This window comes from Phacochoerus africanus, chromosome X, assembly GCF_016906955.1.
Source record: "Phacochoerus africanus isolate WHEZ1 chromosome X, ROS_Pafr_v1, whole genome shotgun sequence".
Taxonomy (NCBI): domain Eukaryota; kingdom Metazoa; phylum Chordata; class Mammalia; order Artiodactyla; family Suidae; genus Phacochoerus; species Phacochoerus africanus.
Window position 1 is genome coordinate 66,376,262 of NC_062560.1, and position 72,089 is coordinate 66,448,350.

The window sequence follows — 72,089 nt, forward strand, 5'->3', positions numbered from 1 at the left end:
TAGGTTCATTTGTCCCATGTTTTATGTTATATATATAAATATATATTATTATATGATATATTACATATATTATTTTTAATATTTTTCTACATTATGGTTTATTACATAATATTGAAATAGCTCCCTATGGTATCCAGTAGGACCTCATTGTTTCCTATTTATTTTTTATTGAAGCATAGTTGATTTACAATGTTGTGCTAATTATGGCTGTACAGAAAAGTCACCCAGTCATACACATATATACTTTTTTTTCTATTATCTTCAATCTTGTTTTATCCCAAGAGATTGGATATAGTTACCTTTGGTATACAGAATGATTTCATTGCTTATCCATTATAAATGTAATAGTTTGCATCCACTAACCACAAACTCCCAGTCTATCTCTCTTCTTTCCCCTCCCCCTTGGCAACCACAAGTCTGTCCTCTATGTCTGTGAGTATATGTTCTGTAGATAGCTCCATTTGTTCAATATTTTAGGTTCCACATATAATTGTTATCATATGGTATTTGTCTATCTCTTTCTGACTTACTTGACTTAGTACTAGAATCTCTAGCTGCATCCATGTTGCTGCAAATGGCATTATTTTGTAATTCTTAAGGCTAAATTGTATTCCATTGTGTATATGTATTTTTCTTCATCTTTATTTTTTATTAGAGTATAGGTGAATTACAGTGTTTTGTCAATTTCTGCTGTACAGCATAGTGATCCAGATCCACTCATATATATATATATATATATATATATATATATATATATATATATATATTCTTTTTCTCATACCATCTTTCATCATATTCTACCCCAAGAGATTGGACATTGTTCCCTTTGCTGTACAGTAAGACCTCTTTGCCCATCCATTCTAAATGTAATAGTTTGCATCTACTAACCCCAAACTCCCTATGTATCCAAATTCTTCCCCCTGGCAATCACAAGTCTGTTCTCTATGTCCGTGAATCTGTTTCTGTTTTGTAGATAGGTTAATTTGTGCCATATTTTATATTCCACATATAAGGGCTATCTATGGTATTTGTATTTCTCTTTCTGACTTACTTCACTTAGTTATGAGAATCTCTAGTTGCATCCATGTTACTGCAAATGGCATTGTTTTGTCCTTTTTTTATGGTGAGTAGTGTTTCATGTATATATTCAGCAAATATTCTTAATTAATTCATCTACTGATGGACATTTATGTTGTTTTCATATCTTTGCTATTGTGAATGCTGCTGCAATGAACATAGAGGTGCATGTATCTTTCTGAGTTATAGAATTGTCCAGGTATATGCCCAGGAGTGGGATTACTGGACCATATGGTTGTTCTATATTTAGTTTTCTGAGGAACCTCCATACTGTTTTACATAGTGGTGTATCAATATACATTCCCACCAGAGTATAGGAGTGTTCCCTTTTCTCTACACCCTCTCCAACATTTTTTATTTGTTGACTTGTTAATGATGGCCATTCTGACTGGTGTGAAGTGGTACCTCATTGTAGCTTTGATTTGTATTTCTCTAATAATCTGTGAAGTTGAGCATTTTTCTCATGTGCCTGTTGGCCACCTGAATGTCTTCTTTGGAGAAATGTCTACTTACATTTTTTGTCCATTTTTTGAGCTGTTTTGTGTTGCTAATGTTGAGTTGCATGAGTTGTATATATATTTTAAAAACTAAGCTGTTGTTGGTTGCATCATTAGCAAAGATGTCCTCCCATTCTGTGGTTTGTCATTTCATTTTTTTTAAGCTTTCCTTTGTTGTGCAAAATATTTTGAGCTTAGTTAGGTCCCATTGGTTTATATTTGTTTATATTTTCATTATTCAAGGAGATGGATCAAACTAGATGTCTTTGCAATTTATGTCAAAGAGTGTTCTGCCTATGTTTTCCTCTAGGAATTTTATACTATATGGCCTTATATTTAGATATTTCATCCATTTTGAATTTATTTTTGTGTGTGATATTACAGAGTGTTCTAATTTCACTCTTTTACATCTAGCTTTGCAGCTTTCCCAGCACCACTTATTGAAGAGACTGTCTTTTCTTTACTGTATGTTCTTGCCTTCTTTGTCATAGATTAGTTGACCGTAGGTGGTTGGGTTTATTTCAAGGCTTTCTATGCTGCTCTTCTGATCTATATTTCTGTTTTTGTCCCAGTATCATACTGTCTTGATTACTGTAGCTTTGTAGTATAGTCTGAAGTCATCAGGCCTGATTCCTCCAGTTCCATTTTTCTTTTTCAATATTGCTTTGGCTAGTTGGGGTTTTTTGGAAGGTGAGTGACCCTGGAAATGCACCTGCCCCCATGCCTACTGAGAGGACTTCCATAAACTTCCCAGAAAAGGGAGGGACTGAGGGGAAAGTGTTTGTTCCCCATTGATACAGCAACTTCAGGGCTTCCCTGACAAAGGGAGGGAATCCAGGAGCAGCTGCTGAGGTTGCCAGCTATAGGAAACTGTACTGAGAACTGTCTGGTAATGGGAGACATTTTGGAAGCTGCTGCCACTCCCTCATTACAAGAGCAGTCATGTGAACAATGAACCACTGCCACCTCCCTCAAGGACCCCATCCCTAGCAGCCACTTGTCTCCAGGAGAGAGAGCATGACACTGCTGCTCTCCACATATACTCTGGGTATGCATGAGCCACCACCACACCTTAGAACTCTAGAGATGGGGAATAGTTGCTGCCTCTATACACCTGCTCTCAAGGGGACCACAAACAGAAATTTAGACAATATGAGACAACAAAGAAATAGCTTCAGACAAAGGAACAAGGTAAAAAAAAACACACAAAAAACAATTAAATGAAGAGGATATAGGCAATCTACCTGAAAAAGTATTCAGAGTGATGATAGTAAGGTATCAGAAAAATAATGGAGGCACAGATTAAGAAATTACCAGAAATATTTAAGAAATAGATAGAAGATTTAAAGAATAAATTATTATGAATAGCACAATATGTGAAATGAAAAATACACTAGGAGGAATCAATAGCAGGATAACAGAGGCAGAAGAAAGAATAAGTGAAATGGAAGAAAGAGTGGTATAAATCACTGTCACAGAAAAAAATAAAGAAAAATGAATTAAAAGAATTGAGGAAAGTCTAACAGACCTATTGGGCAACAATAAATGTACCAACATATGCATCATAGGGGTCCCAGAAGGAAAAGAGAGAAAGGGCCATAGAAAATATTTGAAGAGATTATAGCCAAAATCTTCCCATATAAGGGAAAGGAAACACTCAAGTTGAGGAAAGACAGAGAATCCCATGCAGGATAAATCCAAAGAGAAACACAGTAGACACATACCAAAACTAACAAAAATCAAATACAAAGAAAATAACTAAAATTCACAAGGGAAAAACTTACAAGGGAGCTGCCATACGCATAAAAGCTGATTATTTCAGCTGAAACTCTTCAAGAAAGAAGGGCGTGGCAAGATATATTCAAGGCAATGAAGGGGAAAAATCTAGAATCAAGAATACTCTACCCAGAAAGGCTCTCATTCAGGTATTTTGGAGAGATCAAAAGCTTTTCAGACGAGCAAAACTTAGGAGAATTCAGCATATCCAAGCCAGCTTTACAACAACTACTAAAGGGACTTTATGCTGGAAAGAAAGGGCCACAATTAGAAACATGAAAATTACAAAGGATAAAACTCACTGGTGAAGGCAAACATAATACAAAAGTAGGAACTCACCCACTGACAAATATGACATCAAAATCAGCATCATGAGAAAAGGAGAGGACAAATGCAGAATGCTGAAAATCTAATGGGGACCACAAACCAAAAAACTGCATAGACACACACATTAAAAAAGCAAACCAAATGCAACGCTAAAGATAGTCAGCAACCTAAGAATAGAGAAGAATAAAGGAAGGTAAGAAAAAACACCTAAAATAACAAATCCTAAATAAAGAAGAAAATAAGTAGAGACATATCCATATTTACATTGAATATAAGTGCATTAAATGCTCCAACCAAAAGACATGACTGGCTGAAGGGATACAAAAACAAGACTTGCATATGTGTTGTTTACATGAGATCTACTTCATACCTAACAAAACATACAGACTGAAAGTGAGGGAATGGAAGAAGATCTCACATGCAAATGCAAATCATAGAAAAGCAGAAGTATTACCAATATCAGACAAAACAGACTTTAAAATAAAGAAGGTAACAAGAGACAATGAAGGACACTACATAGTGATCAAAGGATCAATCCAAGAAGAGGATATAACAATTTTAAATATATATGCACCCAACATAGGAGCACCACAATATATAAAACAATGGCTAACACGCATAAAAGGAGAAAACAACAGTAAGACAATAATAGCAGTGAAATTTAACACCCCACTTACATCAATGGACAGGTCATCCAAAGAGAAAATGAACAAGGAATCACAGGCCTTAACTGACACCCTAGATCAGATAGACTTAACTGATATTTATAGAATATTCCATCCCAAAGCAGCAGAATATACATTCTTTGCAAGTGCACATGGAATATTTTCCAGGAGAGATCACATTTTGGGCCACAGATCAAGCCTTGGTAAATTTAAAAAAATGAAATTATATCAAGAATTTTCTCCAACCACAAAGCTATGAGATTAGAAATCAACCATGAGAAAATAAAACAGTGAAAATCACAAATTGCTGGAAGTTAAACAATATGCTACTAAACAACCAATGGATCACGGAAGAATTCAAAGAGGAAGTCAAAAGATACTTTGAGACAAATGACAACAATGACACAACCATCCAAAATCTATGGGTCACAGCAAAAGCTGTTCTGAGAGGGAAGTTTATAGCAATATAATCTTATCTCAGGAAACAAGAAAAATCTCAAATAAACCATCTTACTTTACACCTAAAGCAACTAGAGATTGAAGAACAAAGCCCAAAATTAGTAGGAGGAAAGAAATCATAAAGATCAGAGAAAAAATAAATGAGATAGAGACAAAACAATAGAGAAGATCAATGAATCCAGAAGTTGGTTCTCCAAAAAGATCAACAAAATTAATAAGCCTTTAGCCAGACTCACCAAGAAAAAAGGGAGAGGGCTACAATCAATAAAATTAGAAATGAAAAAGGAGAAATTAACCTTCTTTAAATGTTAGGTAGAATGCTCCTATGGATACATTTGGTGCAGGACTTTTATTTGGGGGAGTTTTTTGATTACTGATTCAATTTCAGTACTAGTAATCATTCTGTTTACAGTTTTTTCTTTCCAATTCAGACTAGGGAGGTTATACGTTTCTAGGAATTTATCCATTTCTTCCAGGTTGTTCACTTTATTGGCATACAATTGTGTGTAGACTTTTCTTTTTTTATTAAATAGTTAAGAGATTTTATTTTATTAGCTGTAATTACAGTGCTTGTCAAAATTAAAACTTAAAACAAGTACACAAAACAGTTGATTACTAGTCGTGTATTGAAAGCAGTAAGAGGTTCCATGACACTAAATAAACCAGTTCTGAGGTTTCCCCCAAGATAAAGTTTAATAGCTCCAGTTGCTACAAAAGAAAAAAGTAGAGGTTATAATTTTCAATGACAAATCTGACCCTTTCAGGCTGATGGAGTGAAAGGATATGTAGACAAGGGCTCCAAGGGGCTGGGGCTCTGGGATGACCACCCCTGCTCCTGCTGGTGAGACCTCAGAAAGCTAGGAGCAGGCAAGCAAGGGGACTGCAGCCAGAGTGTTCCAACCAAAGTACCCATGATGACCCAAGAAAAAGCTGGGGTTCTTCTAAGAGGTCTGAGTGTGGTGGCTGAAGCCTTTTGTCCATCTCATTGGCTGCTGTGTAAGCACAAATACAAGCACAAATGCAATGTGGTCTTTGATGACCTGAGACAGTGTGAATCACAGGGATCCCACTGTGACCATCCAGAATGAGTCATGGCAGGTTTTGCCCTGTTTCATGTTCCCAATGGGAAACAGACCACTGGTGGACTGGACTCAGGCCATTACTGCAGAACCTACACTAGGCATATTTCTCCCTTCTGTGTGTTCTCCTTATCTTGTATTTGTAACTATTTTTTAAAAATGCACTGAGTTTGGGTTAAAAACCAACAACCAAAATGATCTCAACACAGAGCTAAAGCTCATAGGAGAAAGATTGGACCTGTCTGGAACAGTAACTTCTAGATGCCTAAAATCCCTTTTCAATACTAGCAGTGGGTTGATTTTCTTTTTACAATAAAAAAAAAGCTAAGTAATATTGCATGGTAGTACCAGAAACTGCCTCATTTGAAACAAAAACTATTTACATTAAACAGCTCAGTTGCAGGCTGTGTCTACACATTTTCAGCATGGTGAAACATATTGTGACCCACCATGGAGACAGATTCTGGCACACACACCACAGGGGCATGTTTGCCACATGAGAGTAAAGTGAAGGTAGAAGGAGGGAGTGAGGGGAGAGAGGTACAGCTCACTTCTTGTTCCACAGCTGAATGGATAGCCAGTCCAGTCCCTTATAGAACTCATCCTTGCTAGTGGCACAGGTAGCCTGAATGTACCAGTTCCTGTGGTGCAGAGGGTATAGGCCCAGCTTGTCAGGGATCTTGGCTGCATTCATGGCATTGGGGAGGTCATGTTTGTTAGCAAACACAAGGAGAACAGTGTCCCTGAGTTAATCTTCTGTCAGCATCCTCATGAGCTCCTCTTTGTCTTCGTTCACACACTCCCATTACCATGAACCATAAGATGAGCCCTTGCGTGTTCTGGAAGTAGCGGCACCACAGAGGCTGGATCTTGTCCTGGCTGCTCATGTCCCACCTGGTGAAGCTTATGTTCTTGTACTCCACAGTCTCCACGTAGAAGCCTATAGTGGGAATTATGGTCACAATTTCACCCAGCCCCAGTTTGTACAGGATGGTGGTCTTTCCTGAAGCATCTAGGCCCGCCATGAGAACGCGCATTTCTTTCTCGTCAAAAAAGCCCTCGAAGAGGTTTCCAAAGATATTCCCCATGCTGTATACTGGTGGGAGCAGCTCTGTCCAGAGAAACCCTCCACCCTGCACTGTTGCTGCTGAGGCAGGCGTTGGTTTCACTCCCTCAAAATAGTGGCTCTGATGGCGAACACCTCAGTAGAATTTTATTACCTGAATTTCTGAGATATCTGTTGTAACTCTTCCTCTTTCACTTCTAATTTTTATTTAGGCCCTCTTTCTTTTTTTGCTTGATAAGTCTGGATAAAAGTTTACCAATTTTATCTTTTCAAGAAACCATCTTTAATTCCATTTGTTTTTTATATTGTTTTTTGTCTCATTTTATTTATTTGCATTCTGAATTTCATTACTGCTTTCCTTATATTACATTTGGGCTTTGTTTTTTCCTTATCCCTTTTGTGTAAAGTTAGGTTATTTATTTGAGTTTTTCTTTTTTCTTTTTTTTCCTATGTAGGCTTATATTGCTATGTACTTTCCCCTTAGAATGGCTTTTGCTTCATCTCATAGATTTTGGGTAGATGTGTTGTTATTTTCTTTAAAAGTTTTTATTATTATTAATTTAATAGTTATTTCCCATTTTCATTCATCTCAAGGTATTTTAGGGTTTCCTATTTGATTTCTTCATTGACTCATTGGTTTTCTATTTTTTTTTTTTTTTATGGCCACATGTTGTCATATGGAAGTTCCCTGGCCAGGGGTTGAATTGGAGCCACAGCTGGGCCCTCCACCACAGCCATGGCAACACTGTATTTGAGCTGCATCTGTGAACTGTGCTGCAGCTTACAGCAACTCTGGAGGCTTAATCCACTGATTAAGGCCAGGGAGTGAACCAACATCATTACAGAGACAACATTTTGTCCTTATCTCACTGAAACACAACCGGGGCTCCAACCCACTGGATTTTTAGTAGCATGTTGCTTAGTTTCTACATTTCCCCCAGTTTTTCTCCCTATAAATAATTTCTAGTTTCATACTGTTGTAGTTGAAAAACATGCTTGATAAAATTTCAGCAGTGAAATTTATTAAGATTTATTTTGTGGCCTATAATGTGATTTATTCTGGAGAATTAACCTGTGCATTTGAAAAGAATGTATATTCTGCAGTTTTTAGATGAAATATTCTGTAGATATCTGTTAAGCCATCTGGTCTAATGTATCATTTAAGGTCATTGTTTCCTTTTTGATTGTTTATTTGAATGCTCTCCCCAAAATGTAAAAGGGATATAAAAGTCCCCTATTTTGTTGTTTTACTGTCAAATTCTCCCATTATTTTCTTCAAATATTTGCTTTATATATGTGTCAGGTTCCATGTGAGATCAATATGTTTATAATGGTAATATATTCTTCATGGAGTAACCACCTTATCATCATGTACTGTCCCTTCTTTGTTTTTTGTTATAGACAGAGTTTTAGAGTCTATTTTGTCTGATATAAGTATTGCTAAACTAGCTTTCTTTTCATTTCCATTTAACATAATTTTCTATCCTTTTATTTTCAGTCTGTGTGTAGTTCTTTTTAAAATTTTTTTTAAAAGTTCTATAATTTCTATTATAGTTGATTTACAGTGCTCTGCCAATTTCTGCTGTACAGTAAAGTGACCCAATTATACATCCATATACATTATTTTTCTCATGTTATCCTTCATCATGTTCCATCACAAGTGACTAGATATAGTTCCCAGTGCTATACAACAGGATCTCATTGCTTATCCACTCCAAAAGCAATAGTTTGCATCTACTAACCACAAATTCCAGTCCATCCCAATCCCTCCCCCTCCCGCTTGGCAACCACAAGTCTGTTCTCCATGTATATGAGTTTGTTTCTTTTCTGCAAATAGTTTCAATTGTGCTATATATTAGATTACAGATATAAGTGATATTATATGGTAGTTGTCTTTCTCTTTCTAACTTGCTTCACTTAGTATGAGAGTCTCTAGTTCCATCCATGTTGCTGCAAATAGCATTATCTTGTTATTTTTTTATGGCTGAGTAGTGTTCCATTGTAAATATGTACCACATCTTCTTAATCCTTTTATCTGTCAATGGGCATTTTGGATGTTTCCATGTCTTGGCTCTTGTGAATAGTGCTGCAATGAACATACAGGTGCATGTGTCTTTTTCAAGGAAAGTTTTCTCTGGGTATATGCCCAGGAGTGGGATTGCTGGGTCATATGGTAGTTCTCTATTGCATTTTCTGAGGTACATCCATACTGTTTTCCATAGTGGTTGTAACAATATACATTCCCCCCAGCACTGTCAGAGGATCCCCTTTTCTCCACACCTTATCCAGCATTTGTTGTTTGTGGACTTATTAATGATGGCCAATCTGACTGGTGTGAGGTGGTACCTCATAGTAGTTTTGATTTGCATTTCTCTAATAATCAGTTATGTTGAGCATTGTTTCAAGTGCTTGTTGGCCGTCTGTATATCTTCTTTGGAGAAATGTCTATTCAGGTCTTTTGCCCATTTTTCAACTGGGTTGTTGGCTTTTTTTTCTGTTGAGTTGTATAAGTCGTTTGTATATTTTAGAGATTAAACCCTTGTCAGTTGCACCATTTGAAACTATTTTCTCCCATTCTGTAAGTTGTCTTTTTTCTATGCTTTGCTTTGCTGTGCAAAAGCTTGTCAATCTGATTAGGCCCCATTGGTTTATTTTTGCTTTTATTTCTGTTGCCTTAGGAGACTGACCTGAGAAAACATTTGTAAGGTTGATGTCAGAGAAATGTTTTGCCTGTGTTCTTTTCTAGGCTTTTGATAGTGTCTTGTCTTACATTAAAGTTTTTAAACCATTTTGAGTTTATTTTTGTGCATGATGTAAGGGTGTGTTCCAGTTTCTTGGATTTACATGCAGCTGTCCAGTTTTCCCGGCACCACTTGCTAAAAAGACTCTCTTTTTCCCATTTCATGCTCTTGCCTCCTTTGTCAAAGATTAATTGGCCATGGGTGTCGGGGTTTATTTCTGGGTTCTCTGTTCTGTTCCATTGGTCTGTTTTGGTACCAGTACCACACTGTCTCGATGACTGGCTTTATAGTATTGCCTGAAGTCTGGGAGAGTTATGCATCCTGCTTGGTGTTCATTCCTCAGGATTGCTTTGGCAATTCTGGGTCTTCTGTGGTTCCATATAAATTTTTGGCTTGTTGTTTTAGTTCTGTGAAAGATGTCATGGGTAATCTGATAGGAATTGCATTGAATCTGTAGATAGCTTTGGGGAGTATGGCCATTTTTACAATATTAATTTTTCCAACCCAGGAACGTGGAATATCTTTCCATTTCTTTACATCTTCTTTAATTTCCTTGACTAATGTTTTATAGTTCTCAGCATATAAGAAGTCTTTCACCTCTTTGGTCAGGTTTATTCCCAGGTATTTGATTTTTTGGGGTGCGTTTTCAGAAGGTATTGTATTTATTATTCCTTTTCTAATATTTCATTGTTAGTACACAGAAATGCAACTGATTTCTGAATGTTAATCTTATATCCTGCTACTTTGCTGAATTTGTTGATCAGTTGGAGTAGTTTTTGTGTTGAGTCATTAGGTTTTTCTCTATATAGTATCATGTCATTTGCATACAGCGCCAATTTTACCTCTTCTCTTCCAATTTGGATACCTTTTATTTCTTTTGTTTTTCTGATTGCTGTGGCTAGGACTTCCAGTACTATGTTGAGTAAAAGTGGTGAGAGTGGGCATCCTTGTCTTGTTCCAGAATTTAGTGAGAAGGCTTTCAGCTTTACTCCATTGAGTATTATATTGTCTGTGGGTTTGTCATAAATGGATTTTTAATGTTAAAAATTGTTCCCTCTATACTCACTTTGATAAGAGTTTTGATCATGAATGGATGTTGGACTTTGTCAAATGCTTTTTTGGCATCTATTGAGATGATCATGTGGTTTTTCACTTTTCTTTTGTTAATGTGCTGTATGATGTTGATTGATTTGCATATGTTGAGCCATCCTTGTGCATCTGGGATGAATCCCACTTGGTCGTGGTGTACGATCTCTTTTATATGTTGTGGGATTCGGCTGGGTAAATTTTGTTGAAAATTTTTGCGTCTATGTTCATCAAAGATATTGGTCGATAGTTTTCTTTTTTGGTGGTATCTTTGTATGGTTTTGGAATTAGGGTGATGGTGGCATCGTAGAATGTCTTTGGGGGTGTTCCTTCTTTTTCAACATTTTGGAACACCAAGGAGGATAGGTATAAGTTTCTCTTTGTATGTTTGGTAGAAGTTGGCTGTGAAGCCATCTGGGTCCTGGAATTTTACTCACAGGAGGTGTTTTTATTACATATTCAATTACATTTCTAGTGATTGGTCTGTTCAGTTGATCTATTTCGTCTTTTTTTTTTCATTGAATTGTATATATTTTTTTATTTTTTATGATTTTTATTTTTTGTCCATTATAGCCAGTTTACAGTGTTCTGTCAGTTTTCTGTTGTACAGCATGGTGACTCAGTTACACATTCATGTACACATTCTTTTTTCTCACATCTTCATGCTCCATCATAAGTGCCTAGACATAGTTCTCAGTGCTACACAGCAGGATCTCACTGGTAATCCATTCCAAAGGCAATAGTATGCATCTATTAACCCCTAGCACCCCAACCATCCCACTCCCTCCCCCTCCCCCTCGGCAACCACAAGTCTATTCTCCAAGTCCATGAGTTTCTTTTCTGTAGTAAGGTTCATTTGTGCCCCATATTAGATTCCAGATATAAGTGATATCATATGGTATTTGTCTTTCTCTTTCTGACTTACTTCACTCAGTATGAGAGTCTCTAGTTCCATCCATGTTCCTGCAAATGGCATTTTGTTCTTTTTTATGGCTGAGTAGTATTCCATTGTGTACATATACCACACCTTCCTAATCCAATCATCTGTCATGGGCATTTGGGTTGTTTCCATGTCTTGGCTATTGTGAATAGTGCCACAATGAACACGCGGGTGTATGTGTCTTTTTCAAGGAAAGTTTTGTCCGGATACATGCCCAAGAGTGGGATTGCTGGGTCATAAGGTAGTTGTATGTATAGTTCCCTAAGATACCTCCAACGTGTTCTCCATAGTGGTTGTATCAGCTTACATTCCCACCAAAAGTGCAGGAGGGTTCCCTTTTCTCCACATCCTCTCCAGCATTTCTTTTTTGTGGACTTATTAACTATTGCCATTCTGAGTGGTGTGAGGTGGTATCTCATGGTAGTTTTGATTTGCATGCTTAATGACTTAAATATAAGATAAGACACCATCAAACTCCTGGAAGAGAACACAGGCAAATCATTCTCTGGCATCAGCCTTACAAATGTTTTCTCAGGTCAGTCTCCCAAAGCAACTGAAATAAAAGCAGAAATACACCAGTGGGACATAATCAAACTGACAAGCTTTTGCACAGCAAAGGAAACAAACAAACAGAAGAAAAAACACAAAAGGATAACTTACAGAGTGGGAGAAAATAGTTTCAAATGGTGCAACTGACAAGGGCTTAATCTCTAAAATATACAAACAACTTATAACAGCAAAAAAACCTAACAACCCAATTCAAAAATGGGCAAAAGACCTGAATAGACATTTCTCCAAGGAAGATATACAGATGGCCAACAAGCACATGAAAAAATGCTCAACATCACTGATTATTAGTGAGATGATCTATTTCTTCTTGATTCAGTTTTGGAGGCCGTAAGTCTTTAAAAAGTTGTCCATTTCTTCTAGCTTGTCAAATATGTTGGCATATAATTGTTCATTGTACTCTTTTTTTTTGTATTTCTGCTGTATGCATTGTTGTTTCTCCTTTTTCATTTCTTATTTTGTTTATTTGGGTGTTTTCTCGCCTCTTATTGGTGCATCTGGCCAGAGGTTTGTCAATTTTGCTTACCTTTTCAAAGAACCAGCTCTTGGTTTTATTGATTTTTTTCTATTGTTCTTTGAATCTGTTGTCTTCTTGGTTTTCTGTCTAGAGAATCTGTCCATTGATGTGACTGCAGTATTACAATATCCTACTATTATTGTATTCCCATCAGTTTATCCTTTTATGTCTGTTAGTATTTGTTGTATATATCTGGGTGCTCCTATGTTAGGGGTATATATATATTGGCAATTGTAATATCCTCTTCTTGAATGGATTCTTTTACCATTAAATAGTGGCCTTCTTTGTCTTTCTTTATGGTTTCACTTTAAAGTCTATTTTGTCTGATATGAGTATTGTAATTCCTTTTTTGTCTCTTCCATTGGCATCAAATATCTTTTCCCATCCCTTCCCTTTCAGTTTATATAAGTCCTTTCCCTATTATGAGCCTCTTTTAATCAGCATATTGTAGGGTCTGGTTTTTATTAATCCCATCTGCCACTCTATGTCTTTTGATTGGAGCATTCAGTCTATTGACTTTTAACGTAATTATTTTAAATGTGTATTTATTACCATTTTAAACCTTGTCTTCCTTTTGATTATGTGTTTCTCCTTTGTTCCTTTCTTTTTTTGTTGGATGATTTCATTTCATTTTATTCTTGTGCCCTCCTTTTTTTTTTTAGTAGTTGTGAATGTATTTTTTGGTTTTGATTTGTGGTTGCCCTGTTTTTCAAGTCTGTTCCCCTCTTCTTATATCTGCTTGCTTTAGCCTCATCGTCATATATGCTCACATCCTGAAAAAAAAATTCTACTTTTTCTTACTTTCCTTACACATATTTATTATATTGATGTCCCCCCCCCTTTTTTTTTAACATTTTCATGTTTATTCTTTACTGTTACTTTTCTTTATCCTTGCTTTAACACTAGGATTTTTTTCTTTTTCTTTTTCCTTTTAGATCTGTATACAGGCTTATTTAAGTGCTTACTTTCCAATTGTGATTTCCTCTGTCTTACTACTTCTTACTTCTTTTTATTTAGAAGAGCTGCATCAGTATTTCTTTTACAAAATGGTTAGTATTGCTGTATCCTTTTAGTTTTTGTTTATTGGAAAAATTCTTTATCTTTTCCTTCTATTTTAAATGATATCTTTGTTGGGTAGAGTATTGTAGGCTGCAGATTTTTCCCTTTGAAGTGGAAGTGGCAGGGCATGTCATTCCCAGGGGAGTGAGAGGAACAATGGATGGTGCTTAGTTGCAGTGCCCTCCTTTGTACCGACCTCTGAGGCAACTAGGGCCATATGTGGTGCCTGTTCATGGACCCCTAGTGGTATTGTACCATGCCCATCTCTGGATGTTTTCCCCCACCACCTGTACACCATGGAAAAGCTGGCCCATCACACTTGGCCCATGTAGGAGGCCCTTCCACCTCTAGCCTATGTAAGAGGAGCCCATCCCCCATTGCCTGTGTAAGAAGCACCTAGCTACCTGTAGCTCCACCCTCTGAGAATCCCTGAGTGCTCAGAGAAAGATATTACTACAGCAGTCCAACCCTCCCCCTCTTGCCCTCCCCAACAATGGTGCCTTGCTTCTCCTGTGGGTCCAATCCTCCTCCCAGGTTTCCTTGGCTGTGGCACTGTGCTCCCCAACCCCCGGTGCTCTCTAGCCCTTAGGTTGTCTCCACACAACCAACCCTAGTATTCTCCCTGGAACTAACCACTGGAGCCTAAGTCTCAGTGACCAGCCCCCTTATGAATGTCTCAGGCTGTGGCATGCCGGGAGATGGTACTGATGATTTGTGCAGCTCTCTCCGTTTTGCCCTCCTCAATCCAGCTGCTATGCTTTTCTCCACGGATTTGCAGTTCCTCTATCTTGGTAGATCTCCACATAAGTTTGGTGGTTTCCCAGGGTTTGGGTCCCTTTCCTCTTTCACAGCTCCCTCTCAGGAGTGCTAGTCCCATCTGTTTCCTTTTCTTTTTCTCTTTCTCGTTTTTTCCTTTTGTTCTACCCAGTTTCTTGCCCCTTTTGGTGGTTTAAGGTCTTCTGCCAGTGTTCATAGATATTCTGTGTGACTCACTCTACGTATAGATGGGGTTTTTTTGATGTGTTTGTGAGCGAAGTTGAATGCAACTTTTTACTCCCCCGCCATCCTGATTCTGCCCTCTCCTTCATACATGTTCTTATTTCTTCTTATCGCTTTCACTCTTTCTTTCTTTTTCTTCCTTCCTTCCTTCCTTTCTTTCTTTCTTTCTTTCTTTCTTTCTTTCTTTCTTTCTTTCTTTCTTTCTCTTTCTTTTTGCCTTTCTCATGGCATGCGTAAGTTCCTAGGCCATGGACAATATCCATGCCACAGCTGCAGCTTGCACCATAGCTGCAGCAATGCTAGATCCTTAACCTGCTGCACCACCAGGGAAATTCCATAGCTTTTACTTTTTCACTTAAAGAAGATCTATTCACATTTCTTATAGCATCATAGCATCAGTTTTCTGGCAATATATTCTTTTTCTTCTTCTTCTTTTTTTAAAACTGTGTCTCTCCTCTAATTCTGAATGTTAACCCTGCTGAGTAGAATGTCCTTTGCTGTAGTTGTTTTCCCTTTCACTTTAAATATCATTCCAATCCCCTTTGTCCAGCGAAGTTTCTGTTGAAAATCAACTCAGGAGTTCCCGTCGTGGCTCAGTGGTTAACGAATCTGACTAGGAACCATGAGGTTGCGGGTTCGGTCCCTGCCCTTGCTCAGTGGGTTAACGATCTGGCGTTGCCGTGAGCTGTGGTGTAGGTTGCAGACGCGGCTCGGATCCCGCGTTGCTGTGGCTCTGGCGTAGGCCGGTGGCTACAGCTCCGATTCGACCCCTAGCCTGGGAACCTCCATATGCCGTGGGAGCGGCCCAAGAAATAGCAACAACAACAACAACAAAAGACAAAAAAAAAAGAAAAAAAAAAGAAAATAAGTGTTGGTGATAATGTGGGGAAACTTTAACAGCTTTGCACTGTTTGTAGGCATGTAAAATGATGTAGGTATCAAGGAAAAAAATATGGTACAGCTACAAAAATTTTTAAATAAAGTACCATACAATCCAGTAATTCTACTTCTGGGTATACACCGAAAAGAATTGAAACCAGGGTCTTGAAGAGATGTGACATAGCAGCATTATTCACAATAGCCAAGAGATGAAAGCAACCCAAGTGTCCATCAATTGATGAATAGATACGCATATACTGGAATATTACTCAGTCTTAAAAAGGAATTAAATTCAAGCATGTGATACAACATGACTTCACTTTCAAGACATTACACTAAGTAAAATAAGTTACAAAAAGATAAATGCTGTATGTTTCCACTTATATATGCCACCTAGAGTAGTCAAATTCACACATATAGAAAGTATAAGGATGATTGCCAGGGGCTGTAGGGAAAATGGAATGAAGAACTGTTCTTATACGGTACAGAGTTCCAATTTTGCAAGAGGAAAGTAAAAAGTTGGGAGTAAAAAGTTGCATTCAACTTCGCTCACAAACACATCAAAAAAACCCCATCTATACGTAGAGTGAGTCACACAGAATATCTATGAACACTGGCAGAAGACCTTAAACCACCAAAAGGGGCAAGAAACTGGGTAGAACAAAAGGAAAAAACGAGAAAGAGAAAAAGAAAAGGAAACAGATGGGACTAGCACTCCTGAGAGGGAGCTGTGAAAGAGGAAAGGGACCCAAACCCTGGGAAACCACCAAACTTATGTGGAGATCTACCAAGATAGAGGAACTGCAAATCCGTGGAGAAAAGCATAGCAGCTGGATTGAGGAGGGCAAAACGGAGAGAGCTGCACAAATCATCAGTACCATCTCCCGGCATGCCACAGCCTGAGACATTCATAAGGGGGCTGGTCACTGAGACTTAGGCTCCAGTGGTTAGTTCCAGGGAGAATACTAGGGTTGGTTGTGTGGAGACAACCTAAGGGCTAGAGAGCACCGGGGGTTGGGGAGCACAGTGCCACAGCCAAGGAAACCTGGGAGGAGGATTGGACCCACAGGAGAAGCAAGGCACCATTGTTGGGGAGGGCAAGAGGGGGAGGGTTGGACTGCTGTAGTAATATCTTTCTCTGAGCACTCAGGGATTCTCAGAGGGTGGAGCTACAGGTAGCTAGGTGCTTCTTACACAGGCAATGGGGGATGGGCTCCTCTTACATAGGCTAGAGGTGGAAGGGCCTCCTACATGGGCCAAGTGTGATGGGCCAGCTTTTCCATGGTGTACAGGTGGTGGGGGAAAACATCCAGAGATGGGCATGGTACAATACCACTAGGGGTCCATGAACAGGCACCACATATGGCCCTAGTTGCCTCAGAGGTCGGTACAAAGGAGGGCACTGCAACTAAGCACCATCCATTGTTCCTCTCACTCCCCTGGGAATGACATGCCCTGCCACTTCCACTTCAAAGGGAAAAATCTGCAGCCTACAATACTCTACCCAACAAAGATATCATTTAAAATAGAAGGAAAAGATAAAGAATTTTTCCAATAAACAAAAACTAAAAGGATACAGCAATACTAACCATTTTGTAAAAGAAATACTGATGCAGCTCTTCTAAATAAAAAGAAGTAAGAAGTAGTAAGACAGAGGAAATCACAATTGGAAAGTAAGCACTTAAATAAGCCTGTATACAGATCTAAAAGGAAAAAGAAAAAGAAAAAAATCCTAGTGTTAAAGCAAGGATAAAGAAAAGTAACAGTAAAGAATAAACATGAAAATGTTAAAAAAAAGGGGGGGGGACATCAATATAATAAATATGTGTAAGGAAAGTAAGAAAAAGTAGAATTTTTTTTTCAGGATGTGAGCATATATGACGATGAGGCTAAAGCAAGCAGATATAAGAAGAGGGGAACAGACTTGAAAAACAGGGCAACCACAAATCAAAACCAAAAAATACATTCACAACTACTAAAAAAAAAAAGGAGGGCACAAGAATAAAATGAAATGAAATCATCCAACAAAAAAAGAAAGGAACAAAGGAGAAACACATAATCAAAAGGAAGACAAGGTTTAAAATGGTAATAAATACACATTTAAAATAATTACGTTAAAAGTCAATAGACTGAATGCTCCAATCAAAAGACATAGAGTGGCAGATGGGATTAATAAAAACCAGACCCTACAATATGCTGATTAAAAGAGGCTCATAATAGGGAAAGGACTTATATAAACTGAAAGGGAAGGGATGGGAAAAGATATTTGATGCCAATGGAAGAGACAAAAAAGGAATTACAATACTCATATCAGACAAAATAGACTTTAAAGTGAAACCATAAAGAAAGACAAAGAAGGCCACTATTTAATGGTAAAAGAATCCATTCAAGAAGAGGATATTACAATTGCCAATATATATATACCCCTAACATAGGAGCACCCAGATATATACAACAAATACTAACAGACATAAAAGGATAAACTGATGGGAATACAATAATAGTAGGATATTGTAATACTGCAGTCACATCAATGGACAGATTCTCTAGACAGAAAACCAAGAAGACAACAGATTCAAAGAACAATAGAAAAAAATCAATAAAACCAAGAGCTGGTTCTTTGAAAAGGTAAGCAAAATTGACAAACCTCTGGCCAGATGCACCAATAAGAGGCGAGAAAACACCCAAATAAACAAAATAAGAAATGAAAAAGGAGAAACAACAATGCATACAGCAGAAATACAAAAAAAAAGAGTACAATGAACAATTATATGCCAACATATTTGACAAGCTAGAAGAAATGGACAACTTTTTAAAGACTTACGGCCTCCAAAACTGAATCAAGAAGAAATAGATCATCTCACTAATAATCAGTGATGTTGAGCATTTTTTCATGTGCTTGTTGGCCATCTGTATATCTTCCTTGGAGAAATGTCTATTCAGGTCTTTTGCCCATTTTTGAATTGGGTTGTTAGGTTTTTTTGCTGTTATAAGTTGTTTGTATATTTTAGAGATTAAGCCCTTGTCAGTTGCACCATTTGAAACTATTTTCTCCCACTCTGTAAGTTATCCTTTTGTGTTTTTTCTTCTGTTTGTTTGTTTCCTTTGCTGTGCAAAAGCTTGTCAGTTTGATTATGTCCCACTGGTGTATTTCTGCTTTTATTTCAGTTGCTTTGGGAGACTGACCTGAGAAAACATTTGTAAGGCTGATGCCAGAGAATGATTTGCCTGTGTTCTCTTCCAGGAGTTTGATGGTGTCTTATCTTATATTTAAGTCATTAAGCATGCAAATCAAAACTACCATGAGATACCACCTCACACCACTCAGAATGGCAATAGTTAATAAGTCCACAAAAAAGAAATGCTGGAGAGGATGTGGAGAAAAGGGAACCCTCCTGCACTTTTGGTGGGAATGTAAGCTGATACAACCACTATGGAGAACACGTTGGAGGTATCTTAGGGAACTATACATACAACTACCTTATGACCCAGCAATCCCACTCTTGGGCATGTATCCGGACAAAACTTTCCTTGAAAAAGACACATACACCCGCGTGTTCATTGTGGCACTATTCACAATAGCCAAGACATGGAAACAACCCAAATGCCCATGACAGATGATTGGATTAGGAAGGTGTGGTATATGTACACAATGGAATACTACTCAGCCATAAAAAAGAACAAAATGCCATTTGCAGGAACATGGATGGAACTAGAGACTCTCATACTGAGTGAAGTAAGTCAGAAAGAGAAAGACAAATACCATATGATATCACTTATATCTGGAATCTAATATGGGGCACAAATGAACCTTACTACAGAAAAGAAACTCATGGACTTGGAGAATAGACTTGTGGTTGCCGAGGGGGAGGGGGAGGGAGTGGGATGGTTGGGGTGCTAGGGGTTAATAGATGCATACTATTGCCTTTGGAATGGATTACCAGTGAGATCCTGCTGTGTAGCACTGAGAACTATGTCTAGGCACTTATGATGGAGCATGAAGATGTGAGAAAAAAGAATGTGTACATGAATGTGTAACTGAGTCACCATGCTGTACAACAGAAAACTGACAGAACACTGTAAACTGGCTATAATGGACAAAAAATAAAAATCATAAAAAATAAAAAAATATATACAATTCAATGAAAAAAAAAGACGAAATAGATCAACTGAACAGACCAATCACTAGAAATGTAATTGAATATGTAATAAAAACACCTCCTGTGAGTAAAATTCCAGGACCCAGATGGCTTCACAGCCAACTTCTACCAAACATACAAAGAGAAACTTATACCTATCCTCCTTGGTGTTCCAAAATGTTGAAAAAGAAGGAACACCCCCAAAGACATTCTACGATGCCACCATCACCCTAATTCCAAAACCATACAAAGATACCACCAAAAAAGAAAACTATCGACCAATATCTTTGATGAACATAGACGCAAAAATTTTCAACAAAATTTACCCAGCCGAATCCCACAACATATAAAAGAGATCGTACACCACGACCAAGTGGGATTCATCCCAGATGCACAAGGATGGCTCAACATATGCAAATCAATCAACATCATACAGCACATTAACAAAAGAAAAGTGAAAAACCACATGATCATCTCAATAGATGCCAAAAAAGCATTTGACAAAGTCCAACATCCATTCATGATCAAAACTCTTATCAAAGTGAGTATAGAGGGAACAATTTTTAACATTAAAAATCCATTTATGACAAACCCACAGACAATATAATACTCAATGGAGTAAAGCTGAAAGCCTTCTCACTAAATTCTGGAACAAGACAAGGATGCCCACTCTCACCACTTTTACTCAACATAGTACTGGAAGTCCTAGCCACAGCAATCAGAAAAACAAAAGAAATAAAAGGTATCCAAATTGGAAGAGAAGAGGTAAAATTGGCGCTGTATGCAAATGACATGATACTATATAGAGAAAAACCTAATGACTCAACACAAAAACTACTCCAACTGATCAACAAATTCAGCAAAGTAGCAGGATATAAGATTAACATTCAGAAATCAGTTGCATTTCTGTGTACTAACAATGAAATATTAGAAAAGGAATAATAAATACAATACCTTCTGAAAACGCACCCCAAAAAATCAAATACCTGGGAATAAACCTGACCAAAGAGGTGAAAGACTTCTTATATGCTGAGAACTATAAAACATTAGTCAAGGAAATTAAAGAAGATGTAAAGAAATGGAAAGATATTCCACGTTCCTGGGTTGGAAAAATTAATATTGTAAAAATGGCCATACTCCCCAAAGCTATCTACAGATTCAATGCAATTCCTATCAGATTACCCATGACATCTTTCACAGAACTAAAACAAACAAGCCAAAAATTTATATGGAACCACAGAAGACCCAGAATTGCCAAAGCAATCCTGAGGAATGAACACCAAGCAGGATGCATAACTCTCCCAGACTTCAGGCAATACTATAAAGCCAGTCATCGAGACAGTGTGGTACTGGTACCAAAACAGACCAATGGAACAGAACAGAGAACCCAGAAATAAACCCCGACACCCATGGCCAATTAATCTTTGACAAAGGAGGCAAGAGCATGAAATGGGAAAAAGAGAGTCTTTTTAGCAAGTGGTGCCGGGAAAACTGGACAGCTGCATGTAAATCCAAGAAACTGGAACACACCCTTACATCATGCACAAAAATAAACTCAAAATGGTTTAAAAACTTTAATGTAAGACAAGACACTATCAAAAGCCTAGAAAAGAACACAGGCAAAACATTCTCTGACATCAACCTTACAAATGTTTTCTCAGGTCAGTCTCCTAAGGCAACAGAAATAAAAGCAAAAATAAACCAATGGGGCCTAATCAGATTGACAAGCTTTTGCACAGCAAAGCAAAGCATAGAAAAAAGACAACTTACAGAATGGGAGAAAATAGTTTCAAATGGTGCAACTGACAAGGGTTTAATCTCTAAAATATACAAACGACTTATACAACTCAACAGAAAAAAAAGCCAACAACCCAGTTGAAAAATGGGCAAAAGACCTGAATAGACATTTCTCCAAAGAAGATATACAGACGGCCAACAAGCACTTGAAACAATGCTCAACATAACTGATTATTAGAGAAATGCAAATCAAAACTACTATGAGGTACCACCTCACACCAGTCAGATTGGCCATCATTAATAAGTCCACAAACAACAAATGCTGGATAAGGTGTGGAGAAAAGGGGATCCTCTGACAGTGCTGGGGGGAATGTATATTGTTACAACCACTATGGAAAACAGTATGGATGTACCTCAGAAAATGCAATAGAGAACTACCATATGACCCAGCAATCCCACTCCTGGGCATATACCCAGAGAAAACTTTCCTTGAAAAAGACACATGCACCTGTATGTTCATTGCAGCACTATTCACAAGAGCCAAGACATGGAAACATCCAAAATGCCCATTGACAGATAAAAGGATTAAGAAGATGTGGTACATATTTACAATGGAACACTACTCAGCCATAAAAAAATAACAAGATAATGCTATTTGCAGCAACATGGATGGAACTAGAGACTCTCATACTAAGTGAAGCAAGTTAGAAAGAGAAAGACAACTACCATATAATATCACTTATATCTGTAATCTAATATATAGCACAATTGAAACTATTTGCAGAAAAGAAACAAACTCATATACATGGAGAACAGACTTGTGGTTGCCAAGCGGGAGGGGGAGGGATTGGGATGGACTGGAATTTGTGGTTAGTAGATGCAAACTATTGCTTTTGGAGTGGATAAGCAATGAGATCCTGTTGTATAGCACTGGGAACTATATCTAGTCACTTGTGATGGAACATGATGAAGGATAACATGAGAAAAATAATGTATATGGATGTATAATTGGGTCACTTTACTGTACAGCAGAAATTGGCAGAGCACTGTAAATCAACTATAATAGAAATTATAGAACTTTTAAAAAAAATTTTAAAAAGAACTACACACAGACTGAAAATAAAAGGATAGAAAATTATGTTAAATGGAAATGAAAAGAAAGCTAGTTTAGCAATACTTATATCAGACAAAATAGACTCTAAAACTCTGTCTATAACAAAAAACAAAGAAGGGACAGTACATGATGATAAGGTGGTTACTCCATGAAGAATATATTACCATTATAAACATATTGATCTCACATGGAACCTGACACATATATAAAGCAAATATTTGAAGAAAATAATGGGAGAATTTGACAGTAAAACAACAAAAATAGGGGACTTTTATATCCCTTTTACATTTTGGGGAGAGCATTCAAATAAACAATCAAAAAGGAAACAATGACCTTAAATGATACATTAGACCAGATGGCTTAACAGATATCTACAGAATATTTCATCTAAAAACTGCAGAATATACATTCTTTTCAAATGCACAGGTTAATTCTCCAGAATAAATCACATTATAGGCCACAAAATAAATCTTAATAAATTTCACTGCTGAAATTTTATCAAGCATGTTTTTCAACTACAACAGTATGAAACTAGAAATTATTTATAGGGAGAAAACTGGGGAAATGTAGAAACTAAGCAACATGCTACTAAAAATCCAGTGGGTTGGAGCCCCGGTTGTGTTTCAGTGAGATAAGGACAAAATGTTGTCTCTGTAATGATGTTGGTTCACTCCCTGGCCTTAATCAGTGGATTAAGCCTCCAGAGTTGCTGTAAGCTGCAGCACAGTTCACAGATGCAGCTCAAATACAGTGTTGCCATGGCTGTGGTGGAGGGCCCAGCTGTGGCTCCAATTCAACCCCTGGCCAGGGAACTTCCATATGACAACATGTGGCCATAAAAAAAAAAAAAAATAGAAAACCAATGAGTCAATGAAGAAATCAAATAGGAAACCCTAAAATACCTTGAGATGAATGAAAATGGGAAATAACTATTAAAATTAATAATAATAAAAACTTTTAAAGAAAATAACAACACATCTACCCAAAATCTATGAGATGAAGCAAAAGCCATTCTAAGGGGAAAGTACATAGCAATATAAGCCTACATAGGAAAAAAAAGAAAAAAGAAAAACTCAAATAAATAACCTAACTTTACACAAAAGGGATAAGGAAAAAAACAAAGCCCAAATGTAATATAAGGAAAGCAGTAATGAAATTCAGAATGCAAATAAATAAAATGAGACAAAAAACAATATAAAAAACAAATGGAATTAAAGATGGTTTCTTGAAAAGATAAAATTGGTAAACTTTTATCCAGACTTATCAAGCAAAAAAAGAAAGAGGGCCTAAATAAAAATTAGAAGTGAAAGAGGAAGAGTTACAACAGATATCTCAGAAATTCAGGTAATAAAATTCTACTGAGGTGTTCGCCATCAGAGCCACTATTTTGAGGGAGTGAAACCAACGCCTGCCTCAGCAGCAACAGTGCAGGGTGGAGGGTTTCTCTGGACAGAGCTGCTCCCACCAGTATACAGCATGGGGAATATCTTTGGAAACCTCTTCGAGGGCTTTTTTGACGAGAAAGAAATGCGCGTTCTCATGGCGGGCCTAGATGCTTCAGGAAAGACCACCATCCTGTACAAACTGGGGCTGGGTGAAATTGTGACCATAATTCCCACTATAGGCTTCTACGTGGAGACTGTGGAGTACAAGAACATAAGCTTCACCAGGTGGGACATGAGCAGCCAGGACAAGATCCAGCCTCTGTGGTGCCGCTACTTCCAGAACACGCAAGGGCTCATCTTTATGGTTCATGGTAATGGGAGTGTGTGAACGAAGACAAAGAGGAGCTCATGAGGATGCTGACAGAAGATTAACTCAGGGACACTGTTCTCCTTGTGTTTGCTAACAAACATGACCTCCCCAATGCCATGAATGCAGCCAAGATCCCTGACAAGCTGGGCCTATACCCTCTGCACCACAGGAACTGGTACATTCAGGCTACCTGTGCCACTAGCAAGGATGAGTTCTATAAGGGACTGGACTGGCTATCCATTCAGCTGTGGAACAAGAAGTGAGCTGTACCTCTCTCCCCTCACTCCCTCCTTCTACCTTCACTTTACTCTCATGTGGCAAACATGCCCCTGTGGTGTGTGTGCCAGAATCTGTCTCCATGGTGGGTCACAATATGTTTCACCATGCTGAAAATGTGTAGACACAGCCTGCAACTGAGCTGTTTAATGTAAATAGTTTTTGTTTCAAATGAGGCAGTTTCTGGTACTACCATGCAATATTACTTAGCTTTTTTTTTATTGTAAAAAGAAAATCAACCCACTGCTAGTATTGAAAAGGGATTTTAGGCATCTAGAAGTTACTGTTCCAGACAGGTCCAATCTTTCTCCTATGAGCTTTAGCTCTGTGTTGAGATCATTTTGGTTGTTGGTTTTTAACCCAAACTCAGTGCATTTTTAAAAAATAGTTACAAATACAAGATAAGGAGAACACACAGAAGGGAGAAATATGCCTAGTGTAGGTTCTGCAGTAATGGCCTGAGTCCAGTCCACCAGTGGTCTGTTTCCCATTGGGAACATGAAACAGGGCAAAACCTGCCATGACTCATTCTGGATGGTCACAGTGGGATCCCTGTGATTCACACTGTCTCAGGTCATCAAAGACCACATTGCATTTGTGCTTGTATTTGTGCTTACACAGCAGCCAATGAGATGGACAAAAGGCTTCAGCCACCACACTCAGACCTCTTAGAAGAACCCCAGCTTTTTCTTGGGTCATCATGGGTACTTTGGTTGGAACACTCTGGCTGCAGTCCCCTTGCTTGCCTGCTCCTAGCTTTCTGAGGTCTCACCAGCAGGAGCAGGGGTGGTCATCCCAGAGCCCCAGCCCCTTGGAGCCCTTGTCTACATATCCTTTCACTCCATCAGCCTGAAAGGGTCAGATTTGTCATTGAAAATTATAACCTCTACTTTTTTCTTTTGTAGCAACTGGAGCTATTAAACTTTATCTTGGGGGAAACCTCAGAACTGGTTTATTTAGTGTCATGGAACCTCTTACTGCTTTCAATACACGACTAGTAATCAACTGTTTTGTGTACTTGTTTTAAGTTTTAATTTTGACAAGCACTGTAATTACAGCTAATAAAATAAAATCTCTTAACTATTTAATAAAAAAAGAAAAGTCTACACACAATTGTATGCCAATAAAGTGAACAACCTGGAAGAAATGGATAAATTCCTAGAAACGTATAACCTCCCTAGTCTGAATTGGAAAGAAAAAACTGTAAACAGAATGATTACTAGTACTGAAATTGAATCAGTAATCAAAAAACTCCCCCAAATAAAAGTCCTGCACCAAATGTATCCATAGGAGCATTCTACCTAACATTTAAAGAAGGTTAATTTCTCCTTTTTCATTTCTAATTTTATTGATTGTAGCCCTCTCCCTTTTTTCTTGGTGAGTCTGGCTAAAGGCTTATTAATTTTGTTGATCTTTTTGGAGAACCAACTTCTGGATTCATTGATCTTCTCTATTGTTTTGTCTCTATCTCATTTATTTTTTCTCTGATCTTTATGATTTCTTTCCTCCTACTAATTTTGGGCTTTGTTCTTCAATCTCTAGTTGCTTTAGGTGTAAAGTAAGATGGTTTATTTGAGATTTTTCTTGTTTCCTGAGATAAGATTATATTGCTATAAACTTCCCTCTCAGAACAGCTTTTGCTGTGACCCATAGATTTTGGATGGTTGTGTCATTGTTGTCATTTGTCTCAAAGTATCTTTTGACTTCCTCTTTGAATTCTTCCGTGATCCATTGGTTGTTTAGTAGCATATTGTTTAACTTCCAGCAATTTGTGATTTTCACTGTTTTATTTTCTCATGGTTGATTTCTAATCTCATAGCTTTGTGGTTGGAGAAAATTCTTGATATAATTTCATTTTTTTAAATTTACCAAGGCTTGATCTGTGGCCCAAAATGTGATCTCTCCTGGAAAATATTCCATGTGCACTTGCAAAGAATGTATATTCTGCTGCTTTGGGATGGAATATTCTATAAATATCAGTTAAGTCTATCTGATCTAGGGTGTCAGTTAAGGCCTGTGATTCCTTGTTCATTTTCTCTTTGGATGACCTGTCCATTGATGTAAGTGGGGTGTTAAATTTCACTGCTATTATTGTCTTACTGTTGTTTTCTCCTTTTATGCGTGTTAGCCATTGTTTTATATATTGTGGTGCTCCTATGTTGGGTGCATATATATTTAAAATTGTTATATCCTCTTCTTGGATTGATCCTTTGATCACTATGTAGTGTCCTTCATTGTCTCTTGTTACCTTCTTTATTTTAAAGTCTGTTTTGTCTGATATTGGTAATACTTCTGCTTTTCTATGATTTGCATTGCACCTCACACCACTCAGAATGGCAATAGTTAATAAGTCCACAAAAAAGAAATGCTGGAGAGGATGACAAACAAAAAATAATCTGTAACCAATACACAAAAATAAAGAGAAAGAAATATAACATAACATTAAAGTAAATCATCAAATAAGAAAAGAAGAGAATAAGAGAATAACAGGAACAGAATAGAAGTACAAAAATAACTGGAAAACAATTAAAATTGCAGTAAATACATAACTATCAATAAGTAATTTAAATGTAAGTGGACTAAATCTGCATGTCAAAGGCCTAGAGTGGCTAAATAAATAAAAAAAATAGTACCTAAAATAAACTCAGTTTTATTTTAAGACACACACAAACTACAAGTGAAGTGGTAAAAATTTTTTCTATGCATATAAAAATGGAAATAAAGATGAAGTAGCAATAAAAATAGAAAAAAAGACTATTTTTATTTTTTATTTGTTTTGTCTTTTTTGGGCTTCGCCTGCAGCATATGGAAGTTTCCAGGCTTGGGGTTGAATTAGAGCTGCATCTGCCAGCCTACACCACAGTCACAGCAACACCAGATCCAAGCCACCTCTGCAACCTACACCACAGCTCATGGCAGTATAGGATCTTTAACGCACTGAGCAAGGCCAGGGTTTGAACCCACATCCTCATGGATCCTAGTTGGGTTCATTAACCACTGAGCCATGATGGGAATGCCAGAAAAAGAGACTTTAAAACAAAGATTCTAACAAGAGACAAAGAGAGATGTTGCATAATAATAAAGTTATCAATTCAACAAGAGAATATAACAATTATAAATATATGTGCAACAAAATAGGGGCACCTAAATAAGTAAAGCAAATATTGAGACACAAATGGTTATATGGATGGTAATACATAATAGTAGGCAAGTTTAATGCCTTAAATTCTTTAATGGATAGATCATCAAGACAGAAAATATATAAGGAAATATCCACTTTAAAAGACACATTATATCAGATGGGCTTAATAGACATATTCAGAACTTTCCTCCCCATAATAATAGAATACATGTTTAAGTTCACATGGAACATTCTCAGTAATAGTTCAAATGTTAGGCCACAAATTTAAGTAAATTCAGGTAGATTGAAATCATATGAAGCATCTTTTCTGACCATAAAATATAACTAGAAATCAATTACAGGAAGAAAACTGGAAAAAATCATGAACATGTAGAAGCTAAAGGTGTTACTACTAACCAATGTGTCAATGAAGAAACCAAGGAGGGGAATTCCCATTGTGGCTTAGTGGTAATGAGCCAGACTAGTATCCATGAGGACACAGGTTTGCTCCCTGGCCCTGATCAGTGGGTTAAAGATCTGGCATTGCTGTGAGCTGTGGTGTAGGTTACAGATATGGCTCGGATCTGGCATTGCTGTGACTGTGGTATAGGCCAGCAACTGCAGCTCCAATTTGACTCCTAGCCTGGGACCTTCCAAATGCCATGGGTGTGGCACTAAAAAGACAAAAAAGAAAGAAAGGAAGGAATGAAGAAAAAAAGAAAGAAAATAAATCAAGGAGAAACTTCATAAAACACCTAGAGACAAAATGTTCCATAATCTATGGGTTGCAGCAAAAGCAGTGTTCTATAATCTACGGGTTGCAGCAAAAGCAGTTCCAAATGGAAGGTTTACAGTGACACATTAACTCAAGAAATAAGAAAAATCACAAATCAATAATGTAATCTTACACCTAAAGGATGTAGAAAAAGAACAAAGCCCAATATTGGTAGGAGGAAGGAAATAATAAAGATTAGAGTGGAATGAAATGAAATAAAGACTAAAAATTTTAGAAAAGATTAATGAAACTAGAACATGTTCTTAGAAAAGATAAACAAAAGTGTTAAAAATTTTCCTGGACTCATCAAGAAGAGAGGGCCCAAATACATAAAATGAGAAATGAAAGAAGCAAAATTATAGCTCACAACACAGGAATACAAAGTATAAGACATTACTGTGAAAAAATTTATGCTAACAAACTGGACAACCTAGAAGAAATAGATTAATTCTTAGAAACATAACTATTTTAGGACCGAATCAGGAAGAACTAGAAAAACTGAACAGACTGATGACCAGTAATGAAATTAATTCAGTAGTAAAAAATTCAAACTTCCAGGACCAGACAGCTTCACAGGTGAATTCTACCAAATAGACAAAGAAGAATTTATACCAATTCTTCTCAAAATCTTCTAAAAATAGAAGAGGAAGGATAACTTTCAAATTCATTAAATGAGGCCAGCATTACCCTAAGACCAAAACCAGATAAAGACACCACAGAAAAAAGAAAATTCCAGGCCAATATCACTGATGAACATAGGTGAAAAAACACTCAACAAATATTAGCAAACTGAATCCAACAATTCTCTAAAAGACCATACATCATGATCAAGTGGATTTGTTCCAGGGATACAAGTAAGGTTCAATATTCACAAATAAATCAATGTGATCTGACACATTAACAAAATGAAGGATAAAAAATTATATGAGCATATCAATAGTGATGAGAAAGTATTTGACAAATTCTAACACCTATTTATCAAGAAAAAAACCTCCCAATAAAGTGGGCATAGAGGGAACATATCTATACAATAAAGGCTACATATGAAAAATATACATCTAACATGTACTCAATGGTGAATAGATGAAATAGTTTCCTCTAGGATCAGGAATAAGACAAGGATGCCCACTATTGCCAATTTTACTCAATATAATATTGGAAGTCCTCACTATAGCAATCAGGCAAAAAAGAGATAAAATGCATTCACATTGAAAGGTATATATTGACAGATAAGAAGTAAAGCTGTCACTATTTGCAGATGACATGAAACTATATACAGAAAGACTCCTCTGAAAAACTATTGGAAATCATAATGAATTCAGTAAATTTGCAAGATACAAAATCAATATACAGAATTCTGTTGCTTTTTTATACACATAAGGAACTATCAGAACAAAGACTTTATTTATTTATTTATTTTTTTGGTAGAAATTTTTTTTTTATTTTCCCACTGTACAGCAAGGGGATCAAGTTATCCTTAAATGTATACATTACAATTACATTTTCCCCCCACCCTTTAGAACAAAGAATTTAAAAATAATTTACAATTATTCAATTACATGCCCAGGAATATAATTGACCAAGGAAGTGAATGTTCTGTACTCTGAAAAATATGACATTGAAAAAAGAAATGGAAGAAGACAAATAAATGGAAGATATCCCATGCTCATGGATTGGAAGAATTAATATTGTTAAAATATCCAAACTACCCAAAGCAATCTACACATTCAATGCAATTCCTATCAAAATACCAATGACATTTTTCACTGAGCTGGAACAGATAATCTTGAAATTCATATGGAACCACAAAAGACCTTGAATTGCCAAAGCAATCTTGAGAACAAAAACAAAACTGGAGACATCAGGTTTTCTGATTTCAAACTATACTACAAAGCTACAGTAATTAAAACATTAGTATACAGGCACAAAAATGGACACATGGGTCAATAGAACTGGGACCTCAGTTCTTAGAACTGAGCTCAGAAATTAACCCACATTTATATGATCTATTGATTTATGACAAAGGAGCCAATAATACACAGCGTGGAAAAGAGTCTCTTCAATAAATGGTGCTGTGAAAATTGAATAGGTATACACAAAAGAATGAATCAGGGCCACTTCCTTACACCATTTACAAAAACTCCAAATGGATTAGGACTTAAATGAAAGACCCAAAACCATAAAACACCTAGAAGGAACAGTGGCATAAGCTATTTGACATCAGTCTTACTAATTTTTGTGGGGATATGTCTCCTCATGCAATGGCAACAAAAGCAAAAATATACAAGTGGGAACTAGTTAAACTTAAAAGCTTTTGCTCAGTGAAGGAAATAACCCCCATAATGAAAGGGAAACCTACTGAATTGGTGACACATTTGAAAATGGTGTGTCCAATAAAGGGTTAATATCAAAAATCTATAAAAAATAATAGTATTCAATAGCATGAAAAAAATCAGTCTAATTAAAAAATCGGCAGAAGACCCTGATAGACATTTTCCAAAGGAGGCAAAAAGTAGCTAACACACAACTGACATCACTAGTTTTCAGGGAATTGCAAATCAAACCCATAATGAGATAGCACCTGGCACCCATTAGAATGATGATTATCAAAAAGACAAGAAATAACAAGTGTTGGCAAAGATCTGGAGAAAAGGGAACACTTGTGCACTGTGAATATAGTGGTGCAGCCACTACTAAAAACAATCTGGAGGTTATAAATGGCAGTTTTAGAAACAGAACTATCATACTATACAGTAATTCTGGTTTGGGTATTTATCTGAAGAAAATGAAAATAGTAACTTTAAAAAAGATATATACACCCCCATGTTCATTGCAGCAATATTTACAATAGCCAAGATATGGAAACCACCTAAATGTCAACTGATGGTTGAATGAATAAAGAAAAAATATAGTATTACTCAGTCATTAAAAAGTAATGAAATCATAAAAACAAAAATAAACAAATGGGACCTAATCAAACTGAAAAGTTTCTGTACAGCAAAGGAAACCCTAAACAACACAAAAAGACAACCCACAGAATGGGAGAAAATATTTGCAAATGAATCAACTGACAAGAGATTAATCTCCAAAATTTATAAACACCTCTGTAGCTCCATACCAAACAAACAAACAATCCCATCAGAAAATGGGCAGAAGATCTAAACAGACAGTTCTCCAAAGAAGACATACAGATGGACAAGAAACACATGAAAAGATGTTTGACATCACTCATCATTAGAGAGATGCAAATCAACAGCCACTCTGAGGTACCATCTTACACCAGCCAGAATGGCCATCATCCAAAAGTCTACAAACAATAAGTGCTGGAGAGGGTGTGGAGGCAAAGGAACCCTATTACACTGTTGGTTGGATTGTATATTGGTGCAACCACTGTGGAAAACAATATGGAGATGCCTCAGAAAACTAAACATAGAACTCCCATTTGACCCAGCAATCCCACTCCTGAGCATCTACCCAGAGAAAACCACGACTCACAAAGACACATGTACTCTAATGTTCATTGCAGCACTCTTTGCAATAGCCAAGACATGGAAACACCCTAAATGTCCATCGACAGAGGAGTGGATCCAGAAGATGTGGTACATATACACTATGGAATATGACTCAGCCATTAAAAGGAATGAAATACCAGTATTTTTAGCAGCATGGATGGACCTAGAAATTATCATGCTAAGTGAAGTCAGCCATACAATGAGACACCAACATCCAGTGCTTTCACTGACATGTGGAATCTGAAAAAAGGACAGATGGAACTTCTTTGCAGAACAGATGCTGACTCACAGACTTTGAAGAACTTATGGTCTCCGGAGGAGACAGTTTGGGGGGTGGGGGGATGTGCTTGGGTAGTGGGATGGAAATCCTGTGAAATCTGATTGTGATGATCATTATACAACTACAGATGTGATAAATTCATTGAATAATAAAAAAGTAATGTAATCTTGTCATTTGTGATAACATGGATGGACAGCAAGTGTATTACATTTAGAGAAATACATTAGAGAAAGACAGATTCCCTGTGACCTCACTCATATATAGAATATAAAAAAACAGAACAAATGAACAGACATAACGAAATGGAAACAGACTCAGATACGAGGAGAAAAATGGTTGTTGCCAGAATGGAGGTGGTTGGGTGGATGAGTGACATAGATAAAAGGGAGTAAGAGGTACAAACTTCCAATTATAAAACAAATGACATTGGATGTAATGTACATCTCAGAGAATATAGTCAATAATATTTTAGTTAACTTTGTATGGTGCAGACAGTAACTAGACTTATGATAGTGATTATTTTGTAATGTATGAAAATATCAAACCACTGTGTTGTACAGCTGAAAGTGATATATTTAAATAAATTATACTTCAATAAAAATAAAAAAAAAGTTTTAGGAGTTCCCATGTGGCTCAGTGGAAATGAATCTGACTAGGTTCGATCCCTGGCCTTGCTTTGTGGATTAAGAATCTGGCATTTCCTTGAGGTGTGGTGTAGGTTGAAGACTTGGCTCAGATCCTGTGTTGCTGTGGCTGTGGTGTAGGTTGCCAGCTACAGCTCGGATTTGCCCCCTAGCATGGGAACTTCCATGTGCCGAGGGTATAGCCCTAAAAAGATAAAAAAAAGTTTTAAACCAAAAAGAATGTTTTATTCTTTCAGTGGAGTGAAATAATTTACATATGGTTAATTTAAATGAAATAGTTCTCTTTAGATGGTTTAAGAATAAAAGGAATAATATTTGCTTCAATTATTGGTTGTTATTTAGTGGCTTATAGGTTATAATTCCATGAATAATATATAAAATCTTCATGAAAAATTATGCTAAATCTCCTAAATTTTGATTGCAATAAGTCGATCAGGAACATATAATTACTGTAATACTAAGAAAATTAAATGTTTGAAAGATTTTACACAATATATTTACTTTGCTTGAAAATTTATTTTTTGTTCTCAACTACTCTAAATTTGTATTGGTCGTCAAATATAAAGAATTAGCAATTTTCTTTTAAAAATTCATTCTTACTGCTTTTTTATAAATTTCAACTAAAAGTTTAAATGTAATTCTTTGTTATTAGCTTGATCTGAGGTCAGTTACTTAAGGCATTTTTTTTTCTCTTTTGGTAAGGGAATGTGGGGAAAATGGAGTAACTCAGGCTCTTTCTGCTTAGCCACCATGTTGTTCCAGTGAGGAATGATGAAGCTACTGTTATATAGTGATGACTATGCATGTACATGCACAGTAGAATGTGAAGAAGACCACCCCTTATGTAACATTTTGGGAAATAGCCGGCTTTGTCTACCAGTATGAAAGGTGGGCAGCACTTTTCATGCCACTGCTGCTACTGCTGCCAATAGGGGGATGTCTGATCTACCTACAGTGACTTGGCTCTTCTTCAGGTTGCCTGAATCCAGATTGAGCTTGCCTGGTCTGGAGAGAATGCAGAACAGGGAATTGCTGAAATAAAGGGGAGTAGAACGTGTGGCTGTATGTGTGTGGTGAGAGTGAAATGATGAGTGAAGACCCAAACCACATTGGAAAGATTATCTTTTCTTTTTTTTTCATTTCATTTCTTTTCTTTCCTTTCCTTTTTTCTTTTATTTCTTTCCCTCTTTCTCTCTCTCCCTGCCTTCCTTTCCCCTCCTCCCTCCCTCCCTCCCTCTCTCTCTCTCTCTTTCTTTCTCTTCCTTCCTTCCTGTCTCTTTCTTTCCCCTTCCCTCCTTTCTCCCTCGCTCCCCCTCTTTCTCCTTTTCTCCTTTTTGGTCAGATTTAGCTAGTTTTTGCCTTAGAATGCAGCAAACAGCCTGAGGGAACAGAACATTTCAGTTTTGATAAGGGGATGCCTGAAGAAACTGGGAAAAGTCTGGGATCTGGGGCAAGGCCAGCTCAGATGGAGCACTTTCTTTAGATTATCTGAGTAGCAAAGTTAAAATGAGAGTCTCAGGAGCCTTTGATTTCCAATGGAAGGGAGAATGGAGATCTCATGGCAGGAACTGACTATATTTTATACACCACAGGTCACCTAATATTTAGGTGGCTAATATTTTAATCCTGGGCACTACTCTAAAGTTAGACGTGAAGTTCCCATTGTGGCTCAGTGGGTTAAGGACCTGATATGGTATCTGTGAGGATGTGGGTTCAACCCCTGGCCTCGCTCAGTGGGTTAAAGATCTGGCATTGTTGCAAGCTGCAGCATAGGTCACAGATGTGGCTTGGATCTAGCACTGCTGTGGCTGTGGCTGTGGCTGTGGCTGGCAGCTGTAGCTGCAGCCCCTAGCCTAGGAACTTCCATATGCTTCAGGTGTGGCTGTTAACAAAAAAGTTAGATGTAAAAGATTGGTTAATTAAGAACTTATTGACTGATTTTCCCTATTTCTTACAGTGATACCCAGTTTACATTTTTATATAATGTTGTATATCAACTGCTATATGTAAATGGTCTTGTTCAAAAGGGACATGTATAATTCCCCAAGTCTATGCAAAAAATTGACTAAGCTAAAGATTTCTAGCCAATATTCTTCAGTTATTATCCTGAGAACTGACAAATACAAAGTGTTTATCATGATATAAAGTGCTTGGCATATAGTAGGCATGCAAAAATAGTTACCAAATGAGTAACACGTAGCAGGAGAGAAGAGTGAAGAGTAAGCGGAGAGAAAAGTCATCTTAGGTAAGACTTCAAAGTGTAGAGAAGTAGGGGGTCAGGGACAAAGAAGAAGCCAATATGATTTGTGATTTGTGGCACTATGTTTTCACTATAACAATTACTTATCATGTTACCACTGTACTCCTAGTTCATAATGTTACTGACCTACTGCCATGGCCTATTTTCTTATTAGAGCCAAGAGTAATTCAACATTATAATGTGTGGTAAGTTACCAATAAAGCTATTTTTGGCCCTTGAGAGCTTGGAATTGAGGTTAAGAGACTTGGACCTGGCAGAGCTGACAGAATAGATGGCACACAATTTAAGCATGATTTCCTTAAAAGCACAAGAAAATAGTTTGCTTAACTGAAGTCTTCATAGAAAAAAGGAACCAGCAAAGGGATAGATATATATAGAAAAAAAAAGCAGAGTACTATATCATGTGGCAAAAAGAGGAAGAGTTGGAAAGAACAGGGTAAACATAGGCTGGATCCCAACATAGTTTAGATCATTTTACCAAATAGAGGTAAAAACATCTGTCTGGTAAAAGTAGTGTTTTGGTTAATAGTACTGCTCAACATAATTACTCCAAAGACAGCAAGAGAAAGTAAAGTACAGAAAATTCATTATAAGGTGGTAGATTATTTTAAGTGAGCAAAATGATATCACTAGAAAATATGTAAAACACTTTAAAAAATAGTAAAAAGTTTTTGATCTGATACTTCATATTCAAGACTTGGCCCAAGAAAACAATATGTCATGTGCACAAAGGTATATGTACAACTATGCTCACTATAGCATTATTTAAAATAACAAAAGTTAGTAAACACACTAATTGTCCAATACTAAGAGGTCAATTAGATAAACTATGGCACATCTACTAGAAGTGATATTGTAGAAATATGATTGACATAAAATTCAAATGACTTAGTGTAGAAAATCAGATTATAAAACTTCATGTATAGTATGATCCCATTTTTAAGACTATATATTTATATACATATAGGAAGTGAAAGCACCTGGAAACATAGGCATCATAATGCCAATGTTAACAGTGGTTATCTCTGAGTAATGGGCTTAAGGATACTTTTTCATTTCATCTGACTTTCTATATTTTTCAAAGATGGAAATGTAATCATGTAGCTAAGAATGTTTTAAAAGAATGAAGTTTCTATTTGGTAATTTAGTTAGAATTCCTTTCCTTTTTTGTGGAAGAGCCAAGTGGAATTTCTAGGGACTAAGTATTGTCAATCAGTGTGCAGAAATATCCATGTATCTAGACCACACTGAATAACAGAATATCTGTTGGAAGAGTGAATGTATAAATAATTCTTTGAGGTATATTATTTTTACTATATTCATTACATGGACATGTTGAAAAAATAAGGGTGAAAAGAACTTTTATTTTGCCTAAGAATGTATTTCGCACTCCAAATCTGTTGGTATTCAAATCAGAGAAAAGTCTTGAAAACAGGTGTTGAGGATAGGTTTTTTTTTTCATTCACTCTCACAGTCTCTGTCTTTTAATTTGTATATAAACTATACATGTCTAAGATGATTATTAATATAGTTGAATTAATGGCCACTATATTCATTACTGTTTCCTATTCATTGCCACTATTTTTTGTTCCCTCTTTTGTCTTCCACTTTCTCTGCCTTCTCTGGTTTTAACTAAGAATTATGATTCTACTTTCTCTCTTATCTCAATTATATTTCTTTTAAATTTTTTAGTGGTTGATCTAGAGTTTGAAAAATACATTTAAAAATGCAAAATCCACTTTCAAACAATACCATAACACTTTATGGATACTGAATTGCCTCATAACAGAATATTCCCAGTTCCTCCCTCCCACCCCTTGTGATATTGCTCTCATTCATTTCACTCATCCATTACCACTGAGTAATCACTGAACATGTTATTATTTTGAACAAAGTTATGTATTAGTTCAATTAATAAGAAAAATTACATTTAATTTTATCCTCATTTATTTCTCCTATAATACTCTTTCTTTCTTTATGTAGGCCTGAGATTCTGAGCTATATAGTTTTCCTGTGCTCTGAATAACTTCTTTTAAAATATCTTCTTAGGGAGGTCTACTAGCAACAAATTCCCTTGACTTTTGTTTGTTTTAGGAAGTTGGTATTTTTCCTTTGCTTTTTTAAAACTTTTATTTTTTTGTTTTCTATCATGTTCTAAACCAAGAGACCAGAAACAGTTCCCTGTGGTGTACAGCAGGACTCCATCACCCATCTATTCTAAATGAAACATCTGCATTTACCAACCCCCAAATCCCTGCCCATCCCCCTCTCCACCCCCAGCAAATACAAGTCTCTCTCCAAATCCATGATCTGTTTTTTTGTAGATAGATCATTTGTGCCATATTTTAGACTCAACATGTAAGTGATATCATATGACGTTTGTCTTTCTCTTTCTGATTTCACTTAGTATGAGAATCTCTAGTTTCATCCATGTTGCTGCAAATGGCATTATTTTGTCATTTTATGGCTGAATATTATTCCATTTATATATACATACCACATTTTCTTAATCCATTCATCTGTCGATGGACATTTGGGTTGTTTCCATGTCTTGGCTATTGTGAGTTGTGCTGCAATGAACATAGAGGTGCATGCATTTGTTCAGTGAAAATTTTGTCCGGATGTATGCCCAGAAGTGGGATTGCTGGATCATATGGCATTTCTATATTGAGTTTTCCGAGGTACCTCCATACTGTTTTCCATAGTGGTTGTACCAATTTAAATTCCCATCAACAGTGAAGGAGAGTACCCTTTTCTTCACATCCTCTCCAACATTTGTTGTTTGTAGACTTGTTAATGAAGACCTTTCTGAATGGTGTGAGGTGGTACCTCATTGTAGTTTTGATTTGCATTGCTCTAATAATTGGTGATGTTGAGAATTTTTTCATGTGCCTGCCGGCCATCTGTATATCTTATTTGGAGAAATATCTATATAGGTCTTCTGCCAATTTTTCAATTGGGTTGTTTGTTTTTTTGTTGTTGAGTTGTATGAATTGTTTGTATATTTTTGAGATTAAGCCTTTGTTGGTTGCATCATTTGCAAAGATTTTCTCCCATTCTGTGGGTTGTCTTTTTTTTTTTAAATTGTTCCCTTTTCTGTGCAAAAACTTTGGAGATTAATTAGGTCGCATGGGTTTCTTTTTGTCTTTATTGTCATTATTTTAAGAGATGGATGAAAACAAAATGTTGCTACGGTTTATGTCAAAAAGCATTCTGCCTATGTTTTCCTCTAGGAGTTTTTAATAGTGTGTGGCCTTATGTTTTTGTCTTTAATCCATTTCAAATTTATTTATTTATTTATTTTTGTCTTTTTAGGGCCACACTCACAGTATATGGAGGTTCCCAGGCTAGGGGTCGAATTGGAGCTACTGGCCTATGCCATAGCCACAGCAATGACAGATCTGAGCTATGTCTGTGACCTACACCACAGCTCATAGCAACACCAGATCCTTAACCCACTGAGGGAGGTCATGGATTGAACCTGCATCTTCATTGATATTAGTAAGATTCTTTTCCACTGAGCCACAATAGGAACACCATTTTGTGTTTATTTTTGTGTATGGTATTAGAGAATGTTCTGATTTCATTCTTTTACATGCAGCTGTCCAGTTTTCCCAGTATTACTGATTAAAGAGACTACCTTTCCTTCACTGTATGTTCTTGCCTCCTTTATCATAAATTTGTTGACCCTAGGTGCTTAGGTTTATTTCTGGGATTTCTATCCTGTTACATTGATCTATATTTCTGTTTTTTTTGGCAGCACCATACTGTTTTGATGACCATAGATTTGTAGTATTGTCTGAAGCCAGGGAGCCTGATTCCTCAATATCCATTTTTTTTTCTTTTCAATATTGCTTTGGATATATAGGGGTCTTTTTTGTTTCCATACAAATTTTAAAATATTTTGTTTTGGTTCTGTAAAGAATGTCATTGGTAATTTGTTAGGGATTGTATTGAATCAGTAGATTGCCTTATGTAGTATTGTCATTTTGACTATATCAGTTCTTCCAATCCAAGAGCATGGTATGTTTCCTTTGCTTTCGATGGATAATTTCACTGGATACAGAATTTTAGCTTTGTGGATTTTTTTTCTTTCAACACTAAATATTTCCCTCCACTGTCTTCTTGCTTTCATGATATCTGAAGGGAAGCGTAATATAATTTCCATCCTTGTTCCTCTCTATAGAGAGGACTACTTTAAATATTTTTTCTTTTTCTTCAGTTTTCTGTATTTTGAAAATCACGTGACTTAATTCTAAGTGAGATAAGTTAGAAAAAGAAATAGTGCATGATATCATTTAATATGTGCAATCTAAAATGGCAAACTTGTAGAAATGAATAGAATGTTGGTTACCAGGGGTTAGGGGTAAGAGAAATAGGAAGATGTCGGTCAATGGGTACAAACTTGCAATTAGAAGGTGAATAAGTTAGGGAATCTAATGCACAGCGGTGTGATTTAGGTTAAAAAACACTGTATTACATACTTTAAAGTTGTTGAGAGAGGCTAGATCCTAAATGCTATCACCACAAAAATTAAATGATAATTATGTAATGTGATGGATGTGTTAGTTAATGCCACAGTAGTAATCATATTGCAATACATATGTGTATCATGACATTGTACACCTTAAACTTACACAATACTCTATGTCAATTATATCTCAATTTTTAAAAAGAAAATAACAAGCATAGGTATAGATAACCTTTATTTTGGCCACACCATGACATGCAGAAGTTCCTGGGTCAGGGATCAAAGCCACACCACAGCAATAACCAAAGATGCAGCTGTGACAATGCTGGATCCTTAACCTGCTGAGCCATCAGAAAACTCTTAGGTAATCTTTTAATAAATGTACCAGTTGCTTTAATCATCACTTCTTCTCACTCCTTTCCCCTTTGCTACTTGGTCACTATCATTTTCATAAGTATATATATATATAACATATATATATGAATACATATTTATTGAAATATAATTGACATATGACATATGTTTTAGATGTAGAAAATAATGATTCAATATTTGTACATATTGTGAAATGATCAGCATAAGTCTAGTTAACATCCATAATCACACATGGTTACAGATTTTTTTTTCTTGCAGTGAAAACTTTTAAGATATAATCTTTTAGCAGCACTCAAATACACAACAGAGTATTATTAGCTATAGACACCATGGCGTTCATTGCATCCTCATGTCTTATTTATATTATAGTTGCAAGTTTGTGCTTTTTAATCCCCTTGACCCATTTCATCCCCACCCTCACCTCTGGCAACCATCTGCTCTCTGTATGTATGAACTCAGTTTATTATTTGTTTGTTTATCTCTTTTTTAGATTCCACCTATAATGCTATCATACAGTATTTATTTTCTCTGTCTGCCTTATTTCACATGGCATAATGCGCTTAAGTTCCATCCATATTTTGGAAAATGGCAAGATTTCACTCCTTTGTTGGCTAGGTAATACTCCATTGTATAGATACACTATATTTTCTTTATCCATTCATCCATCAGTGGACACATACAGTACTTCTATATCTTGACTATTGTAAACAATGCTGCATTTTAACATGAGTTGTGTACGTCTTTTTGAGTTAGGGTCTTTGCTTTCTCCAGATAAATTTCCAGAAGTGGAATTGCTGGATAATATGGTAATTAAATTATTAGTCTTTTGAGGAAGCTCCATACAGTTTTCCATAGTAGGTGCACAAATTTACATTCCTACCAACAGTGTGCAATTTTTTTTTACCATGCCAACACTTTTTATTTCTTGTATTTTTGATGATAGCCATTCTAAAAGGAGGTGTGAAATGATATCTCATTGTGATTTTGATTTGGGTTTCCTTGATGATTAGTGATGTTGAGCATTTTTTCATATGTCTTTGGCTACCTGTATGTCTTTGGAAAATTTCTATTCAAATAATCTGCCCCTTCATTTTAAAAAAATTATCTAAAATTTTTCTTCAAATTTATTTTTAATTTTTATTAAAATCTAATTTAATTAAAATTTTTATTGAAGTATAGTTGATTTACAATGTCATGTTAGTTTCAGGTGAATAGGACAGTGTTTCAGAGGAATGGATAAAGAAGATGTAGTACATATATACAATGGAATATTATTCATCCATAAAAAAGAATGAAATAATGCCATTTGGATTTTCCATGGAGTCACTAAAGGGTTACTAGGAGGTAGATATTGAGAAATACGCTTATCTCAGAAAGCTATCAAAAGTCAATTAAGGGAGTTCCCTGGTGGCATACTGGGTGAAGGATCCAGTGTTGTCAGTGCTGTGGCTTGGGTTGCAGCTGTGCTGTGGATATGATCCCTGGCCTGGGAACTTCCCCACGCAGGCAGGGCCAAAAAAATTTAATTAAAATGCAAAATTGTGTCACTAGAGTGAAAAGCTAGGAGATTTTGACATACAAGAAAATAAAAGTTTACAATCCACGTACACAAAACCATGTATGTTTATTCTGGAGAATAAAATACAAAGCAGTGCTTTAAGATATGAAATTATTTTTTTCAGATACAGAAACCATATTGGCTGAACAAAATAAAAAGCTAAGTGTATAATAAAAGAGATCTTGGACAGCTAATGAGATTTGAAAGAATTGGAGACCAGAGAAATATGCTCGAAGATATGGCATGTTAATGCCACAGGGTATTATATAGCCATTAGGAATTATAAACATAAAGTATTTATAATGTCAATGTTCCAAGACAGTTTATAATATTCTTAAGATGTTCTTACAAATAAAATCATAGGCATTAGGTCATAGTCTGTGTCTTCATGTTATTTAAAAATTTAAGCATGTAGTTTAATTAAGCCTGGTTTTAAAAAAAGAACAAATAAATCATTAAAAAACTTTTGTTCCTACTCCTTATATTTCGAAGATATCTGAAGGCCCAGGAGAATAGCATAGCAAAGTAAGAATTTAGGAGATCTGGAATCAGATTGTCTAGATTTGAACCCAGTTTCTGATGCTTACCATTTGTTTGACATTGTGTAAGTTACTAACCCCTTTGTGCCTCTGTTTGTAAATCAGCAAAAAAGAGATAATAATGGTACCTACCTCCCAGGACAATTGTAAGCACTAAATGAATTGCTATAGATAAAGCACTTAAAACAGAGCCAAAGCTCATTAAATTTTAGGCACTATAACTTAAAGGCATAATTTTCAACCTCAAGGAATTGATAATTCCAAAAAGCGATTATTCCATTTTGGGAGAAAATGCTAATATTCACCAAAAAATTGGGGAAAAATGAAGTACAAAATAGTGTGGTATAGGCTATAAATACATAACATTAAACAAGAACAAATTCATGGTGAGCTTGTAGGTAATTGAAGTATGCTATGTTTCTGTGTAGGAGGAAGTGGGGCTGTGGGTGGAAGTCAGAACATAGGCAAAAAACTGAGAGTAGGAATAAATAAGCAACAAGATTATTTTATGTGCAATAAATTTTTAACTATGGCCATATTTTGTTCTAATTCTTTCAGAAATGAGAATCTATGTAGTAAATATGATTTAGTATGTATAACAAACCATCTCTAAATACTTTATATTTTGTGTGATAAATTATATAACACCATGTATTTTTCAAGTAAAACTTTAATATATGTGGGTTAAATATGTATATATACTATGATCACAATTGAGTTTCAAAGATGCCCTGTAAGAAATGCAGGACAAGTATTATTAGTCCCACTTATCAAGTGAGGAAGCTAATAATCAGAATTTATTTCACTTTCTTTAAGTTTCAATACCAGTAAGTAACAGCATCCAGGTCTTCTGGCTTTCAATGTAGTGTTCTGTTACTACACTATACCTATTGAATAGCAGAAAGCTTAGTAAATGAGAAATGAAGGCTGATTTTATAACTATTACATTTTATCTTTGTCAAATAAGGAAAAAATAGGGTAAAGTAAGGTACTGCTGAATCTCAGGTATGTTAAAAATAAATGGGCACCATTTATCACTGTGCCTTAGAGATCCTCTCTTTCAAATTTTCTATATAAGTGATTGCAACATTAGAAGTGAAATAGAAATAACCTATACATGGCAGGCTCGGATAGAATCTTCTCCTTTCCTAGATTTTCTTTATCCACCATTATCGTTTATTTCCTCTGAGATGAGGCACCTTTTGAAACACAGAATTAAGGAACAGACTACACTTCAGCAAAAACTTGCCCATGAATATTATATTTCAGCCATAAACAAGCTATTGCTGTTTTAAGAACAAAATTTCCATTGTAATATTGAAAAAATGCGGTAAACATATCCTGTCAACATGCCAATAAAAAACATAAAACAATAACAAAGCTTATAATTAACTTTTAATCATAAATTCATATAGCAAAATCTCAATATAATTTTACAAATATGTGTACATATAAGTGCTTCTTAAAATTTTTAATATTGACTTTCAAATTTTTATTCAGAAACACATCAAAATTAATTTTGATCCCAGTAATAAGTGTGTAGAAAAGTAGACCCGTTTTCCTCTTCTTTAGATACATTTTTAATAACTTCTGATCATATATGGTGGTGCTGGTTGTCTGGTTTCTTAAGGAAGAGTTGTATGTCATGTAGGGAGAGAAGTCCCTATAAGAACCTCAATCTATATCAACGGGAAAAAACAACTCCATCATTCTTTTTTGGAAGCTTATGGCAGAAGCAGAAGAAAACTGGAAACAAACTGGCTTTTGATCAGGTTTATCTTCCTCAGTTTCCAGACTGTACATTGCATGGAGCTGTTAGTGCCATTTGACTGAAGGCTAGGCTGCTCTAACACTTGGAAATTTTCTTTTGGAAGAAATGGCCCTTTTTGCCTAGCCAGTCAATATGACCAAGGAAGACGGTGATAGTACGTTTTATGTAGTTCCTGGTTCATTCCAGTTCTCATCTGATGGCATGCATGCAAAGGGATATGTTAGGATCACTGAGAACTGTTATCTAAATTTATATCTTAAAAAGCTAGTTCTTATCCTTTGTAAAGCTTTTACTTGAAGGAGAAAACCTTGATCTCAAACCCATTTTTTTAAAACAGTGCCAAGATACAAATATTCTGCACTATTAGGTGAATGATAAAAAAATTTATAGTTGAGTTAATAGACGTAGGCTAAATTTTAACACAAAATATCTTTAGGACCTCTAATAACGTGGATACATAAATGAGATAGATTTATAGGTACATACTCAGTTAAGTATTTTGTAAATTATTAATGGAAATTCTTATTTTTATTGTGAATGCCTGGAGAAAATACTTGTTTGGGAAAATCATCAGAGATGGGTTTAAGCTATTCTTTATATATTTCTTCTCCTTTTTCTGGCAAGGAGGTCTTCTTCTTGGGTACATAAGTCATACTGGACAAAGAATGCTTTCTAAATGTAGATAGCCTTCTCCTAAAGTTCCCTCCAGAGAAGAAATATAGGAGAGGGTCAAAGCAACAATTTGATGCGGCCAGAGACAAGGTTATGACCACTGACTTTTGCATTCTAAGTACAGAATCACAGTGTTTAGTGTCATTGTGTAAAAAGTGAAGATGAATGGTGCGTTGAATGTGATATGGCATGAAACTGATTAAAAAGGCAGCTGTCACAACTATAATCATTCCTATAGCCTTTTTACGGCTTGATAGATTTTTCTTCATTGAATTTTTTAGTAAGGTCAAAATGATCATTGTATAACAGACAATTATAATAACAAAAGGAATGATAAATCCTACAAATAATGACACATAATGCAAGACCAAAACATGATATTTAGCTTGATTGTCCTGTGGAGGCTCAAAGCACTTGGTATTGTTTTTCTCATCTTTGTAAGATGTGGACATTAAAAATGGAGAACTAGTCAAAATCACAAAAATCCAAATAGCAATGCATACAATCTTGGCTTTTTTATGTGTAATCAAATTAATGTTCTGGACTGGGAAAACAATTGCGATGCACCGGAAAAAGCTCATGGCTGTCATAAAGAAAATGCTACAGTAGAGGTTGACATACAAGGCATAGGTGCTGAGGCGACACAAAAAGTCACCAAATAGCCAAATTCCTTTGTGGACATAATAGACCACACGGAGAGGCAGTGTGCACACGCATAGTAGATCTGCTACTGCTAAATTAATCATGTATACTTGGTATGCTGACTTCTCATGATATGTTTTTATGAGAACATAGAGCACAAAACCATTGCCGAAGAAACCCACAACGGTGATCATAGAGTACAAGGTGGAATATACTTGATTGCGGAAGTCATCAATAGTGTCATTGCAGGTGCTACTACTGGCAGAAGATACTGTCAGATTTCGGACTCCATCCATGTTTCTCTAGGAAAGTCTGCTTGGTGCCTACAATATACATATATAAACATATGTATATTTTATATATATAAACATATATATATATAAAATCTTGTCAATTTTTAGTCAACCATAAATTATAGGAAGTACTAAGGTTTCACTTTATAGTGTCACTATGTATATTTTTTGACCACTGTAGGAAGCAGGAGTGGTGGGGCAATGAGGGGAGATTTAGCTGGACTTTGCTCCCAGGTGAAGGGTTTTGGTACTATGGGCATGAAGAAAACTCTCTTTTCCCCCTTCCACCCATGCTTGCCTGATGGAGTTCTTAATCTTCAAGACCTAGCTAAAACAGGTATGCCTTAAGTCATATTACTCCAGTACTATTCTGTAAATCTTTTGAAGTCGGTTTATTTTTAATTAGAGAAAAGCTTTAAATATAGTAGTTTCATAAATATGAGTATATTTCTATCATCTATCTATCTATCTATCTATCTATCTATAATCTATCTATCTATCCATCTAATCTTTTTATCTATTTGAGGAGCACTGGATTCTTTTGGAGAATAAAATCTGGATGAAAATATTTGGTTCCCCATGAAGTAGTCTTCCTAGGTAACATCTGCTAGATGATGTTTATACCTAGGGACATAATTAATTTTATCATCCATGGAACTCACTCTCTGGGGGAGAATCTTAATCTAGAACATGGTGGACTCTATTTTGAACCACAGAACGCCAAGGCTGGGGAAGCTTTAGAAGCCATCCAGCTATTTTAATAAGGAAAAAAAGGCGAAATTCATTTCTAAAATCTACAACTTAGGTTAAGGCTCTGAGGAAAGATGCAGCATAACTAGATGGAATATACTTTCTGGGAAAGAATATTGTTGTAGATGTTTATCCTTGTTCTCTTCCTAGACCCACACTCAAAGCTTTATTTTCAACCATACATGGCCATTTCTTTTATAGTGAGGGATTGTTACTTGGTCTAGAACACTTCAGCTTTATCTGGGCAGTCAGCAGGCTCTGAGGAGAGAGAGAGCTAAGGATGAGATGAGATAGAGTGGAAATAGTGATTTTTTTGATGTTCCTCCAGATTCTTTTATTATTTAAGAATGTGGGAGAAACTCATCAATACATAATATTGTGGATAATTTTTGGGTGAAGTCTGATTTTTGGCCTTTTTCATAGCTCTTGCTCCCTGGTAAGAGAGAGGTTAGGTTAGTAAGGTGGAAAGACTGATCTTGCAAGAACTGCCAGCAGTGGAAGGAACTGATCTAGTCTCTCATGAGGGCTACAGGTACAGATGACTACGGTTGGGGTTGGAGATGGGACATAACTTCCCAAGTTTACTACTTCAAACATTTATGTTAGGATGTGTCATCCTTCTATTTGTCCATCTCATAGTCCTACTTTTTTTTTCTTTCATTAAAAATGTCGGGAGTTCCCGTCGTGGCGCAGTGGTTGACGAATCCGACTAGGAACCATGAGGTTGCGGGTTCGATCCCTGCCCTTGCTCAGCGGGTTGACGATCCGGCATTGTCGTGAGCTGTGGTGTAGGTCGCAGAAGCGGCTCGGATCCCACGTTGCTGTGGCACCGGCGTAGGCCAGCGGCTACAGCTCCGATTGGACCCCTAGCCTGGGAACATCCCATATGCTGCGGGAGCGGCCCAGGAAATGGCAAAAAGACAAAAAAAAGTCACTTTTTTCCACCAAGAACTGTTGGTATATAGTAAAAAAAAATGAAGATAAATCATTCTGAGGGTATAAACCTAAGATAATAGAGAAAAATTAGTTCACTATCCCCAACCTCTGCATTATTTCTCATTTTGCTTTCTAGTTACCTGCCTCTTTCATCAGTGGTTTTCTGAACTCAGGTGCAACTGTTGAAGAAAGAGAAATTGCTTAAACTTATTCTAGTCCTGTATTGGGTTTCCTCCAAATCACTCAGTGTTAGTCTGTGAGGCACTAGATGGTGCTATTGAGATTTTTGATATAGCTTTTGTTTTAAGAACCACACTTGAAAGGTATTAGATATTTGCCATTTGTCCTTCCTACCACCACTCTCACTAGAGCCTACTATAAACTCTTTCCAGAATAATTTTCCATACATTGTTGCTTCCAATTATCTCATGCCCTTGCTCTAAAAATCTGCTATGGTCCTCCAGAGCTTTCAGAATAAAACCCAGACTTCTTGACCTGATATTTAAGGCTCTCTGCAGTCTGATTTCAACTGAACTTTCCTAGATTCTCTCTCAATCCTCCTCTTTGCACACCTTATAGTTCAATGAAACAACTATTTTACTATACCAGGGACATGTGCTATACATTTTCCCATCTGCATGTCTTTTTTTCATGGTATTTCCCCCTCCTGAAATGCACTTTCCTCCATATTTGTGTATGGAAATCTACTCATGTTTCAGATCAAATTATACCTTCTTGACTAAGCCTTCCCTCAGCCTAGTTTCTAAGTAATTTCTATCTTTTCCCTTCTAGGGAAATTTAAATTCATCTTTTAGATCAATGATTTGTATGTGTATGTTATCCTCTCTCATAGACCATCTGGTTTATATATTAAGGCATCTCACAAGGGTTAACACATATATACCTTGCCCATAAGTACTCATAAATGTTAATGGAATGAATGAGTAAATGAATTCTGGGACTAGTTTATCATTTGAAAATATTATTTATCATTTCAACCACTTAAATATATCTTTTTGCTCGATATAATTTAAAACTTTCTCAGCTTCAGAGCCCATAGTTTCTCTGTTAAATTGCTTCATAAAGTATTAGGAAAAGCACAAAATCATAAGGCTGACTGTAAAAAGCATCCATATCTTGAAATAGATTAACCATTTGTTTATTTTACTTGTCTGTTAAATACTAGAAATAAATTTAATTTCCCAGGTCTTTGAATGAAAGATGCTAAGTATTGATAAATAAATAAAAAACAAATAAATAGATGATCTCTAGCCCCATTAATAAATTTCTCAGTCATTACAGACCAATATAAGATTTCCTAGTAATTTTATATTTAGGTTTAATTGTTTATTTATAAGTAAGTCAAGTCAATGACTTATATTAGGCCAAAAAAGGGAAGATTGTGACTCTTTCAAACAAGTAATGAATCCTAGAGGGGTGGAGATCTTTTAGTTCAAGCCATTCATTTTACAGATGATTTTTTTTCTTTTGTTAAGCAGCATTTGATTCATTTTTATAGAATTTACTGTGATCGCTTGATAATGAGACCCCACACTATATGGATACAGAGATGCCTCAGAACCCATTCTGGCCTTTGAGGAGCTCATAGAATGGTGGGGAGAGGAGTAATGGCTCAGAAGTATGAAAACATTACAGTCCAGTATGGTAAGAGATGTTTTAGCACAAAACAAATGGGCTAGTAATTTATTAACATATACAAGAAACAAACATAAATGAACTTAATGTTTAGTACAGGTGATGAAGGAAATTACTTTGTTAAGATAACTAGTGAGTTAAAAAAAACAACAACATTCATTTAGAAAATGGAGCAATACCTCTTTCTGGCACTGCAGTACCCTTCACGAATGTTTCTGGTTAGTGGTCAGTGGTTCTTATGATGTAATATCAGATGAAGCCTAGGCTGAAATCATAAGATTGAAAAGGAAGTTAATGACTTTTCAAGAAGTCCAGAAGGGTCATGGGAGCTTAGCAGCCTTAAGCAGGGTGTGTGATGGGATATCAAACCTTTACTGACAGATTTAGAGCTAGTGTTTGGAGTCCATGCCTCCTTCTTTTCACTCCATTCATTTTTCCATCCCCAGGGGGATAATTTTGAATATAGACCAAGACTGATAACACATGTTTGTTATTATACACATGTAGTTTCTGTATCTAGAGATGAACACAGTATTATAAAAATTGTATTCTCTCTATTAAACCGGGATATCTTACCTATTTTTTTCTTCTAAACAGTTTGCTATAAATAACTTGGAACTTTACATCCAAGGATCTAGTTTACTAGGAAGAGGAATTAGAACATTAAAAATATCAAGTATATTTATCTGTGATATCTTAAGGACAGTTTTCCTTGGAGGACTGATGACTTACAGGACTTTGGACTTTCCCCCTGAAAACTCATGATAATAGTTAAGGTTTTTATCACTGATTTGGCATATCTACATCTATCTATCTATCTATCTATCTATCTATCTATCTATCTATCTATCATCTATCTATCTATCATCTATCTATCTATCTATCTATCTATCTATCTATCTATCTATCTATCATCTATCTATCCACACTGTTTTATAGTTTGTATAGTTTTCATGACTGCATGTATCTTCAGCTAAACCATATCAGAAAATCTAACAAAGTATGTAACAAATCTCCAAGAAATGAACAAAGAAGGGCTTTCTTGAAACAGTAGCGGCCTGTACAATTGTATTCTAAATTTGTGTTGTCTATGGCAACTTTCATCCCTGTCTGCAAGAACCCCAGATGCCGGTCATTTTTCATTTATTTGTGGTCTAAGTGTCAACAACATAAGCACCTTCCTCCAGTTTATTCTTTGCAAGTATAGGTAGGCTGGAACTTTCCAAAGTAACTCTACTGAAAAGAAGGAAATCAAAGGGAAAATAAAGAAAATACAATATTATAAAACACAGACAAATTTTAAAGTAGGAACCTAAAACTACAGCTATGATATTGCTATTTGAATCCACCATGTACTCAGATAAACATTTTTCAGATCTTCTCCAATTTCTTCTCCCTCTCAGAATTTTCCCTTCTTCTTCAGGTAAGGAGTTGACGTAAGTAAGCTACTACTAGCAATCTGGGGGACGTATGGGTTGCAGATGGGAAAATACTCAAACAGAGTTGGCTTTTATATTTTGTTACTCAGTCATAAAACATTTTTAGTTTAACTTGACATAGGTTTCTGTAATCAGTAAAGATATACTGATTGAATATTTAATAAAAATATCCTTTCTAATCCTATAATTACCTGATTCCAGACATCTTCTCTATGGTGAAAATTAACTTAGGCTCTGTCACAGTTTTATGTTTAGACAAAGCTTATGTTTCTCCCCAATGTGGAAAGAGAGAGGTTTTTGGGTTTTCTTATTTTTTGTTTTCTTTGGCTGCCCCATGGCACCCAATACCTTGGTAACACAGATCCTTTAACTCACTGTGTCAAGTGGGGGATTAAATTTGTGTCCTGGTGCTATAGATATGATGCTGATTCTGTTGAGCCACAGCAGGAACTCCAATTTCCAAGACCCATCTATGAGAAGTGTAGTATTATCAGACTAATATACTAGTTATCCATTTCCATGGTAGGAGTGCATTTACAATTTAGCCCACTCAGTACATCCACAAGTGAGTTAAAGTCACACTGTCTGGGCAACAGTGTAACTGTTTGGCATGTAAGTTTGGCATTCTGAGGTGTCTTCTATAGTTCTCTTAATTCTGAGATTTGCACGTAGCAGACATTCAATACTTTTATTCCCTACTCCTTTTTTTTTTTTTTTTTTGGTTTCACCACCTGCGGCATATGGAGGTTCCCAGCCTAGGGGTCAAATCGGAGCTACAGCTGCCAGCCACAGCCACAGCCACAGCATTGCAGGATCTGAGCTGCATCTGCAGCCTCTACCACAGCTCAAAGCAACACCAGATTCCCCATCGCTGTGCAAGACCAGGGATTGAACCCATAACCTCATGGATACTAGGCGGACTCATTTACATTGCACCACAATGGGAACTCTTCCTTGCTCCTCTTTTTTTTTTTTTTTTTTGGTTTACTTGAGAACTCTGGTCTCTGACAGCGGCTTCTGCTGAAAATAGATTCTACCACTCTTATGCATGGATATATAACCTTTGTGTTCCGTTACTTAATTCAGGAGTTACTCAGATCTTTTATTTAGCTCATCTTAAGTCCATGTAAAACTATCTATATCATCTATCTATATCTATCTTCTTCATCATCATCTGTCTACTCACTTTGCATCAGCCCTTAGCCTCCATTGAATCTGTAACCTTGTCACGTTCCAGTGAACAAGTAAGAGTTTCCAGAGATAATCTAATATAAAGTCCCAATTCATATGCCATACACTTTATTTTTGCTACAATAAAGCTACCTATAAAAGATTTATGTACTGTCGTGCCTTCTAAATGTGGTCTAGGGAGATCTTTAAGTGTCCCCAGGCTAATGTCTTCTATTACATGAAGATAGCAATGGTGCCTCTTTTTTTCTGCTTTTATTCAAATAAAAAGCTATTTCTGATCTTCTCAATTCAATATTTCTCTCCTTTGAAATTCTACATTATTTTGTCTGTACTTTTCTTGGTAATTTTCATTTATTGCTTCGTGTCATGCTCATCTCTGTGGTTGTTCAGTTTAAACTTCCCCATTTTTCCTACCCCAGTTCCACTAGACTTAATAATCAAGTCTCATTGATTATTTTTTAGTTCATGCTGTACATAATAGTGCCTTTTAAATATTGGTTTATTTGAATTAATTAATTTTTATATCATTTTGTTGATGTCTTTTCACAATCAGAGAGAATCTTGCATGGAGAAAGACAATGTGCATGGTGGAAATTTGTAGGACTGGTAGGCACAAGACCTAGCTCATATCTCAGGTTGTGGTGGATGATTAACTGTGTTCTTGAGTAAATCACTCCCTTCCTGGAATGTCTTCATTTAACTGCAATTCAGTAGGGTTGTTTTATATGATCTCTGAATTTCCTTTCAGTTTGCCATTCTATAAACTAAGGAAGATCAGGGTATGTTCTTTCCCCCCTTTTTCTTTTTTGGCCATGCCTATGGTTTGTGGAAGTTGGGGCCAAGGATCGAACTCATGCCACAGCCTGAGACACAGCAGTGACAGTGCTGGATCCTTAACCTGCTGAACCATTAGGTAACTCCTGTTATTTTCCCCCTTGGTTATTTTTCATCTTAGGAAAAAAAAAAGAGCACACAGGATAAGAGATCTATGGCTTCAGTAAAGAGAAACATAGACATGAGTCATTTGTGAATTTGATTTAAGATTACTAATTGTTTCCTGAGTTTATTTCAGGTGAATGTCTGAGAGAAAGACTCACTTCATTTCTCTCTGAATGTTTCAGCAGTGCTCAGGATACAGCATTTATCAGGCCCTCTAAAGGCAACACAGCGATTCAGTTCTAGCTTTGACAATGATTTCTAACTAAGTGCTGATTTTATGATGTAAAGTAGCCCCACTTTCTAGGGCTCATAGGTCTTTCTCCCTGACCTTACTCCTTTTGCTTTATAATAAGTAACAACATATCTGATTCTAGCAATATAATCACCATTATTCAGATCCTCTGAGGGAGATACTCCTAAAGTCATCTTAGTTTCTTTTTAACCATCTCTTGTATGAGATGACCATCCTGCTTGATCATATGGATTTAGGGTACCAGGACCAACAATTCATCCATCCATATCTTAACTGATGACTGAAATCTACTCTGCAGAATTTCTAAGAGGCTTTGCTTTCTTTTAAAATGATAAAATTTATCAGACCCTGTCATCTCAGTTAGATGGAAGGAGTCTGGGAGGGTTTTACTAAGGCTGATGGGGCAAGAGGGAAAGAGAAAAAGGCAATGGAAATCCAAAAGCTGAAGACAATGAAATTAAAATTACAGATGAGGAAAACAGCACAGATATGGGAATCTGGGCATGAAGGGAGGAGGGATATGACTCCTTTGCAATTTTGCACTCTTCCAAGCTAATATTTATACATTCTGATACCAAGTTTTGATCATTTTCCTCTCTATTTCTCTTCATTCCTGCTGCTGCTTCTTCTGTCCTGGCTCTCCTGAAATCAGACATAGATGACTTGTTATAACCTCCTACTTCTCACATGCACCTTTTATTTTAGTCATGCTGAACTGTTTGTAACTCCTGGAGATATCTATCATGACCCCTTAGTTTCAGGCTCTTTCCTCTCAACATAATCGTGTACACGATTGCGAGACTAGTCACTTTTTAAAATTGTAGTTGACTTACAATGTTGCATTAAAGTGTACAGCAAAGTGATTCATATATATAAGAATATATATGTAATTTTCCATTATATGTTATTATTCAATATTCAATATAGTTCCCTGTGCCATATGGTAGGCCCTTGTTATTTATCTATTTTATGTATAGCAGTATATATTTGTTAATCTTAAATTCCTAATTTATCCATTCTTTCTTTTCCCCTTTGGTAAACATAAGTTCATTTTCTATATTTGTAAGTCTATTTTTGTTTTGTAAATAAGTTCACTTGTTTCATTTTTTAGATTCCACATAAATGATATATCTGTCTTTCTCTGTCTGATTTACTTCATTTAGTATGATAACCTCTAGGTCCATCCATGTTGCTGCAATGGAATTATTTCATTCTTTTTATGGCTGAGTAGTATTCCATTATATATGTGTACCACATCTTTTTTACCCATTCCTCTGTCTTTGGACATTTAGGTTACCTCTATGTCTTGGCTATTGTAAATAGTGCTGTAGTGAACATTAGGGTGCATGTATCTTTTTGAATTAGAGTTTTTATCTTTTCTAAATATATGCCCAGGAGTGAGATTACTGGATTTTATGGTAACTCTATTTTCAGTTTTTTAATTAACCTCCACATTCTCCTTCATAGTGGTTGCCTCAGCTTATGTTCCCACCAACAGTGTAGGAGAGTTCCCTTTTCCTACACCCTCTCCAGCACTAATTGTAGGCTTTTTGATGATGGCCCATTCTGACTCGTGTGAGGTGATACCTAATTGTAGTTTTGATATGCATTTCTCCAATAATTAGCAATGTTGAGCATCTTTTCATGTGCCTGTTGGCCATCTGTATCAGACTAGTCATTTTTCATCCTTGGTTTTACCCTTTTTGCTCATGTGTCTATAAATGACTATAATCAAGTCGCAACCCTACATTTCATGTAATATCCCCCACAATCTAGCACTAGCCTCCTATCCAATTTTCTGTCTCACAAAGGTGATAATGGCAGAGGCTCAAGAAGTCTCACTACCTAGAGAAAGAAGAAATCCACAGTAAGTACTAAGGGGAGCCTAGGGCTCTCGGTAAGAGATGCTTGAAACAATCTGTGGTATATTTTTGGATGTGCAGTCATCTCAAACTAAGATAGGCTGTGGGACGAAAAATGGCAGCTTAATTATTGAAATAGTGAATCTTGGGAAGCCTTTCCTCAGGGACAAGTTTACCCCGACATGCTATTTAATATTCTGATTGTCTTAACAGGCGTATCCCTTTAGTATAGTATAGTGACTTACTAAAGTAGGTCAATATCCTTTCTCTTCAAGTCAGTGATTTTGTACTGAGGCCATGCCTTATACAAAGTCTAACTTCTTTTTATGTTATCTTGTCATCATTTACAAGTATTCCTGGTTTCCACCCAACCATTTCCTCACCAGGCCTATCTCCAAGCCCGACTCCACTTGGATCATTCATTTTTTGAACAATAAAACACCTATTTTTATCTGTCATTCATCCAATATAAACAAATAATAAATATTTTTATTTCATTATAAGTAATATCTTGGGAGGTAAACAAGTATACTTGATGTCTCCAACAACCCTAATCATGAGAGATGCCAGGGCCAACTTTGATCACCCAGGTGGGAAATGAGAGTTTGTTTGCTTTCTGGCATTTGGACTCTAAAATCATCTTAGGAGATGAACTTAATTCTGGACTTTGTCTCCCAGAAGAATGTGAGAAAATGTCTGAAAATATTCAAAGAAAAGCAGCTGTGTTAATCTAAATTTGAAGACTTTACTGATTGCACTTTGTTGGAGTAAAGTAAATTAAAAATATTTTTACTTTGGGAAAAGGACCCACTTATTTGGGCTATTAAGTGCCCAAAAAACCAAAATATTATGCATTAGGGGAGAGGCATAATTTTTATAAGGAGCAAGGAGATAGGTGAAAATTTACACTGAACCTATTTTTTTCCCAAAATTTAGGAAGTTAATGGAAAAATTCAAAATTAGAGGAAAAGGAACATTAATAATTTTAAGATAAGTTTGTTGGTTTTAAAAATGTGCTTTTGAAAGATAGATATGGGTGGTGGGTTGAGGGAGTGGCAGAAAATCTCTTTAGTTCATGTTTTGGGAAAACAAGAGGATCATAGTTGTTTAAAACACCCAAAATTCCACAGTGAGATTATAAACTTCAGTTATTTTAAAGTTTAGAATTTGAAAACAATATCTAAATAAAAAATTCTTAGTTTAAGTTTTAAAAATAGGACTGAGTGGTACATGTTGCAGAGGACATTTTGTATGTTAAGTCACATTGCTTTCTGTAATAGGTTGCAAAGAGAAAGAGAGCTTGTTTATTGTCTTGTTTATTGACCATCTCTCTAATGGTTTAGAATTGCATGTGCTCGTTCCTTGCTCTATAATTCTTGCAAGCTATTAGAATTTTTAATCTTAGAGAACTATGTAGACTGAGGTATTGCTAAGCAGATACCACTTACTGTATGATTATAGAGAAAACTTAAAAACCAACTTGTATGGGCAAGGAATGACTTGGTGAGAGATGAAGCCAAATATTCTACTCTCCCTTATGGACCCATAATTCCTGTATTTCACTTTGAGATTAATTTTAGTTTTATTCTATATCATGCCTTATTTATAGCAAGTTCTCTGTTTTATAAATGAAAACTTTTTTAGTTATACAAAAAAATAGAGGAAAAAAAGGAGAAAAACTCAGCTAATTTTCTACTGAGACAAGGTCAATGTGGATGTAGTAGCAAAAACATAATGGCTTTTGAACCAGAATAGATCTGAAGTGGAATCATGGTTTCTCCACTTACTGTGCAAGTTACTTAACCTCACTGATACTCAGTTTTCTTACCTGTAAAGTGAATATAGTAAAGAAAGGGAGACAGAAAAAGTGTATCGAAGAGAGGTAAGAAGAAAAAAAAAGGATAGTATTGCATGAGTAAAAGAAGCAATTTTGAGACAGAATATGGTCATTTATTTCAAATGTTACCAAAAGACCAAACAGAATGAAGTTCATAAAATGGCAATTGTATTTGGTAATTAGGAGGCCAGTGGTGACCTTGGAGAAAACATTCTCAATACAGTGCTGAGTTTAGAACCAAATTAAAATTTTTAATCAGACTTTTTGGTTTCCATTTAGATAGTCATCATCAATAAAAAGAAAAAAAGATTTTAGAAGGTATATTATTTTTTCTATTGTTGTGTATCACAAACTTGAAACAATACCCACTTACTTTCTCATAGTTTCTGTGGATCAGGAGTTCAGGTACAAGTTAGCTGGGTCTTCTGCTTAGGGTCTCACAGACGGCAATCAAGTTGTAAGCCAGAATTGAGACCTCATCTGAGGCTAGGGATCACTAGTTGTTAGCAAAATTCATTCCTTGTTAGTGTATGATTGAGGTCCCATTTTTCTTCCTGGCTGTTGGCAAAGAACCACTCTCAGCTCTTGGAAGCCATTCTTAAGCCCTTGAAGCATGCCCCAATTCTCTTACAACATAACTGTTTGCTTTCTTCCAGATCATCAGGAAAGAAATATCTTCAAACCCTTCTGACTTCTTTCTCTGACTTCTTGACCTTCTTTTAAAGGGCTCACCTTTTTAAGTAGTCCAACCCAGGATAATCTCTGGTTTGGTTAATTGAAAACCAACTGATTGTATTCTAGGAATAAAAACTCCTCATATTCACAGGTCCCACCCACACTCAAGGAGAGGAGATTACACAGGGCTTGTATGCCAGGGGGTAAGAATCTTGAGAACTATCTTTGAATTCTTCCTACCAAAGAAGAAATGTCTAGGAGGAATTTTCTAGGGAGAAAAATGTGGTTTATACCTCTTTTTTCTTTTTATTATAGTAACTTGTGTATTTGCCTAATCTTTACTGCTAAATTATAGATTTCTTTTAGGACAAAGATCTTTGAAAGCAGGGATTATATCTTCATGTTTTCTTTTTACTATTTTATTTTTCTGTATATGTTCACATTTTTCTTCAAGAATGGTTAACATACACAGCATGGTTTTCATACATAGAATGGTTTTCATACACAGCAGGAACATAATGAATGGCTAATGAAATTCTCTGCCATTCTATTTTGAGGAAAATTATATTATTGACTCATGTCAGTAGAACATGCTCTTCGTTATTCCAAGGCTAAGTGCCAATTTGATCCAGAAGTAATCTTTGAAATGCTGTTCCAATGGACTGATGACTTGCTCAAGAGCACGTACCTAGTGTAGGGCAGGGACTAGAGCTCCAGCATTATAACCCAGAGGCCAGTTCTGCTACCACACAGCTGCCTCAATACCCACTCTTCCTTTTTTGTCTCCCTTCATCAATGACAGATTTTTCAGATAGCCAATTGTGGTGTTTCACTCTTTACTTTTGTCATTCCCTTGGAGAATTTACCAATTTCTATGGCTTACAAAGATCACTTCTGGGGAGTTCCCACTGTGTCTCAGTGGGTTACAAACCTGACTAGTATTTATGAGGATGTGGGCTCAATCCCTGGCCTCAATCAGTGGGTTAAAGATCTGGCATTGCCATGAGCTGTGGTATAGGTTGGAGATGCAGTTTGGATCCCACATTGCTGTGGCTGTGGTGTAGGCTGGCAGTTGCAGCTCTGATTTGACCCCTAGCCTGGAAACTTCCATATGCTTACTTTTGGCGTTCTCTTGTGGTGCAGCGGGTTAAGGATCCAACATCGTCACTGCAGCTTCTTAGGTTGCTGCTGTGGTGCAGTTTCGATCCCTGGCCTGGGAACTTTCACATGTTGCAAGTTCAACCAATAAATAAATAAATAAATATCACTTTTAAGTGGAAGACTCAAATCTCTGTCTCAGCCACAAACTATTCGCCTGAAATTTAGTCTCTCATTTTCATTTCCTTATTAGGTTAGTCTTCTTGGATTGCAATTTTCCTCAATTTCAACATGCTTAAAGATAAATATCATCTTCCCCCTAAACCAAATTCTCCAACTGACTTTTTTTTTCCATTGACTAATAGTCTTCCAGTCACTCAAGATCAGAACTTGGTGTCATATTTGATTCCACCCAACACTGACGTCACCCTTCACATGTAAACTCTAAGTTCTGTTCTTATGTTTCAGAATCTCCTGATCCTGTCTCTTCTACCAATATAGTTCAGGATCCTAATCTCATCATGCCTTGGCTACTTGAGGAGGCTCGAACTATGAATCTTCTTTCATCCTTATATGGTCAAAGAGGTGAACTTAGCAAATTTCTACTTATACTTCAAGATTAAATCAAAGTGGTCATTCTCTATAAATGCTCCTTTGTTCATGGTTTTATTATCTGATTTATTACAATGCTGTAACTACTCTTTTTGCTTACATGTCTGTCTTACCCATTTAGATGGTAAGCCCACTAATGACAATGAGTCTGCTTTATTCATTTTTGCTCTTTTTGTCTCCTAATTGAACAACTTTGGAAGAGTAATTGTATGGTTTAGGAGATTTTGAGTAATTTAACCCCTCAGGGTGAGTGTCCTGGGGATGGAGGATAGAGTATGTTTTTGATGTGGAAACATAGGTGCTATTGTGCAGGAATCTAGATAACAGTGTAAAGTAGAAGTGAAATGAGTACCCCTATAGAATGGTAGAGTCTTTTTAAAAGAAACCTGAAAAATCAAAGAATGTAGGGGATCACGACTTATTGATGGACAATTTACAAATCACTATAGAAGAAAGGAAAGGAGGTATGGCAGTTGTATCCATACATTTAGGAAAGACTAGAAGGCAGAGTTTAAAATAAAAAAGCAAAAGCGGTCTGGAGGGGCTGTAGGAGAGTTCAAAGTGGCCTAGGTGAGAGATCATTGAGAATCTAAAACCCAATCTGTCTGAGTAAGATCTGGGTAACCCTGATGATGGGTGCTTTTTTAATTCACCCAAAAAGAGAGACTGAAAGATTAGGTCAGTATTTGGATGTAGTTTTAAGATTCTAGTAAGCTGACTGCCTCCCAAAGACTTCCTTTACCTTTCTAGTAAATGCTAGCATGTACCGGATGGTCTGCATATGTTGGAGGACTGCCAGCAGGGGTGGGGTGATAAGGGCAAGGCCAAAGCAAAAGGGGAAGTGGGGGACTCAGAACTTGGGCTTCTAAGACAGATACTTCCTCCATTTCTGCTGAATAGTGGTAAGATGTAGGAAACTTAGTTTTCATGAGGGTGCAGCTCAGTGGTGCCATACTTTTATTTGGTCAATTCCCTAATGCCCTCTTTCCTATTATCCATGTATCTTATTATTGTCAAATGAAAAAAGTTAGTTCTATCTATCATTGGGTTTAGGTCAGGGATGTGAAGGACAATGCTTCCTCCCCCCAAATTTATTGAGGTAAATTGTACAAATAAAATTATAAGATATTTAAAATATACAATGTAATTATTTGATATATATATATAAATTGTAAAGGAATTCCCTCCATTGAGTTAATTATAGGGACAATGTTTTATTCATCTTTTGATATAGCATATTATTGCTAAATGAATAGTAAGATCAATAAATATGAGTGTTTTGTAAATTATAGATATTTTACAAATGCAAGTTATTATGGTTATCTTTCCTACTCATATCAGGCTCAGCTCATGTTTCACTTCCTACACTTATTTTGACCACCCATCTCTATCTCTCTCTTTTTTGAATTTGTATTATGTTTATTGCTTGTACCAATAATATGGCAATTAACCTTCTATTATCTTGTATTGCATATTTTAATGTGTAGGAATCTTGTTTCCTTAGGTGAACTGTAAATTCCCCTAGGGCAGGAGAAAGAAATCCAGCCTTTTTTTCCTTTAAGCTCTGTGAATCCAAACCCTAACCTATTGGAATATTTTGCACATAGAAAAATATGCAATAGGAGTTCCCATCATGGCTCAGTGGTTAACGAACCTGACTAGTATCCATGAGGACGCGGGTTTGACCCTTGGCTCTGCTCAGTGGGTTAAGGATCTGGCGTTGTCATGAACTGTGGTATAGGTAGCAGACGTGGCTTGGATCCCATGTCGCTATGGCTGTGGTGTAGGCTGGCAGCTACAGCTCTCATTTGATTTAACCCCTAGCCTGGGAACCTCTATATGCCACAGGTGCAGCCCTAAAAAGCCAAAAAAAAGAAGAAAAATGTGCAATAAATGTTTATCAAATTATTGGTTATTGATTGGAGTAACACTACACACCCTCCATGGTGTTTTAATCTATAAACAACCAGGCTTGTACTACTAATCAAAGTGGCTTTCTTTCAAGGTAGTAAATGATCTTGGGGAGGAGAGTAAAAAGTCCTTCTGTCATCACTGTAGCCTTATTACTACAATAAGTAGTATTTTTCCTTGGCATTTCCAGGTATATGCTTAGTAGCATTCTCCCTAGCATTAGAAACTACAGGGGATTTGATACTGCAATTCTGACAGCTCTAAGACAGTCACTCTAAGATTTCTTCTCCAGTAGCTTATTCATCCTTAAGGGGATAACAACATCACACCTATCAAATTGGGCCACATTGTTGTTAAACAGTTGGATTCCAAACACTGTCAAGTCCCAAAGAAACTCAGACTATGGCATTCAAAAGAATGTCACTCATACAGATGGCCAAGAAACATATTAAAAAATGATCAACATCACTTATTATTAGAGAAATATAAATCAAAACTATAATGAGGTATCACCTTACACCAGTCAGAAAGGCCATCATCAAAAAGCGTACAGTCAGTAAATGCTGGAAAGGGTGTGGAGAAAAGGGAACTTTACTACATTGTTGGTGGAAATGTAAATTGCTACAACCAGTATGGAAGCCAGTATGGAGGTTCTTTAAAAAAGTAAAATTATAACTACCATATGATACAGCAATCCCACTCCTGAGCATCTATCTGGATAAAACCATAATTCAATAAGATACATGCACCCCAATGTTCATTGCAGCACTATTTACAATAGCCAAGACGTGGAAGCAACCTAACTGTCCATCAACAGAGGAATAGATAAAGAATATGTGGTATATATATACAGTGGGATATTACTTAGCCATAAAAATAATGAAATAATGCCATTTGTAACAACATGGATGGACCTAGAAATTATCATACTAAGTGAAGTAAGTCAGACAAAGACGAACAGCATGTGATATCACTAATTTGTGGAATCTAAAAAAGATGATACAAATGAACTTATTTTCAGAACAGAAACAGACTCACAGACTTTGAAAAACTTAGGGTTACCAAAGGGGACAGGTTGGTGGAGGAGGGATTGACTGGAGATTTGGGATTGGCATATGCACACTGGAGTATATGGAATGATTGGCCAAAGGGAACCTGCTGTATAGGACAGAGAACTCTACTCAATATTCTGTGGTAACCTACATGGGAAAAGAATTTAGAAAATAATGGATATGTATATATGTATAATTGAATCACCTTGTTGTACAGCAGAAATTATTACAATATTGTAAATCAACTATACTTCAATAAAATTTAAAAAACCATAAAAAACTAATGTGGTTGTGTGCCCCCTTGCATAGCATTGTTACAAATATTTTATCCTATGTAATCAAAATAAAGTCGTGCATGAGAAAAGATCTGAAGGAAAATGCAAGTCACAAAATGGCAATAGAAATCTTGAGAAGTCATGAATGTGGGTGAGAGTGCACTGTGGGGAGATAGTTCTACTCTTAGTTTAGGTGGTAAAAATATGTTACAGACAGTTTACATACTTTTGAACTTTTTGTAAAGCACTAACTATAGAGGTGACCTTCTTCCAGGGATACCTGTACAGGTCTCTAATTATTAGCAACTTGGAATCCCCCTAAGTTCTGAGGCCATTCCTCACAGCTGACTCTGAGGCCTGTCTCTAACTTCTTGGTATTTAGATGCCTGGATCTTGGAAGCCTGATAATTGTTCTTCAGGAGATTGCTTTTTATTGAAAGCCTTTGTCATAAATAAGAATTTAGTTTCAGATTAAACATGAAGGGTAACCAATTTGAAATGAAAATAAGCTTTTAATATCTTCTAAGGCCTGAAGTTCCTAGGAACTTTGAAATAAGTACACAAAGTGTGTCAGAGATGATTGAGTTTTGTTATTATTCACTTAATTTCACCTATTGTGTCAAATCCATGACAACACAAAGACAGCTCTATGTAAAAACAAAGGCTGTTAATCTAAAATAGATGAGACATCTTGAGAAGTCTTAACCGTTAGACATATCAAAATATGATTCCAAACTGTATTTTTCTTTCCTTTTTAGGGAAAATGGATTGATGAAAAGTAAATGAAAGCCTGAATGTGCTAAGGGACTCTAACTCTAGATCTCAGCTCCTTTTCCTTTTCCATCATCTATACTTAAGTAGGGGCTCAAGTGCCTGGAATGTATCAATTTGAATAAGACAATGACATTTTATTCTTTAAAAGGAAAACCAGCTCTAAGTGCTAAAAGATTTATGTTTACTCTTCTGTTTTGTCTCGTTTCCTCCATTTCTGCCAAGGCCCCTCCCTAACTAACTTCTCCCAAACATGTAAAGATTTTCTTTCTCTTTTCTCTCATATATGCTACCCCCTAAATCCAATAGAAAAGCTCATGTGGCACAAGGAAAGAAGGAATCATGATAGGATAAAGTGGGATGGGATGGAAAGAGGAAGCAGGATAGAAGGATTTTGTGGTGCATAACTTATATTTAAACAGTGGTCTTCCTCACCAACCAACTAAAGGCAAAAGTAATTGTCAGTTGACAGTGTTTTATCAACAGTAATGTAATATGAATTAATGGATATAAAACACATGGATTTATCTAATCAGGTTAAATGGCTTTCTTTGTTGTCTTTTCTGTGAGAATGAGAATGTGCCACTACCTGCTATGAGTCTATCAGTCTTATTAGTAGTTGTATTTCTTCAGTACAGATGAAAAAATTGACATTATAACAATACAAGAATCTCTTTTGTAGGGTTGATTAGTATGAATCTATCTTCCAGGAGTTTACTCACACCTGATTAAACCAGGAAATCTGTTTTTTACTGGCACTCAAATCATACAATGTTAGGCATCCATGTAGCCTGAAGCCCAAATAACATTGGTGTGAAGGATAAAAATAACTTTAGGTTTTGGTATTTTAGGGAGACACACATACACTATACCTACTTATATATTCTGGAACATGATTTAGTTATTTGTATTATAACTAAATCTGTGGTTGTACAAGTGACTCAATAAAGAGTAGCAGAATACAGTGTTACATTCAGAACTCAATGACTTATTTCGACCCTCAGCATTTAAGCCTAAGTATCAATAGACTTAATGGAAGTAACAGCTAGTGAAAAAGGCAAATACTATTTTCAAAAAAATTTTCTTCTTAAATTCCATTCTTAAATATTTTACTCCTTTCAGACTTCACATTGAGGTGTGTACACATATTGTAGAATTAGTAGTAATGAGAGGGCTGAATCCTACTGACAAGTCCTAGAAGTAGGATGAGATTGCTAATGCTTAGAGTAAGGCTCCTGGTCTAAGGTGTAGTGTTGGGAGCAGAAAGTAACTTGCCCTACTCCTTCCACATGCAATCAATTTTGTTATGTTTTATTCTTCTGGAATGGACTTTAAACAAAACCCTTTTAGATAGTGGTTTGTATTTTCAAGTTGCTTTCATAGTAACTGTTTTAATAGATCTGAAAAATAACCCTATAAATTCATCGCTGCTTTTGATACATGAAGAAATCAAGAAATACTTTTGCTAGAGAACATACAGCTCATTAGAAGGCAAAGCTAGAATGAACTTGCTGTTATCCAGGCCCAGTTTCCCTCCCCTTGAAATACATGAGCAAAGTAGTTCAGGGCAGGCACTGTTAGGTTGCAGAGTTTATGACAGAGTTCAAACTGGAAGAGAGCTTGAAGCAAAAAATCCCCATGCTTGCTTATTTTAGAATAAGTTAATATTTATTCTACTCATGGTGTGTATGAGGCACTATAGTAATTACTGTTGGGCAGGGGAGATTTAAAAGAATAAATAACTTGATACCTTCCCTTAGGACCCTTTTTTACTAATCTTTTGAGGAGAAGAATTATATTTCTGTGGCTCTTATTTCTCAGGACCCTCTTCTTCCTTTTGACTGAAAGTGTAGGCATTGCACGAATTTCAGCCCTTGGTCATCTCCTAGATTTGCTTTTTCGAAGCTGAATAATTCTTTTTTTTTTTTTTTTTTTTGGTCTTTCCTAGGGCTGCACCTGTGGCATATAGAGGTTCCCAGGCTAGATGTCTAATCAGAGTTGTAGCCACTGGGCCTATGCCAGAGCCACAGCAACGTGGGATCTGAGCCTCATCTGCGACCTATACCACAGCTCACAGCAACGCGGGATCCTTAACCCACTGAGCAAGGCTAGGGATCGAACCCACAACCTCATGGTTCCTAGTTGGATTCGTTAACCACTGAGTCACAACAGGAACTCCAAAGCTGAATAATTCTTATGGTTTTGGCTATCACACTCCCCAGATTTTATTTTGGCCTCCACCTCTTACCCAACACTCAAGTTCACAGCCATTATTTATAACTGTGCATTAGACATGTTTCTTTGATTTTTTTTGCTATCTCCTCAAATTCAATAGGTCAAAACCAGAACTCATAATGTCCTGCACTCCTCACTTCCATCCCCAAATTACCTATTTCTACAAATAGTAGTAACAGCAGTGCCCAGATCCCCTGGGTTCAAAATTTCAGAGATAGCTCTGACATTTCTTTCCTATGCTGCCTATATCTAATCATCCACCAAAAACCTTCATCTATTATTCTTTTTTTATTATTATTTTTAGTGCTGCACCCGCGGCATATGGAGGTTCCCAGGCTAGGGGTCCAATTGGAGCTACAGCTGCTGGCCTACTCCACATACACAGCAATGCCAGAGCCTAGCCGCACCTGCGACCTACACCACAGCTCATGGAAATGCTAGATTCCCCACCCACTGAGTAAGGCCAGGGATCGAATCCTCAACCTCATGGATGCTAGTCAGATTCGTTAAGCACTGAGCCACAACGGGAACTCCATCTATTATTCTTTTTAAAGTATATCTTAAGTTCCTCTGCATTCCATTTCCACTGCCACCAATCTAGTCAGAGCTCCATTAACTTCTACTCTTTTAAGTGGTCTCTCCATCTCCAGTTCTTTCCAAATGTAGTCAGGCCTATGAAACTCTCCCAGATTCGTCTACTATCATGTCCTTCCTTATTCAAATTTTGTTAATATGATTTTCCATTAAAAAGTGCCTGGAATTCAGTGTCCACTAATCTAGCTCTAAATTTTGATTCAGATGTATTTTCTGATACATCGCAACTCAAGCCCTTTACCCTAGCAAAATCAGGCTCCACAGTATACCCTGAAGGTATCAAATTCAGTCTTGACACAGTATCTTTATGACAGCATTTCTGTGACTAGAATTGAATTAAAAAAATGTATATTCATCACTTAATATGTGCACAGAAAGTTTGCTCAGCATGATCTCATATCCTAGGTATTCTTTTAGGCCTGTCTCATTTTATCTTCTCTGTGATGCCTTCTCCATTCATCCCAGCCCACTTTTATCTTTTTTTCCCCCAAACTCCTTTGCCATTAAAAACATAACATCGGTTTACTGTCTCATTTTTTTTATGTTCTGTAGATCTTATATCCCCACAAACATTGTAAGTTCCCCAAGGGCAAGAAATATGTATTATTGTTACTTCATGCCACATACTGTATTGAGCTTAATTGACACGTGTTTAACAGAATTACAATAGATGAGCTATTTTAATAAGAACATAAAAATAACAAAATAATCAGAGGAGAGGTCATGCAGAGCTATGTTACTTGGGAAATTACTATAGTTATCCTTTATGGCATCAAATCCTCAGGGTCATATATGTACTTTAAGGATTGGTGCTGTCTCTTTAATCTCTTATTATCAGCCAATAGTATCTCAAAGGAAAATGTATAATTTTCTGAGCCATGGAAGAATTTTACTTTTATCTCAGTTAAATATTTCCTAAAACATCAAAAGTTTGATTGAGGGTAGGAGGGAAAAACTAGTAGAAAATGAAATTGATGTTTCTGGGCTAGGAAAACACCTAATGCTGGATTCAGACTGGACTAAATCTTCACTTTTTAAATCTTTCATTCTATTTGGGTTCTTTGGCCACCAAGCTGATTTATTTCATTTGCTGTAGGTGATTGGCTAGTGTAGTCATTTAAATATTAAGGGGACCTGAGGAACTGCTTTTATTAGAGAGATGGATGTAAATTTAGTACTTTAGGTTGTTTATTTACTATGTAAACACAGAGTGCTTTCAGTTCTGATTGGACAATTAATAGTAAAACAGCAGAGCAAATATTTTTGGATGATTTTAACGGATACCATAAACTTAATCTTATTACTGAACTCAGGTTGTTTTTCCGATTTTTTTTAAACCTATAATTGGAACTAGCCAACCCATTTGTTTACCTGTGAAAAGAGTTTATTTGCTTCTGAGTAGAAGAATGCTCCTGGCTAAAGATATCGATTAAAATGTATATGAAATGTTGGATCTGTTTAAACCTGGTGTATGTCAGTTATGTCCAAGTTACCAAATCATGCAATCTCCTTATATTGATTTATACTTGTGAGAGCTTTCTATTTGCAGTTTCCAGTCAAAACTCTCCAATTACAGTTGTGTGGTGTGTTTGCAGAAAATTTCTTAACCCCTTTGAGTTTATTTCCTTTTTTGCAAAACAAGGATAGTAACATATGCTTAAATTGCGGAACATTGATAGATTCAAGTAGCACAATGAATGTAAAACTACCTTGTGAAGATACCAAATCATTCTTCACTGACTAGTTTACCTTCAGCAGTCACTATATTTTCTTTTCATATTGAGTGAAATGGTTACTACATATTATAGAAACTCCATTGAGTCCTTAATATAGGATTTAAAAATATCCTTTACATTTCTGACTTGATTGCAAAGGTGCTAGAGGCTTGGGAAATGTCTCCTCTGTGTTTTGCTGCATGAAGCCCCTGGCAGAAGCACTGAACAATATTCATTAAAAGACTAATTACATCTTCAAATCTCCGGCCTATGAATAAAGCAGAAAGAATTCTTACCAGTAGCCTTAAAAGCAGACAAATTAAATTAGTTATTTCTAAAATCCTGGAAATTTGCTAAAATCTATCATCAGCAGATTTTTTTACTACATACTCTTCTGGTCCCAGCACCAAAACATTGAATCTCCTTACCTGCTAACTTCAAGGTTGACAGTTTATGATCCTTTTGCATTCACTCTCAGAAGCAAGTTCCAAGTCTTCAGTAAATCCAATCTACCAGTCCCTTGGAAAGCTAATCATCCCTAGTGAGCTGTACAATGAATCTTAATACCCTGGAAGGTCTTGAAAGTACACGCCATTCACAGGGTGCCTGAAAGCTTTTTTGAAAAGATGAGTTGTTGCTATTTTCAAGAGGAAAGAGGGCAGGGCACAAAGGCTAGCCAGTGTATACAGATTCTTCTTCCTCTTTCAGATTAGTCCTGAAACTGTTTAAAGCACGCCTCATTTGGCCTCTCTGGTTCAAAGTGGGGGAGGGAAGGCAGAGGAAGGGAGGAAGAATTGAAACTGGAGACTTGCAGGTTGTTGTGTGTATAAATGAGCTTTTATCCCTAGCTCCAGAAATGGAATCCTCAGGAAATCACACAGCTGCTCTGAGATGGGAAGCAGAAAGGAGTACACTCTGTATAGTTTAGTTCTCTCCGATTTTTATAATGTGGGAGTGGTTAGACGATGTAGTCAGAGAAAGAGAATCCTACCAGTATATGTGAATCTAACTGCCATTATATGAAACTTGATCTTAGGCAAGATAAATTTCACATCTCTCTCTCTCTTACACACACACACACACACACACACACACACACACACACACGGCTCTATCCACATTTTAAGAAGTCTTCCACTTTCTGGTGCCTTTTGTTCTGAAAAACTGTTGTCTTAATTTGAGATTGGTTTCCCCAAATCCCCATGAAAATACATTACATCTATTAGATTAAAAGTGTTTCTTTTTTTTCTTGTCCCACTGAAAATGGTCTGGAATGACTGGGTTTGCAGTCAGTGGCCCTGTGTTAGGAATTTAGAAGTCAGGTAAATGCTCTTGGCCTTTGGCTGGGCTCTGGTATGTTAGAGCTTTGGGATGCTCGGTCTGGCTTCTGTAGAATAGGGACATGGCAGTCTGTTATGTGCCTATTGGAACTTGGGGCAGCACCATGATGTTATGAACCAAATGAATAATGATACCTCATGTTAGTTGGTTACATCAATTATGTTGAGTTATATTAAGGTGGTCCATATGGGGCTAGGCATAAATATGTTCATATGAACACTTTTTAAACATAGCCCTACAACCAAAAACTAATTCGAGTGTACTCAGTAGAACATGAACCCAGCAACAGCCCTCTGGCTTGCTTACCTCCTACAGGAAAAAGTCATTTACTCAATTTTTCATCTGTAGGTAGGAATTATCTAACAGCCAACCTGAGGTCAGGTCTCTAAGGTTTCATCTTTCTCTCCTTTCCCATTATTCTTGGTTGTGGTAGTGGTTGTGGGAAAAAGCCATTCAAGTAAATTAAAGGGGAAGATAGCATTTGGATCCAGGATCAGATTCTAATCCTCCTTTGGGAAGTTTTACTAACTGAAATGATAGTATAACTAGAACTTCAACCAAGTTTGGATTTCCAGAGATCTAGGGGAAATTTTATAAGGGAGACAGAGGGTGAGTTATCACTTCTCCTCCAGTCTGGACTGTTACAGACATTTGGAGTTATGGTTGATGGGTAGTACACACTCAGGTAAGGAATTAAAAAGAAAGTGGCCAAATATTTGAGTTTCAAGATGACATCACAATAGCGGTGGCAGAGAGGGGATTCCCTGCAGTTTTTCTGTGTACTCCCACTTTTGTTTCCTTCCTTAGCTGTTCCTCTGCTTCCTGGGATAAGAAAGGCAGTGCACCACCCATCTCCAATTAGGTCTTTGCCTTGTACAGCTATATCAATTTAGGCCATATTTGCTATAATTGACAGCAGATTCCTTATCTCCTTTCCTCACCTCTCTATCCTTTCTTTTTATTTCTCTCTGTCTTTATTCCATACTTATCCTTACATTTTCTATCATTTCAGGAAATGGTAAAGTGCCAGACAGATATATCTTTGCTGTCATCTCTCCACTCTTTCTCATTTCCCCAGACTCTTTCAGTCCTTATTTTCTTACTGGAGTAGAGAGGACCAAGAACGGAATGGTGAGGGAGAAGACGAATAAAATGTAGTTGGATGGGGACTCTGTCTTAATGGAATAGTAATTGGGTAAAAAGTTATAGTATTTTCAGTCATACAGCATTCATAGCTTACATGGACTCATAGAGCTAGAAAGGCCTTGAAAAACCATTTTGTTTAGACTTTTTAAACAACTGAGTTCCTGAGGGTGTGATAGTTCTGATTAATCATTGTGACCCTAGGTGTTACCTCATTGCCTTATTTGTTTTGTCAAATAAATCTAGACTAGCTATCTCATATTACAGATGAAGTAACTAAGGCCATAGAGAAAGAGACTTTCTGAAGATGTATTTGTTTTTCACAAAATCAAGAGGAGTCATTTTTTTCTTCCAGAACTGAAATTGCTCCACAATCAGTACTAATGGCACTTCGGAAAGGTAGATAATGTTTCTATACTCATATCCCAGTTCTACACACATGTATACACTCAAAGAGGCTGGGATAACCTTTACTTACCCTTCAGTTCCAGCATATAGAAAACCAGAGACAATGAAAAATATCAGTGTAGCTATAGAAATATGGCTCTCATTACTTTCCCTATTCCTGCCCCAGGGCCTCCCCCATGGATATAAAGCAATCTTGGTATAATGTCTTATAATTAAATGCCAAAATTGGGAACAGAAACTAAAAGTTTCTGGATTTCCAATCAAGAGTAAGTAAATTTATTTCTACTTCCCTTGTATTTATTTCTATGTTAGTGTGGGTATATGGGCATAATTGAGATATACTGAGTGTGTATAACTTTATGTGTGGGCTTTGAAGTTTCAGGAAGAGGGCAACTTGTTAGCATGAATGAGGGTGTTCATTTGCATGGATTTGTAATAATTCTTGCCTTTTTCCTTGATAGGACCAAAAGAGAGAACATGCATAAAGGTGCAGTGAAAAGGAAAAAAAAATGTTACACAAATGGAAGTTCTAGTAATGATGATAAACTCCAGCTTTACTTCCTCCTACTTAGTGTTTGCCTCTGAGCCCTCTATAGATGGGGTGTGGGTGGGAAAATGGGCTGGATCAATGGGTCATTTTGTCAATTGAGGTGAGAGAGTTTGTTGGGTACATGTGATCAGGGAAACTGCTAATAACCTGCAAACTTAGGAACTGGGGCTAGTTGCGTTAGCCCCACTTCAGCTTTTGCATCAAGAGAAGATCAGTGATGGAGGAATTAGGCAAAGACTTTCAGTGGAACCTTTCCTTAATTGAAGGGATTTTTACAACCACTTAAAAGTATTTAAAGTTTAGTTTTTTTCCTAATAAAAATAAAAGAAAAATTTCTGAGTAATTACTGTACTATAAATTCTTAATGAAAGTATTGCTATAGAGACTAGTATATTAAGAATTATAAGAGTGCTTAAGAATTTCAAGGCTCCTCAAGCCACTGTCACTCCAAACTTGTTAGCATAACCTGAAATACCTTTAAGTGTAGTTCATAGTGAGCATCCTTTTTTGGATATCTTTAAATTCAGATCCACTAAGAAGTGACTCAATAACTGACTCTTGTAAGAGAGCTTATCCACTATGAATGGGGGGGGGGTTTAGGGTTATTAGAAAAAATGGTAATAATATCAGCTCTGCTTATTTTGCAGCATTTAAAAATCAAATACAATGAGAACCATGAAAGGGCTTTATAAACTCAAGTAACATTCAGATAAAATTATTTCATTATCTGTGTCTCCATACTCCTAACGCAGGGCTATTTCTCACCTAGAATATTGCATGAATTCTTATAAATACATTTTCTTGATAGAGAAGTTTGGGTGACTTTGAGATAATTTGGGACCCTGTAGAGATTTATGATCCAGGGACAAGGAATTATTGCCATTGATGATCTAGTTGCAAAGGCCCACTTTTATATCTGGAGCTGAGTTTGCCACAGTGACAGCATCTGCAGTTGTATTTATATGTGTTTGCTGTGTGTATGAACTAATGGAATGCTATTTGTAAAACTGTCTTAGTCACTGAAGCTCTCTGTGAGAAAACATTCACTTGACTTGAAAATGGAGGCTCAAGACCTAGGTTTATGAGGGTTCCATCACTCTTTGTGTGACCTGGGAGGGAGCCAGTCACTTGAATTTTCTGAGCCTCAGTTTTTCCCATTTGTAGTGAATAATGGTAAA

General features: G+C 36.4%; 1 protein-coding gene and 2 pseudogenes across 3 annotated transcripts; 1 reads left to right on the plus strand and 2 right to left on the minus strand.

The window, feature by feature from the left end:
* Positions 1-6,427: 6,427 nt before the first annotated feature.
* Positions 6,428-6,968, minus strand: LOC125118905 (ADP-ribosylation factor 1-like; annotated as a pseudogene).
* Positions 6,969-24,200: 17,232 nt separating this feature from the next.
* LOC125118433 (ADP-ribosylation factor 1-like) lies at positions 24,201-24,742 on the plus strand (annotated as a pseudogene).
* Positions 24,743-43,535: 18,793 nt separating this feature from the next.
* Positions 43,536-68,357, minus strand: CYSLTR1 (cysteinyl leukotriene receptor 1). 3 transcript variants are annotated; one of them, XM_047765497.1, is made up of 4 exons: positions 67,898-68,356; positions 56,905-57,089; positions 49,190-49,275; positions 43,668-45,698 (listed from the first exon to the last, which is right to left on the minus strand). In XM_047765497.1, the coding sequence occupies exon 4, from the start codon at positions 45,669-45,671 to the stop codon at positions 44,649-44,651; it is 1,023 nt and encodes a 340-aa protein (XP_047621453.1). In that variant the 5' UTR covers positions 45,672-45,698; positions 49,190-49,275; positions 56,905-57,089; positions 67,898-68,356; the 3' UTR covers positions 43,668-44,648. The 3 variants fall into 3 exon arrangements, with proteins under 3 accessions (XP_047621452.1, XP_047621453.1, XP_047621454.1); XM_047765496.1 differs by lacking the exon at positions 56,905-57,089 and having other exon boundaries at positions 43,536-45,698; XM_047765498.1 differs by lacking the exons at positions 49,190-49,275; positions 56,905-57,089 and having other exon boundaries at positions 67,898-68,357.
* Between the last annotated feature and the right edge of the window lie 3,732 nt (positions 68,358-72,089).

What these genes read in the sequence shown, in the direction of transcription:
- CYSLTR1 (XM_047765496.1), bottom strand. Translation starts at nt 45,671, where the DNA reads ATGGATGGAGTCCGAAATCTGACAGTATCTTCTGCCAGTAGTAGCACC.